The sequence below is a fragment of the Oryzias latipes genome, chromosome 23 (genome assembly GCF_053564925.1).
Source record: "Oryzias latipes strain Hd-rR chromosome 23, Olatipes_Hd-rR_3.1".
In the NCBI taxonomy this organism is placed as follows: domain Eukaryota; kingdom Metazoa; phylum Chordata; class Actinopteri; order Beloniformes; family Adrianichthyidae; genus Oryzias; species Oryzias latipes.
Window position 1 is genome coordinate 14,635,940 of NC_136259.1, and position 70,085 is coordinate 14,706,024.

The 70,085-nt window shown below is 40.2% G+C and overlaps 1 protein-coding gene across 1 annotated transcript; it reads left to right on the plus strand.

Annotated features, from left to right (window-relative positions):
- The first annotated feature begins 12,089 nt into the window (after positions 1-12,089).
- On the plus strand, positions 12,090-57,898 carry LOC101165610 (PDZ domain-containing RING finger protein 4). The gene is made up of 9 exons (XM_011491039.4): positions 12,090-12,555; positions 41,687-41,958; positions 43,801-43,903; positions 47,430-47,528; positions 49,480-49,542; positions 53,586-53,687; positions 53,910-54,029; positions 54,605-55,666; positions 55,770-57,898. The coding sequence occupies exons 1-9, from the start codon at positions 12,487-12,489 to the stop codon at positions 56,340-56,342; spliced, it is 2,463 nt and encodes an 820-aa protein (XP_011489341.1). The 5' UTR covers positions 12,090-12,486; the 3' UTR covers positions 56,343-57,898.
- Positions 57,899-70,085: the final 12,187 nt, after the last annotated feature.

The window sequence follows — 70,085 nt, forward strand, 5'->3', positions numbered from 1 at the left end:
TGATTGGGTTCCTCACCTTGAGCTTGCATCACTTTATTCTCAATGTCCCAGGTAACGTTTCCAACGATGCAGGTGGAGGGAATGATGGGGTTCGTGGTGCCGTCCTGGTCATCAGAGGAGCAGTACTTCCGTGAGAGGGCGTCGGGCTTAATATTGCGGCTTCCTGGTCTGTAGGTTATGGTGAAATTGAAACAGTCAAAGAACAGGCACCAGCGGGCTTGACGGGAATTCAGTCTCTTGGCGGAGCGAAGATATGAAAGGTTCCTGTGATCAGTCCAGACAATAAATGGATGAACCGCACCCTCCAGCCAGTGTCGCCATTCTTCCAATGCTAATTTAATAGCGAGAAGTTCACGGTTGCCCACATCATAGTTGCGCTCAGCAGGGGTCAGTTTCTTAGAAAAGAAAGCGCAGGGCTTCAATTTGTTGGAGGACTCTTCCCGCTGAGATAATACTGCCCCGACGCCTGAGTCGGAGGCGTCAACCTCGACCACGAATTGTCTAGCTGGGTCGGGTTGTATTAGTATGGGGGCTGTAACGAAGAGGTTCTTGAGAGTGTCAAAAGCTTCTTTGGCATCCGAGTTCCATTGGTAGGCCCGAACAGTGGAAGTGAGTCGCGTGAGGGGAGCCGCGATGGAGCTGTAATTTCTAATAAACCGCCTATAGAAATTAGCGAACCCTAAAAATTGCTGAAGTTTCTTACGCGTGGTAGGGGGTTCCCACTTGGAGACAGCCTCGATTTTAGCGGGGTCGGGTCGAATGCTACCTGCCTCGAAGATGTACCCTAAGAAGGGGACGACGGTGGAATGAAACAGACATTTTTCGGCTTTGACAAAAAGCTGATTTTCAGACAATCGTTGGAGTACCTGACGAACGTGGTTTCTGTGCTGATCAGGATGTTTAGAGTAGATCAGTATGTCGTCAAGGTAGACAAAAACGAAGCGGTCGATAAAGTCCCGTAGAACGTCGTTTATGAGGCGCTGGAACACGGTAGGAGCGTTTGTTAACCCGAATGGCATGACGAGATACTCATAATGACCGAGAGGAGTTTTGAAAGCGGTTTTCCATTCATCACCCTCCTTGACCCGTACGAGATGATAAGCATTTCGTAGGTCAAGCTTGGAAAAGATACGGGCCTCCTGAATCGAGTCAAAGACAGAGCTGATGAGCGGAAGGGAATACTTGTCTTTTACCGTGATCTGATTTAGTTCTCGATAATCTACGCACGGTCAGAGGGTTTTGTCCTTCTTCTCGACAAAAAAAAACCCTGCACCGACAGGGGAGGAAGAAGGACGAATGTGCCCCGAGGAAAGTGCCTCTTGAATGTAAACCTCCATAGCGGCTTTCTCGGGGCCAGAGAGATTGAACAGCCTACTTTTAGGGAGAGGAGCGCCGTCTAATAAAGTGATTGAACAGTCGTAAGGCCGATGGGGAGGTAAGGCACCAGCCTTAACTTTGCTGAAAACGGTGTGAAGATCGTGGTAGCAACTAGGCACGTTAGACAGATCGATCTCCTCAGGAGATTTAACGGAGGCAGAATTAGCGGGTGGAACAGCGGATTGCAAACAGTTAGCGAGGCAGAACTCGCTCCAACCAATAATACGACGATGGACCCAATCAAATTGCGGGTTGTGGTGACGAAGCCAAGAGTACCCCAGAATAATGGGGTTCTGGGGGGTTTGAGTTACGAAGAACCGGGCGAGTTCTCTATGATTACCAGAAGTAATTAATAACACCGGTTCCGTACGGTGAGTAATCACCGAAAGGTGTTGACCCCCCAACCCAGCGGCTCTAATAGGGGAAGGAAGGGACTCTGTAGGCAGGGACAGGCGAGTAACTAGGCTGTGATCTATAAGATTCTGTTCAGCGCCGGAGTCAATCAAAGCGTGGAGATCCAGAGTTTCAGAAACATGACTTAACTTGACAGGAATACGGAGAAAATCTTTAGAAGATGACAAGACTTGACCCGCCCGCGGCCTGTCCTCTAGCGGGGGGTTTTGGAGTTTAAACGCAGGCTACATTGGTGTACCTGGTGTCCTGGTTTTCCGCAGTAAAAGCATGCCCCTTCGATCCGGCGTCGCTGCCTCTCCTCTGCGGAAAGCTTGGAGTGTCCAATCTGCATGGGCTCGTCGGTCTGACTGCGAGAGGTTTCAGACTGGGTTATAGGAGAAATGTGTGCCGCCGTACCTTGTGGTGGATTAGCAGGACTTCTGCGTGGAGGCTGAGGTCTTTCATGCTGTCGTTCACGTAAGCGGGTGTCCGAACGGAGAGCCGCCGTGACGAGCTCCTCAAAAGAGTGGGTTTCTGGTTGCGAACACAGGTGGTCCTTAATGACTTCATTTAAAGACTGATAGAAGACCCCTCTCAATGCTGGATCCGTCCAGCCGGCTTCCACCGCCAGGATTCTGAAGTCTATGACGTGGTCGCTCACTGAGCGACTTCGCTGCTTAAGAGCCAGAAGCTTTCGTGAGGCTTCCTCCCGCTTACGGGGTTGGTCAAAAACCAGCCTGAATTCATTAATGAAGTGCTCGTACGATAGGTGGGTGACAGGATTGGCGGCCAGGAAAGCCTGAGCCCACTGCAGCGCTTTATTGCGGAGTGAGTTTATGATCAGGGTAATCTTGCTGAGGTCGGAGTCATAATACCTCGGGGCTTGCTGGAACAGGAGACTACATTGCAGCAGGAACCCTCCACAAGCTTCGACGTCGCCGAAGAATGGTTCCGGCTGCAGTCGGTAGTTTTCAGGTGACGGACCGGAAGCGGAAACTGCGGCGATGCTGGAAGCGGGAGGTGATGGTGCGGGGGTAGCCCCCTGGACAGTTAAATTCATCAAAGTCTGCGTTAGACCATCCAGGCGCCGAAAAAGTTCCTGTTGGGCAGAGGATACTTGCGACAGAGCGTCGGCTTGGCGGCCCAGGGCGATGCCTTGCTGGCTGACGGCAAAACGAAGTCCCTCTGGATCAGCTGGGTCCGGAAGTTGGCCAGTTTGTTCTGTCATGATTTCACAAGGATGAGGAACCCAGATGCTGCAACCCAGAAGGAAGACAGGTAAGTGGAGGATGAGAATGGATTTATTGTTTGCTCCAGATGTGAAGATGGCTGGTTTGAGGAGTGTCCAGGTTAGACGTGGCTGTGGCGTGGCTGGAGGGTCTTGAAGCGGTTAGCGGCTGCCGAGAGTTTCCGTGCTCCTGAGGCGTAGAATGGAAGGTCCGTGCTGCCGTCACTCGTGAGCGGTAGGATCCATAAGGGGTAACAAACTGGCGTCGAGTAGTGGCGTTGATCTCCTTTTGAATCCACAGAAGATGATGAGGAGAGTGATGGCAGCTGGTGGCAATCAGGAACATTAGGGCAGAGCTGGAGGGGGGAGGAGACCGCCAGGCACCGTGACACTTGTTTTGTTTATAAGGTTTTCAAGTGTTTTTTATTTTATTTTATTCTACTTTGAAAATTCTTAGAATAATTCTGCTAGCTCCTGATTCGCTCAATCAGATTTCTCTACATTCTGACTGAATGAACACACCTGGTGCAGGTAATCAGCAGAAGGCAGTGCGGGGAGAGCTGGAAAACAGGCAGGGTGGGAGATCTGGAGGACCAGGAATGAGCAGCCCTGCTTTAATATATATATGCTGCCACTTGGGGACGTCATCAGAGTCCCCAAGTAGACGGATTTCATTGAGACTCAAGAATCTCAGAGCGAACCGAAGCTCAGTGCGATTGGAAATGAACCAAGACCACCTCCAAAGATGGGTCAGATAGCGGTTCCTGGTCCCGGATCAAGATCTGCTTGGGTGTATTCAGATGGAAAATTTGTTCGGGGGAAACGAACTCTGGTTCACTTTAAGTGGACCAAATGTGTCCAGTCTGAATACACCCTTAAATATCCCTTTAAGCCCAAGTCTGGCACACCTCTAATGTGGCTTAACCGGCACAATGGAGTTGTTCTAGAATCAGCATCTTGAGTCCACACAATAATTTAATGTTTTTTATATTTTTCTTTTTATTTCACAAAAAAAAATAGGTTCTGAAGTTGGTTTTAGTTGCATCACCTGACTAAACCATCCCATAGATGGGGAGTCAGAGCTGTGAGTTCTTCATGGAACGAGACAGGAGGGTTAAGACTATGAAGGGCTCATCTCACTGACTGCATTTGGATCTGCCTTATGGAGCCTGAGTGACACGATTAAGAGCCTGATGCATTTGCTGCTTCTTCAGCAGTGACAGCTGAAGTTTTCGTGGAGAAATTCACCATCAGTGCAGAAGTAGTGCGTGTTTGCTGCGCTATTGTCACTTGGAGACAAAGAACTTTCTTTTCTTTCACAACACACATTTATTGAGTGTTTTCTGTGGCATGTTTTTTTTCTTTATAAAAAAAGATACAAAATTTGAAACAATGAGGAAGTGCAAGGGCCAAAAGCTAAACGTCTCATCTGTCAAGTTGATCTGCTTTTTCTAGCAGGAGCTTTGCCATTACTGCTTTTCTCGGTGAGTAATCACCGAAAGGTGTTGACCCCCCAACCCAGCGGCTCTAATAGGGGAAGGAAGGGACTCTGTAGGCAGGGACAGGCGAGTAACTAGGCTGTGATCTATAAGATTCTGTTCAGTGCCGGAGTCAATCAAAGCGTGGAGATCCAGAGTTTCAGAAACATGACTTAACTTGACAGGAATACGGAGAAAATCTTTAGAAGATGACAAGACTTGACCCGCCCGCGGCCTGTCCTCTAGCGGGGGGTTTTGGAGTTTAAACGCAGGCTACATTGGTGTACCTGGTGTCCTGGTTTTCCGCAGTAAAAGCATGCCCCTTCGATCTGGCGTCGCTGCCTCTCCTCTGCGGAAAGCTTGGAGTGTCCAATCTGCATGGGCTCGTCGGTCTGACTGCGAGAGGTTTCAGACTGGGTTATAGGAGAAATGTGTGCCGCCGTACCTTGTGGTGGATTAGCAGGACTTCTGCGTGGAGGCTGAGGTCTTTCATGCTGTCGTTCACGTAAGCGGGTGTCCGAACGGAGAGCCGCCGTGACGAGCTCCTCAAAAGAGTGGGTTTCTGGTTGCGAACACAGGTGGTCCTTAATGACTTCATTTAAAGACTGATAGAAGACCCCTCTCAATGCTGGATCCGTCCAGCCGGCTTCCACCGCCAGGATTCTGAAGTCTATGACGTGGTCGCTCACTGAGCGACTTCGCTGCTTAAGAGCCAGAAGCTTTCGTGAGGCTTCCTCCCGCTTACGGGGTTGGTCAAAAACCAGCCTGAATTCATTAATGAAGTGCTCGTACGATAGGTGGGTGACAGGATTGGCGGCCAGGAAAGCCTGAGCCCACTGCAGCGCTTTATTGCGGAGTGAGTTTATGATCAGGGTAATCTTGCTGAGGTCGGAGTCATAATACCTCGGGGCTTGCTGGAACAGGAGACTACATTGCAGCAGGAACCCTCCACAAGCTTCGACGTCGCCGAAGAATGGTTCCGGCTGCAGTCGGTAGTTTTCAGGTGACGGACCGGAAGCGGAAACTGCGGCGATGCTGGAAGCGGGAGGTGATGGTGCGGGGGTAGCCCCCTGGACAGTTAAATTCATCAAAGTCTGCGTTAGACCATCCAGGCGCCGAAAAAGTTCCTGTTGGGCAGAGGATACTTGCGACAGAGCGTCGGCTTGGCGGCCCAGGGCGATGCCTTGCTGGCTGACGGCAAAACGAAGTCCCTCTGGATCAGCTGGGTCCGGAAGTTGGCCAGTTTGTTCTGTCATGATTTCACAAGGATGAGGAACCCAGATGCTGCAACCCAGAAGGAAGACAGGTAAGTGGAGGATGAGAATGGATTTATTGTTTGCTCCAGATGTGAAGATGGCTGGTTTGAGGAGTGTCCAGGTTAGACGTGGCTGTGGCGTGGCTGGAGGGTCTTGAAGCGGTTAGCGGCTGCCGAGAGTTTCCGTGCTCCTGAGGCGTAGAATGGAAGGTCCGTGCTGCCGTCACTCGTGAGCGGTAGGATCCATAAGGGGTAACAAACTGGCGTCGAGTAGTGGCGTTGATCTCCTTTTGAATCCACAGAAGATGATGAGGAGAGTGATGGCAGCTGGTGGCAATCAGGAACATTAGGGCAGAGCTGGAGGGGGGAGGAGACCGCCAGGCACCGTGACACTTGTTTTGTTTATAAGGTTTTCAAGTGTTTTTTATTTTATTTTATTCTACTTTGAAAATTCTTAGAATAATTCTGCTAGCTCCTGATTCGCTCAATCAGATTTCTCTACATTCTGACTGAATGAACACACCTGGTGCAGGTAATCAGCAGAAGGCAGTGCGGGGAGAGCTGGAAAACAGGCAGGGTGGGAGATCTGGAGGACCAGGAATGAGCAGCCCTGCTTTAATATATATATGCTGCCACTTGGGGACGTCATCAGAGTCCCCAAGTAGACGGATTTCATTGAGACTCAAGAATCTCAGAGCGAACCGAAGCTCAGTGCGATTGGAAATGAACCAAGACCACCTCCAAAGATGGGTCAGATAGCGGTTCCTGGTCCCGGATCAAGATCTGCTTGGGTGTATTCAGATGGAAAATTTGTTCGGGGGAAACGAACTCTGGTTCACTTTAAGTGGACCAAATGTGTCCAGTCTGAATACACCCTTAAATATCCCTTTAAGCCCAAGTCTGGCACACCTCTAATGTGGCTTAACCGGCACAATGGAGTTGTTCTAGAATCAGCATCTTGAGTCCACACAATAATTTAATGTTTTTTATATTTTTCTTTTTATTTCACAAAAAAAAATAGGTTCTGAAGTTGGTTTTAGTTGCATCACCTGACTAAACCATCCCATAGATGGGGAGTCAGAGCTGTGAGTTCTTCATGGAACGAGACAGGAGGGTTAAGACTATGAAGGGCTCATCTCACTGACTGCATTTGGATCTGCCTTATGGAGCCTGAGTGACACGATTAAGAGCCTGATGCATTTGCTGCTTCTTCAGCAGTGACAGCTGAAGTTTTCGTGGAGAAATTCACCATCAGTGCAGAAGTAGTGCGTGTTTGCTGCGCTATTGTCACTTGGAGACAAAGAACTTTCTTTTCTTTCACAACACACATTTATTGAGTGTTTTCTGTGGCATGTTTTTTTTCTTTATAAAAAAAGATACAAAATTTGAAACAATGAGGAAGTGCAAGGGCCAAAAGCTAAACGTCTCATCTGTCAAGTTGATCTGCTTTTTCTAGCAGGAGCTTTGCCATTACTGCTTTTACAGCTCCACTTACCGACTCCCTGTCCTGCAGAGTCTACTACTTGTGACAGCTGCTGTCTCTTGTCCCAATTTTAGGTACTTTTAAAGCAGTTTTTCAAACCAAACTGTCACTCATCACGCTAACAGACCTATCTTTAAAAGGAGGAGTGGTTTCTGTGCAACTTGAAGATGATGTAAGGTTTATCCTCATGAACTTATAAGACCCAATACGTCCTTTTCCAGTCTTAGAAGAGGACAGAGGTTTGATTGGGCTTAACAGGGTCAATGGATTTGTGGTCTTTAAACAGTATAAAGGACCAACTACGGCTCAGCAAATTCTACAATAATAATATAGAGTTGTAGTAATCTAAAACTAACAAGGTAAAAAACCCATTGAGATCAAGATCTCTATTGCAAGGGTGACCTGGCCAAGAGGTCAGCAGCACATGTCACAAAACATGATAGCAGTATAAAATAACGCAATTAGATTTGAATAAAGCTTTTCTGGCACAAAATAGTGCAGTTTGATGTCATGCAGACCCAAGAAATATAGAATTTATTGCTATGATTAATACGTTCCAACAACATGATGGGTTCCAGTACCAGCTCCAAATGCTTAATGTCACTTTACGTTAAGTTTAGATGAAGTTATTTTATTACAAATGTTATATTTGTTTCGGTCCTTGACTGCAAAATCTGATTTCACTACGGCTCACAAAGACAAGATACAAAAAGGCCTGGACTCACTGTTGGATTTCATCAGAACCGTTTTAATTGTTCATAAAGTTATCCTCTGTTAAATATTAATTTTCTGCAAAAAAAATAAACTGCTTCCTCTGCTGCCCAGTCCAAAAACGTTGTAAGGTTACTTATTCCAAGCCAAGTTCAAAGTTTTTAATTGTAATTTTAAATCAAGTCTTAAAATTTTGCGCTAATTGGAATAATTTACCCCAATTTTTATTTAACTACTTTTAAACTACTTGTCTGTGTTCCTATTGCAAAAGCTTAATAACAACAGCTTTAGTTTTTAGATCCAACATTGAGGTCCTGCGGATAAAAGTTAAAAATAAACAAATGAAAATTGTCCACAAGTCTCGGACCTCAACTCTCAAGTTAAGTCTCTCAGGTCGTTAGCTATTATCACAGTGCCCTCGGAAATGCACGTTCAAACAACCAATTCCAATGAAAAGTCTATGTTAACGCACAAGGGGGCTCCCATGTTCAAAACTCTTGTGTTCAAGTAAAGGTACATGGTGTCCACGACCGTTTTCAGGCTCTATGTCCAGAACGCTTTGACCAATTAGGACCTCGGATTTGGTAGTGACGTATCAATGGCGTCCCTTTTAACTCACGAGAGCCAACCGTTTAAAAATTGATCATGGAGGACAAAGAAAAGTCCTGGAGCAAGATTTGTGAGACTTTCACAGCCAACTGTATGTGGCGGATGTGCGCTAGTAAATGCGCTAGTAAAGAGTATATAAAGAAGAAAGGCTCTTGGTCATCCAGTGTAAACAAATGGGATAAATGCTTGTTCAAGAACATTCCCGGTGTGAACATAAATTTAGAGATCAAGTCCCTGCACCTAAAACTCCAGCCTGATTAAGTCCCAGCCTCTATCTTTTGGAACTACCAACCCTTCTGCCTTACTGCCCATTTTTGTGGCCTTTTTTGCCTTTTAAACAGTTTTGAAGAAGTTGAATACAAATGACCAAGAACGTGTTACGTGTTATAGAGTAATACTGTGATAATCACAGCAACTTTTCCATCTTCTCTCCCCAGCATCACATCATCCCAACAGAGTCTGACCAGTCCCGGGTTGGAAGCTAATTTCAAGTCAATCAATATTAGTCTGTGTGTCAGCCCAGTCCAGTGCATGCTGTCTGACAGAGGCAGAGAAAGGAAACATCTGTGCGGGGACCGCCTCCCCTCTGACTGTTAATCCATGTCAGCCACTAAACCCCCTCGCACAAACACAGTCCAAAAGGCTATCTGAGGGAATTCAGATGAGAACGATTCCCCACACCATACCCATGTGTTCAATCTGTGCACCGACTAGTGGCTGTATGTGGCCCCTCCCCCCATTGACTTCTATTTACAGCTATTACTCAGTCATTCTATTAGTTTTTTAATATATTTTTTTTCTGTTGTGAAAGTTATTCTAGTTATTAACTATGTTTTAATAAAAGTAGGTGTTCTCACATCCAACGTTTCATTGTCATAATAATAATAATAATAATAATAATAATAATAATAATAATAATAATAATAATGGATTAGATTTATCTGCGCTTTTCCAGACGTCCAAAACGCTTACAGTGTGTCTATTATTTTTTCACTCCTCATTCATACTTGGTGATGGGAGCCGGTTTAGCTCGTGCTGGTTTGCGGCGCCTTCCGTCCGTGAAACCAGGGTTCGACTCCGGGCTGCTCCCTGTTCCCTTCTCTACCTCTGCCGGTTCCAAGTCCGGTTTGAGAAGGTTACATCAGGAAGGGCATCCGGCGTAAAACATTGCCAAATTTACCATGCGACTTGTTCGCTGTGGCGACCCCCTGATGGGAGAAGCCGAAAGTGGAAGATTCATACTTGGTGATGGTAAGATACTGTTATAGCCACAGCTGCGCTGGGGCAGACTGACAAACTTTCTTATTACCCAAGTTCAAGCGGTAGGGGTGTGGACTTCCAACAAGCTCACACCTGATGGTGAGTGTAGCTGCCATAGAAATGTCGACTCGGACTGACCAATCAATCACAGCTTACTGATGTCGTCTGGATCCAACATGATGGCATCCATATCACTTCACTTCCACTTTACTTCATTTTATTAGAACTGGAAGTAAGCCATTTTCAATGGGTAACATATAGGAATGCAGTGATTCACTTTCCCCATGACCTGGTTCAAACCTTGATTTTTGGGTCATGTTTTCTTTTCAGTACAATATATATGCTAGATGGCTCAGTTGGTTATCTACAGCAGTGTTTTTCAACCAGTGTGCCGCGGCACACTAGTGTGCCGTGGGAGATGGTCAAGTGCGCCGTGGAGAAATTGCCCTCATTCACTGATCTAAAAATATTTTCCATCTCCAGGAAATCAGCTCTTTGTTCATCCAAACAGGCCCTGATAAAACACTGAGTAGTTAGGAATATAAAAGATCTTAAAATTACTTTTTCTTTGTGTTTATTTAATTCTATTAAAGACATTTTGAGAAGAATCACGGTACCGCGATTCAGCTTGTTTTTTTTTTTGTTTTTTTTTTTACCGCGATTTAGCTGCAGCCATAAGTGTGTAAGGAAAAGTCCCGCCCCTTTAACTGTCTCCGCCAATCATTCTTGAAGGCTTAATCACATGTCATCAGTCTGACCAATCAGAAGTGGTTAAAGTCTTCACTTCCTTGTTCTTAATCCTGCTGATAAAGTCGCTCAGTTCTAACAAAAATACCAGCTAAAGCTCGTCTTTAGCTGGTGGTTCATCTCTTAGAAAAAAACAGCCACAACTTCCTGCTTTTTCTGCCACAATTATCACAAAAAAAATCCACGTGAGATTGCGCGGGGGGGAGGGGGGGGGCTGTCGATCAATACAGACCATGAATTTTTGCTTTTTTTTTTTTTTTGGATGCTGGTGTGCCGCGGGATTTTTTTCAGGGTTAAAGTGTGCCGTGGCTCAAAAAAGGTTGAAAAACACTGATCTACAGGACTGGAACATAAGAAATCAGAGTTTGATTTCCAGAGGGTGCAATATGCTTCATCAAGTGTGGGTCCTTGGGCAAAACCCTTCGCGATACTGCGCAAATGTGTGTGTAGCCACAAGGAGGCCCAAAGCTTAGTGTCCCTGTGCCTGAACCTAGATAGGGTTGCATTTGGAAGGGCATCTGGCATAAAAATCCCTGTCCACCTGTGCAAATCACTGAAAGGTGATTCACTGTGGCGACCCCTGAAGGGATTTGCCGTAAGGTGGACAACAAAATTACAAAAAAAACGAACGATTTGGAAAATGTAAATTTGCTATAAGCATGTAACAATGAGGAAAAAGCACCTTCATTAAAATGAGGAGGTTCACTTTTACTATAGTTGGAGCTAAGATACGTTCTAAGCTACCGCTGGATTTAATGTACCTTCAAAAACAGGCTAAACACTCAATCTGGAACCGAGTTTAGCCCATGGTGTGTACACTGGACAAGTGGGGAGGGGCTTCTGCGTCTCCTTTTTCTATTATTTACTGCCACATTACCGCCACCTACAGTTGGACGAGACTTGGTGCGAAATCTCAAAACGGTGCAAATCTTGCAAATTGGGCACAAAATAGTTCAGTTCAATGCTAAACGTCCTTGCAATGATGGATATGAATTCGCTTCATGCCAGGAGAGTGGCCTGTATTTGAAAAACAAGCGCAGATGTGTTCAGGCTCATCGTTATGTCTGGGTTCACCAGATAAACCAAATCCATTCGACACTACCAAACCCTAGTCCCTCATTGGTCAAAGTTTGACCCGGTTCAACTTTCTGAGCTCGGTCAATGGTCAAGTTGTGAACGTTTTCAATACAAAAGCCTAAGACGTGTGCACACATAAACCTTTCATAGGAAGTGGTTGCTTGAACATGCGTTGCCGTGGGCGATGGGAACGTAGCTTGAATAGATTTTCAGTGAAATGTGGACACGGCCAAACAGAAGTGTCTGTTGAGCAGGCGTGCACACTCGCAGAGGACCCTTTGACACACACCCTCCCCCGCGCCCCCATCTAAGTCCAATGTTCAGCCCCTGAATCTCCACAAGTTAGGACCAGTCCCCTCCCTCCTCGAGTCCCCCTCCCCCTTTAGTGAGCAGCCAATAAGGACGCCGCGCACTTACGAGCTGGGATGGGAAGCAGGCATGTGTAGGCAGCTTGCCACAGGAGGAGGTGTGTTTCTCCGCGCCAAGAGTGAGCGCACGAGCCAGAGCGTGCTCACACCGAGGGAGGAGGTGGTGGAGTGAGGAGTGCATGTTGGCATGCGAGTGGGAGGACGGAGGGAGATCCAGGGGGGAGAGGAAAATTAAGACAGGTGCATTTGATTCCGCTCACTGCTGACTGATACCTCCACCTTAAAAAACACACAGAAACACACACAATAACAACAACAACATCCCATGTGTGTGTGTGTGTGCGCCTTCGCTCCGAGCAGCAGAGGGAATCTCTCAGGATACACGGATGTGAGTTAGAGGAGTGCCGAGGAAGAGGAGCCCGAGTGTGTACCGCCCCGGGGGGGAGCTCACGCAGACTGCACACACTCTCCGGCGGGCACCCGTTTCCCTGACAACTAGAATGGGCTGCAATTTGTGCACCTTGCAGAAACGAGAGGAACACTACAAACTGCTCTATGAGATCGCACAGGTGAGTGGAACTTTAAGGAAGATCATGATGATGATGATGATGATGAGAAAGCCTTTTAACAGTAAAGGAAGGATGCAAATGATAGTAGCAACGAGTGGATTTGTGAAAGTTGGAGAAATATGTGGGCAACAAAAGTGAAGAGGCTGGTTTTTAGTGGAAGAGCCTGCAGAATTTAAGGTGGACTGAGCCATTGGGAATGATTTTGTCGTCCAATGCTGCTTAGTTATTTCTCCACAGTAGCAGCGGGATGTGAGAACAAAATCAGCTCTTCATCCTCACTTGGTTCCAGGGCAATTCATCCTCTCTTCCCAGCCTGTGACTGTCAGGAAGCAGTTCAAAAGCACAACAGGCAAATGTTCTCCATCTTTGCTGGTTTCCAACTTGGATGTAATATTTGTTATGAAATTGCATTTAAAATCACAAAGTTATTGAGAGGACAATTTAATTCTTAAGAAAAAGATTTGTGTTTCAAGAAAAATTGCAATAGAAACAAAATAATCTTAGTTTAAAAAATTTCAATTCTTCTTGCCACAGTGGCAATTTTTGTGTGTGGCTTATTTAAAGAAAACGTAAAATTTTAAGAGTTTTTGACCTATTTCTAGGGATTTTTCTTTGCACTTCTACAGAAGCTGCAGTACATCGCTTCAAATCAACAGCACTTTTAAACCAAATGGGCATATTGGATTTTAAAGCAGCCATGTGGTTCGATGACAGAAGAGGATTTTAGGAAAACACGTGGAGGAAACTTCAAGTTTCTAAGACACAAACCAGGCTGGGTTTCATTTATCATTTTGCGCCTTACTCTGTTACAGACACGTGGAAAGCAGACACGACACGCTGATGATGAGCTACTCTAATGCGTTTGCTGTTGGTGTTTCCCATTGATGATAAAGGGACTTGAATGCATCACTCCCTTTATCGCACAAACTATTTGTTACTTGCAGCGATTTAAAACCTGGTGTTTAGATATTCAAGATGTTTGCATGTTTACGTTGTTTGAACTTATTTTTTGCTTCTCATCTTTGCAATTTTTTCTCAAAATCAGCAGTCGAGAGTTTTTTTGCCTTTTGAAGAACTACATTAAGAAAATTATTATTAAAATAAGTCAAAATCATTGTGCAATACAGTTGATTTAAGACTTAAAATAACTCAAATTGCAATATCATTTTTGCTTTCAGTTTAAAAATGTTACTTAAGTGTTAAACTAATGTTGACACGTCAGATTGGCATTTAAAGTCATTATTTTGGAAACAAAAATATTGATTTGTGTTCTAAGAATAAGTGCTAGTTTTCAAAATGTAAGAGGATTTATAAAGATAAACCAACTCGTACTAAGCTCAAATTCGTTTTTGTTCACAAATGAGTCATCTCCACATATTTGTCACTACATTAAAAAAAACAACAATAACGTAAAAGGTCAAAGAAAAAATTCCAAACCGTTTGTTTGGAATTAGCAAAAAAATCCTTATTGGACTGTAAAACACTAAATTTGAAGTAAGTAGCTAACAGTTTTTAGGGCTTATTTTTTAAAGCTTGTGTGGAACTCTTTGTTTCTAGATTTTAAAATCTCATAATAAGATTTCCTGTTAAAATTAATGCATTTTCCGCACTATAAGGCACACTTAAAAACCTGAATATTTTCAAAAGATGACAGTGCGTGTTATAATCCACTTTATGTGATTAATTCAGGTTCTGTTCACTGATGTTGAAGCAGACGGTGCTCTGTTAAAATCTTTGGTTGGGTGTTACCATTAGGTCCATTTTTATAAAATTCTGATGCAATTATGATGGATGGAGGCTAAAATTGACCATCAGGTCATACCATACTCCGCTAGAACCTGATTTCATAACCCTTATTCACAGCCCTGAGATCTTAACATCGATTTCCTCTCACACTTAACGCCCCCTTGCATTAATGATACGCTCATGCTAAATTTGTCATGTCAATTAGGAGAAACTCTAAGCGGTTATAGCTCCCTCGCTGTGTAATTTACTTGCAAACACACACAAAAAAAGCCCAATTGCCTTATGTAACTCACGGAGAAATGTAAATACGTAAAGGTTTCTCTAAGATTGTATAAAAGGGCTGAATCAAAACCTGGTAGGGGTGTCCTTGTGAAGTCCAAATATTACCAATCAGAGTGGACTTGGATCCAACAATGGCAAAGGCGCATGAGAGCAGGGTGAAACTTAAGCAAAAGTCTGATCGTAAGGCGTGTTTTAGAATCCGAAGTCACGTGTCTGCAGCCTGAGGGTCCGAAGATCCATGCGGCTCCTTTATCACCCCATCGTTGCTCTTTCGCTTAATCTTTTTATTTTTTGAAGCCATATTTTATAAACTAACAACTTAATGGCCAAAAAAACATTAATAAAGCTTAATTTTTCTAAACAATTAAGTAGGACTTAGAAGGACTTATTGGGTTTTGGTCAGCAAGGAAATGGTCCTTATGATTCTTTTATTGTGAAAGGAGGAAGATATAAAGTTCTCAGTGGCAGGCTTTTGTTTTTCAAAATAAAAGACTATTTTTTCGTTTAAAGTAAAATGTCATTGCTGTCCTTCCATTTCCATCAAGTCTTCCTAATAGATACCATTTTCATATGCTGATGTGAATTACACCCTGCAACACGACTATAACCAAAAAAAAAAAAAAACTGCACTACCCCTACTTCCAGGGTAATTGGATTCCAGAGTCTGTTACATTTTTTTGTCAAATTATCAGAAATTACTGATTGTGACATCATTTTATTTTTCCAAACTTTACCCAAAAACATGTTAAGATCCCATCAAAGAATGAAAACTAAAAACTCCATGTATGGAAACACAATTCCCCTGAAGTCTCTGTTGATGTCAAAGGTCATATTTCCACAAACCGATGATCAAAAAACATACAAGAGCCATAGTTTAAACATGAAACAGCTTTTTTTGTTGGAGTTGCAGCCGCCATCATGGTTTCTTTTCATCCCTACTGATGCAAATATGCATCAAACCACTTCTGCTCCAAAATTACCTGAATTTAGCATCGACTGGAGTATCTAGCATCTAGCTGGAAATTAATTCAAGTGTCAAGGGGTTAATACGCGTGTACGCAGCGGCTAGCCTTATGGACGACCCATTCAACGGCATATCGACACAACCGTCCGTTCTCATTAGAACGGGAGCGCAAAAAGCCAGAAAGACAAGGAGCACGCCAGCCGGGAAAGTATGTCAGTGTGACTTTGTCCTGAAACACGAGGGCTTTCCGCTAATCCAGGGAGACTCCTCAGTAAATCCCTCCGTCTCGTTTTCCTTTTGTCATCCCAGAGCCGCCTCATGTTCTTCCTTTTTCATCCATATTCCATAACCTCTGCTGTCCATCTGCCTCCCTCCTCTCATTTTACGCTGGCACACAAAGTATATTTCTACTTTAATTTACAAAACAACACTCTAGACTCATTATTTTCCCAGGACAAAAAGTCAGATATATATTATGAGAAATGAAAGGGTTTATTTTTTAAGGTTATTTTTAGATTTACTGGGATGCTTAGGTGCCACTCACCTCTTTGGGTCACAGTCGGACATCTGGAGCAAAGAGTTCTCGTTCAAAAGAACTGATTTCATGGATTATTTTCATCTCTCATCTGGTCTCCGAGGACCAAAGTAAAAAAACTGCAAATGTTATCAAGAAGAAAAACATTTTCTGAGCAGGTCGGCTCACAAGTCTTTGTTGTTACTTCTGATCCTCAATGTATGTCCACAGAAAAGTACTTTTATGGTTGTGAGGTGATTGTGTGTCATGGAGGATCCTGTTTGCATCAGACAGCAGGTTTTGGCTTTTTTAACCCTTGTGCTTTCTTGTGGGGTAAATCTTTGGATATTCTATGGTTAAAATGACCCCACCCTTACATTGACGTGTTCTCCCTACCATGACAAAGGTGGATAAAGGTAGAGAGGATTTCTTGTAGTCCATGGACACCAGTGAAGATCACAAATCATTGAAGAAAAAAGGTTCAGAGCACTGACTTGTGGGGTCCAGATGACCCCACTCCCAACATTAAAGTGCCTAGGATAGCACAAGGGCTAAATTGTTCAGTGCATAATTTTTCATGCAACGTTATGCTACGTTCACAGCGGATCAAGCAAACAATTCCAATGAAAAGTCTTTGTAAATGGGTGTAAACGTACTTTATGGACTATCAAAACTCTTGCGTTGACACATATCTACCCGCATTGTTGAGGTGTACCTAGGTGATAAAGGACTCGGATTTGGTAGCGATGTATGTAAATAGCGTCCCTTTCAATTCTCTGAAGTGCCAACAAGATTTGCACTGCTTTGACATTTCGCAACAAGCCTTTTCCAACTGTAGGTAGCGGAGATGCTCCAATAAATGGTAGAAAAAAAAAAAGCTCAAGAACTCGCTTTTTGCACGTTCCTGAAAGCGTGTCACATGACTGGTGGGAACGTAGCCTTGAACTTCCTGAAAACTATACCATCTAAGTTGGACTGTTTGTGCTCGATTTGAATTTTGATGCCAAAAATATTATGTTTGTCGGCACTGAAGTGAATGAAATGTGATGGTAAAACTGAGGTAAGGAAGAAAACATTTGCAGCGTACAAGCACTTCAACTAAACACCTTTCTTGTTATGTGCTCACAAACCTTTTGCAACTTACTAAAAACTCTTGATGAAGCCATAGTTACAAATTTTGAAAATGCTAAAGTCCCACTCTGATCATCTGTTGATCTTCATAAAACCATTCCCAGTGGTCTTTTGACTTTGATAATGCCATCTCTAGCCAAAATCCCCAAATAACTGTGTTATTTTCTAGGACCTAGTTTCTGCAGAGCGGCAGTAGTAGCAGCACAGAGTAATCCCGCCCCCATTCCCGTCACCCATAACTGAGAGCTCTCTGTTTAGACTCCCTCCTGCCAGCTTACAGCCCCTCAAAACCCCCAACCTAACACTTGCAGTGAAATAAAACTGACGAGCAATATCGGAGTTATCCAGCCGTACAGTTCTGAGCCAGATGCCAGATCGTACGAGGAAAACAAAGACGTACGGTACATAAATCTAGTCATCTACAAGTGGATGGATCAGAATGCAGCAAAGGAAAGAGCTTGTGGCCTCACCCAGCATATTTAAAAGTAAGAAATTTCAAACTGCATTTTTTCATCTACTCCTAATTACACAAGGGTCTAAGTAAAGAAGTACTCAGAAACGCACTGACTTCTTGGTTCTTTTGTTATCAGACACAGGTTATGTTTGACACACAACTAACATGTTTCGATGGACATCTCCCGTCTTCATCACAGAACAATCTCTTCTCTGACAATCTCTGACGAAGACGGAAGACGTCCATCGAAACATGTCGGGTGTGTGTCAAACATAACTCGTGTCAGATAACAAAAGAACCAAGAAGTCAGTTAACAACTACTGACACTCTGTCACTCAATTTCTTTAAATATGTCACAAAAATATCACAAGAGCATGTTAAGAACAGCAAAAACATTTTTTTTTTGTGGGGGTCATTAAAGAAGAACTTACAGGTCTGTAAAGGGACAGGTCTTGGTGCTTTTTGGTTACCAAATACTTTTTTATCAATACATTAAACATTTCTTTCCTTTCATTTTGTCTCATAAAGTGTACCTATTACGACAATTACAGACTTCTATCATCTTTTTCATTGGAACAACTTGCACAATTGGTGGTTGACTAGATACTTTTTTGCTTCACTGTATTGTGTATTTTCTTGGAATAGTTTTGTTCCCAATAGTAGTGGGCTGTTGCTGCCAGGGAAACCCCTCGCTTTGACCGTGAATTTGTTAGTTAAAGATTACCTTCTTGCTCTGTGTGAACCCACTGACATCAAGGGTCTTTGACCGTCCATGTCTTTAGTGACACAGATTAGTTTTACTGGAGCTACATTCAGACCAGACATGTAATGCACGTTCAAGAATGCTCATTTAGTGCATTTAGCATACGATGTTTGTACTGGACTGTAGCTACCCAATGTCGATGCGGGTCAAATCTTGCAAATCCAGGCTCCAGGCTTTTTCTTTCACAGCTCTATTCCGATATATTAAAACCTTGGTGTAATTTAATTCATGCTGGGCACAAATCGTTTTTATTCATTTCAAATTCACGACTATAATTTTCAACCAGTTGGCACTTCCGTGGACTAAAAGGGATGCCATCCATACGTCACAACCAAATCCAAGTCGCTGGTTGGTCAAAGTTCAACTGGTTTAACTTTCAACATGCGTTCAATGGCTGCGTGTTTGTTCTTAGAGCTGGGAAAAAGACTTAAAAACATGCGTCACAACTCATCATTGCAAGAATTTTGAACACAGAACGAAATTAATATATACAAAGGTTTACATACATTTTTCATTTAAAGTGGTCGCTCAAACTCGCATTACCAATCCCGGTGTGTACATAGCGAAAGAGGTATTGCTGTTTTTATTTTTAGTTGAGTAAGTCTTGTGTTGAGGACACACAGAAGAAAATAGATTGTGTTTTATTTTGGAACTAAGGGGATTTTACCTCCTCCAAGTATGGGAATTTAATATTTGGAGTGATGCAGAGAAAGTTTGACTTGTCCGCCTGCGGAACGGCCCTGCTGTCTGTCACAGCGCCGGCTGTCTCTGCTCCAACTGGACTGCCCGGTTGCTTACAAATTTATGACTCTCTCCGGACCGCTTTTGTGTGTCTGTGTGTCGCTACACAACCTCCACTCGGGTTGCAGCAAATGCAGTTCCATGTATTTTGCTCGTGGCTGGGTTAAATTGTCCTGTTGGCCTCTGGCGTGCAAGACCTCAAGGGAATTTTGTCTCTTGGGGTTTTATTTTTTTCTGTTTCACCAAAATATACACCGGTTCTTCAATTAAGGGGCTGTGGAATAACTTCGTCCTCCACCGTTTTTAGCTTACAGACATTTTCATCGACATGTTTGTGCTCACAGCATCTTTGTGTGTTTTCTAAACAGATTGAGATCTTCTAGCTTGTTGCAAATTTCAATATGTTCTCTTCTGCTGATGTGTTTCTGCCAAATCACTCTGTGGCGAGGCATTCGATGCCTACGGTTATACTGTTATATCTTCCATGTTCTGGTTGCGGATGGTTTGTGTATGAGCCTTTCCTTCAAACACAGATGCTGCGCCTCATGTTCAGCCTGTTAGGCACCACAGAGGAGGCCAGACAGACAGTCCTTCACCCCACCGGCATCTGTGGTGTCCAGCGGGTATCCCACAGATCCGGTTGTCAGACCTGCACAGCCGTCACCTCCATATGGCCTAACTGGACCCAAATCATGGCTCTATTTGGGCAGATCCACCATTCTTGTATCTAACATCAGCCAGGAAGGTTAGGTAGATTTTGGTATTAGTCTATACATTTACTTGTAGCGATCATGGGTTGATCGCGATTTTTGCAACCTGTTCCTTGTTCATGTCATTCAGTTGTCATTCTGGTGCGGTGTTTAGCTCAGAAGAGAATTATTTTAAATTGGGGTTTGCCCAAGCGTTTGCTGGTTCACCTGGATGTGGTTTTAGGTGTAACAGAAATGTTGTGTATCGGCCTTGAAACTCAGTGTCCCAAACTCAAGATCTGATTGGTCATTAAATATCTAAATCTTAAATGCCCTCGGCTGTTTCAGTGTTTTTGTGAATCATGAAGGTTTTACAGAATTGACGACACAAGCTACAATTGGAAAAAAATAAAAAACGTTAAAAAAATTTAAAAAAAAACTGTCAACACTTTCAGCAGCTGAGCCAATTCATCTTGCTGTTCAGCAGATTTTTTTTTCCAGGGTTCGGTTCTGTAGCCGTTACAATGACAACGTTCACATCCCGTATTAAATAGGCTGCTGCTTGAGAAAAAACGATAAAAATAACAAAATAAAAGCACTCAATTGATTTAAACGACCTATACCATGCAAAATCAACGTTTTGAGCTTTTAATTGAGCTATAATGTTGTTCATTTCTCACCCTAACCCTAACAAAAACCGGAAGCGGTGTTTGATCCGTTCACACATTTCTGAGTATTCCTGTAAAAACTAGTGCTCCAAGCACCAGGCCCACCCAATCCTAGAAAATTAGTGAGTCCTCACAATGTGCTGTAACAAAGTGAGGAACAGCCCCTTCCAGGAAGAGTCTGCGCTGCCAGCACCGCCCCCAGGCTAATGGACACACCCACTTTCTCTGCAGAGCTAGCGGTGATCGGCTAAAACGCATTTCTTTTATTTGTACATCCATATTAGCAAAAGTCTGGTTAAGCTGTCAAAATAACTCATTAAATAACAAAATTGTTCTTTGGTGTGCCAAAAGGTAAAATATTATCATAAATATGGATAGAGTTTATTCGTAAAGGCTTAAAAAAATGATGCAGGATCTTTAATATGTATTTCTTTTTTCAAGTGACCATGGAATTTGTGTCTATTATTAGAAACGACTGACTTTGCATAAGAAACAGTCCGATGCAAAGTGGAGGACAAAGTGGACGATAATGGACACCTCACGGGACAATATGCCTTATTTGTTTGACTTAGCATAACTCATACGATTTTGAGCATATTGTGGGTGTGTCCTTGGTAAATGTATAACAAATGAAGGACAAAAAGCATTTTGTTGGAGAAGGAAATAAACCACCGCTCTTTTTGCTCTTTAGTTTCAGTCCACTTTAGTCTTTAGGATTAGGACTTTGCGTTCTTCATAAAATATTGAATGAACTGACCTTTTCCTCTTTTTTTTTTTTTTTTTAATTTTTGACCTAAAAAGTTTGACCTTTTCACCTATGAGTATAAATCCTTCCCCCCATTTCACATCTCTCAAAGTCTTAAAGATTCACTCTGAACATCTTTTAAACTATTTTAAAAGCTTTTCTGGCCTTTTAATCATGATTAAGGCTGCTGTGGTAGAGCGGTCGACATTTGTGCAGGTTTGATTTCTAGTCTTGCTGGTATATTTTTTGTCTGCTACTAAATTATGACTTGAATAAGGAAATTCAGAAATGCCATTTTACGCTTAATTTTTATTTTTTATATGGGTTATTTTCTTTGAATGATTTGAGCTGTTTTGTGTCGAAAAATAATAGAAGCAGCTGCTGCAAGTATAAAATTCTTGCAGGTTTAATTCCATTTTTTAATTAATTAGAGAATTGTTAGTATCTCTCAGAAATGTTCCCTTGGCATTATGGGAATTAATTCTGCTGATCAGCTCTAATCATCTGGCCTCCTCCATCATGGTTGCGGTTGCACGTTGGAGCACAGCATGGCGGCCATACCACGTGATTCAGAGGTGCATATGGCCTCGTCACTCACGCGGCGGGTAGAACATCTTCTGGTTGCAGGCCAAAAAAATGAATGTCAAGCCAACTCTGGAGATAACATGCAAGTGTTGTGGGATAAACAGGAGAAGTGATGTCTGGCATTTCTGTTCCTAAGTAGTAAAGGATAAATGATTGATGAGGGAAATCCTTCTGTCTTTGCCCTTTATTTTGTCTCATAGAATATAAGCACCTTTGTTTTAGTGTGTGTGTTAGTGCAAAAGGGGAATACAGGTTCAGTGTAGATGGGGGTGGGGGGTGGGCAGACTAGCAACAATCGCTAGTTTTGCTCCACTGGCCAACAATCTCCCCCTGCTTTGGCTCTGATAAGACCAGGATGAAAGCCCATTCTCTGGACAGAGTGACAGTTCTTTCCTTGAAGCCCTTCCCCACCTCCACCACCTAAAGGCTGCACACGTGTGTGAGCACTACAAACATGCATGTCTGCACTCACAAGGAAACCATAGAAGCTCCATTTGATCATTAATTGTACTGTTTTTTCCGCACATATGAGAATGTTGAGAAAAGTCCTTCAAGGTGTGAGAACAAGGGAATGCATCAGCTGATCTCCATCATTTGGACAAGAGATGGTAGAGCAGAGAACGACCGACAAAAGAGAACAAAGTGCTTTAAGTTGAAACCGTGCGGTAACCGGTTGGTAGCTGGAGCCAACCAGACCGCCAACCTAAAATGACCAAAAAGACTGGTGCTGAGGGTGAGCATTTTTACCATTGACTCCCATGTTGTCATTTTCACCCTTCAAATTTTAATGCCTGGTGCTTAAACCTTGTATTTCATAATGGCTGCATATTTGATTCATGACAAAGCTGAGGGGAGTGGTTTTTTTCTTCTTCTCCAAAAGCGTTTATTTTTGCTTGATAAAGGGGCATGGTTTTATGATTGACAGATGATGAACGTGGTGGATTCTGGGAACAGAAGTCTGGTGTTTTGCTCGTTTCATCCGTTTTAGTTTTAGTATCTACGCTATCTTTTGGTTAGAGTTCTGCTGTTGGGCTGTAATCTGTTCTTTGGGGGTCCTCTACCTTTTACCATTAAGTCTATGTATGTGTATATATATATATATATATATATATATATATATATATATATATATATATATATATATAAGTTAACCTTTGGCCTCAGTAACTCTACAATGCACCTAATGGGCACATGCAGCAGTTTTTGGCAGATTTAACATACATGAATCATGAATTGTGTAGTGGAAGCTTTTGCTGCTTCAAAATTGTGCCTAGATGCACAAAAATATGCTAAAATGCCTTTGATGCCTTGTGCTTTCTTAGGGGCTCAGTTTTTTCTTTTTTTACTCTGTAATGCATAAAACCGTCTTCTGTCATCTTCTATGATTTGTATCTTCACCAAGAATTGCTCAGTATGCAGGACTTGTTTTCATGACAATGTTAGAAGTGCATTCAAGAATGGAAATGGAGCATCATAAGGCTTTGTGAAGTCGGGACCGGAGGGCCACGTCCTGAGACCAGTCTGCCTGAAGGGCGATTAGGTTACGGCAGAGAGGCGGAGTTGGATTTCCACTTAACCAACCTGGGCTAAGAAGTCATTAGACCCACTCAGAGCTTGGCACCGAGTCCAATTACAGATAGAATATCGCTTAACCATCTGCACAGTGCGGGGGTTTTAGGGGGGAGGGGTTGGTGCCTCTGGCGACAAAACTCTACGCTTGGTATTGCTCTTTGACTCAAACATTTGGGAAAGATTTGACACATTTTATAAAAACCCATCTTTGTCAAGACTACAAATTATTTTATGAACATATTATTTTCGGATATTTTACACAAGATAGATTTGATGCAGAAAGCATCTAGGTTGTTGACTTATTTATAATTGCGGCTAAATATTTCATTCATAAGTGTAAATATGCCAACAACAAAAAAATGTTTTTTATGATTTCCAGAAAGAAATGATTCTGTATGTAAACCATATTTAATCCTGCACTAACAAAAAAGCTGTTAGAACAGTAGAAACATGGCCTTTTTTGGAACTATTAACGGATTCTTTTGCCTTTATTTTTTCTTAACCTGTTTATTATTGCTATTTTTATGGCTTTTTGACATTTCTGTTCATTTTCCAGGCAAATTTAAACAAGTTTCGTCTTTTGCACAAAGTGTGGAGTGTCTATGCTTGGTTTTTTGTGTGCGCAAAATTTGTTAATAAAGTTTAAAAAGCAAACAACAACAAAAAAACCTACGCTTTTTTGAGACCTATTTCAGACTTATTTCCCAACGATGGAGTTCCATGCAGTATCTTTATTGTCTTTGATTGTTTCCTTTTTTTCGAAGAAGTTTTAAAGGATTTTGAGTAAAATAGTCAACATTTTTTAAAGTGTTTATTGTAAAAAAGCTCAATTTGTACACTTTTGTCAGACAGACATGAACATTTTCATATTTTTCTCTCTTGTTTAAACTCAAAGTTCAAATGTTTGTAGAAAAATAAGCCCAGTAATACAGAATGAAAACAAAAATTGCGATTGAAAGTTTAGATAAATTTGGCAAACGGAACTCACTCTGTACAGGAGACACAGAGGAGAATGATTGACAAGGTCTACAGCCAATTAGGATTCAGAACAGCGCGTTGTTTAAAAAACATAAAAAACACGCAAAACTGCGATGAAAAAAATTAGAAAAACAGCAAGGTCACAAAAGGTGAACCACGATATAGCAGAGATCCAGTTTAGTAAATTTTAACAAAAAAATTACAAAAACCTTAACTTACTGTGATTAAGCAAACACAAAGAAATTAACAGACATTATTCATTAATATCAATTTACTTTTAAACCATATCACTAGTTTTTTTATTTTGTGTACAAAACATTTCTTGGAATTTAAATATTTTCAACCATATATTCTTATACTAAACTTCCTATTATTTTGATCGATTCTGACCATTTACGCGATCAACGTAAATCAGCTAATTCTGACACAGAAAAGCTTCTTTTATCGACTTTTCGGTAACGCTTCCTTTTACAGTACAGTACTTACAGTGTACTTAATTGGTATTTACATGGTACTTATAGTGTAACTACTGGGTACTTTCAGGGTACTTACATGGTACTTTTTATGGAATTTACTGGGTACTTACAGTGTGTTTACATGGTACTTTCTATGGGACTTTACTGGGTACTTACATGGTACTTTTTGTGTCTACTCTGTACTTACATGGTACTTTTTGTGTCTACTCTGTACTTACATGGTACTTACTGTGTATTTATATGGTACTATTTGGTTCATACCTATGTGGTACATACTGGGTATTTATAATATTCTTACTGGGTATTTACATGTTGTGCAAAGGTGTCTTTTATGGTACTTACCACATGTTAGAACAAGGTAAGTACAAATAAAGTACTTTGACCTTTAGGTCTGCACTCGCTGCATGTTTCATGGTATTTACCATGAATTTACCACAGAAACTACCCCTTAAGTACACTGAAACTGTAACTGTAAAAGAAAGTCAGCCCTATTTCCACTCAACTACATGGTACTTTCATTCCTAAATACTGGGTATGTTCACTTGAATATTACTTGGTACATACCCCTTAAGTACAATGAAACTGTAACTGTAAAAGAAAGTCAGCCCTATTTCCACTCTATTACATGGTACTTTCAGTAGTAAATGCTGGGTATGTTCACTTGAATATTACTTGGTACATACCCCTTAAGTACAATGAAACTGTAACTGTAAAAGAAAGTCAGCCCTATTTCCACTCTATTACATGGTACTTTCAGTAGTAAATGCTGGGTATGTACACGTATTACCATCCCGTACAGTGTACATGAACACACTTGGTCTTCTGACCTCACCACATGAGACAATGCTAACCTGTTGGTAAGGGTAAAGTAACTACATTGTAAAAACATGTTCTGGCCTGATTACTTCTTGTAACATGAGGCAAGTTTAAAGAGAAACAAGACAGCAGTGAAAACAACAATCTTTAATATGATACATGTCTGCAGCATACAAAGTGTCATCACAATGAAATAGGTTTTAAGTACAAAACAGTGCAAAGGAGAATTCTAAAAAACACATTATTGGCCTGAGGGTCGTGCTTTTTGTCCATCAAAATTCTTTCAGCAGAGTTTGGTAACGGTGCAGGACTTCTTCAGGGTTTGTAACTGCAAGAAAATTCACAATATGAGCTCAAGTGAAAATAAAAAGCATAACGACTAGTAAAGTCCTATAGAAAGTACCATGTAAACACACTGTAAGTACCCAGTAAATTCCATAAAAAGTACCATGTAAGTACCCTGAAAGTACCCAGTAGTTACACTATAAGTACCATGTAAATACCACTTAAGTACACTGTAAGTACTGTACTGTAAAAGGAAGCGTTACCGACTTTTCTTCACGACAAAATCAGCTGATCAGTTGCATTAAACACTTCACTTCAGTGAAAATGTTACTTTTCAGTCCAAAGCTGCTTTTCTCTACTTCAGAATCACATTAACTGCGTTTGAAGAGTTAAAACAGTTGTGAGGTGTCGACGCTGGAGCTTAAGTGTAAAAAGGATAAAGTAAAGTTTAGAAGCACAGTGGAAAATGATTAAAAAGAGAAAAAGGTTTTCTTAAAATTGGAGATGTTGAAGGTAATTAACAAAGCAGGAGCAACTGTGATCCATAAAAACTCAAACCAGGCGTGTTAATGAGGATGAGCAGGAACAGAGATACACTTTTAAGCTGTAATTTTAAACCAAAAAGAACCGAAAATTTTACTAAAAAAAAAAGTTTTAATCAGTAACATTTTTCGAGAGTTGCAGCTTTTGAAGAAAATCCGTTTTACTCAGAAAACTCATCAGTGATTTATTGTTGAGGACAATTCCCAGAAGGTTCCTCGCCAGGATTTCTGGAATGTCAACATACAAAAGGATTTTTCCCGATTCTTTTTAGGATATAACTCTGTTTCACATCTGCAATCTACAGTCCGGCTGATTGGAATCCACAGCGGTGGGACGACTGGTACATTTTCAGCGGTGGATAAACTCCACTGAACCAAATCTTTTTCTTCTGAGTGAGATAAACGGCCGACCGAATCGGTCGTGTCCTCTTGAGTGCATTCATTCTTTGTCACTCATCCTCATTACAACATGCTTCACCGCTTTGTTACTTGGAAACTCGCACAAATTAGGCGCGTGACCCATTTGGAGAATCAATGTGTGAGCGGCGGAGTGTACCGTCAGTCAGCCGCAAAGCCACTAATCATTATCAGAAGGGCAATGTAACACTTTGAAAGGTCTGATTAACTATTCACACTCTGCTGATGCAGCTCTTGAAATGCAGAAGATGGTGTCAAATCTTGATTGAATAAGTTGACATAAGAAGTCATCTGTTTAGCACACACCTAGCTAGCCATAACCAATTAGTTATATAGGGTAGAGTCACCAATGGGGGACCTTTCTGTGTGGATTTGCACGTTCTCAGTGGGTTTTCTACGGGGACTTCGGCTTCCTTCCACCGTCCAAAAACATGCTTCATAGGTAAATTGGTTGCTCTCAATTCTCCCTAGATGTGAGTGTGAATGGGTGTGTGATTTGTGCCCCTGCAAAAGACTGGCGACCAATCTAGGATGTCCCGTACCTTTGCCCATGAATGGCTGGGGTAGGCCCCAGCAGCCCCGTGACCCCGAAAAGGTCAAAACGGGGTTTAGAAGAAGAATTTATCAATTAAATGCAGGGGAGGTGCACTCAGCGGGAGCGCGGGCAAGGTCTGGGGTTCCCACAACCCAGCCTCTATCCGAAGTACTCAGGCACCTGCCCGATACGAGGCAGGCGGTCTTTCACACGCCACACGTCCCTTGTCCGCCCGCCGGACAGGGATTTGGCACTGGGCTCTTCCCTCTTTGCTCACCGCTGCCGAGGGAATCCTGGTTAGTATTTTTTTCCTCCGCTCAGGAATTTGCTTAAATTCAGCAGGTCGTCTCGTCTGATCGGAGGTCAAACACACATACAAATACTAAGGTCATCCTCCAAAAAACAAAGAAAAGAGACGGGTGGTCCTGCAAGAAAATGTGAAAATAGTGCCAAATCAAATGCTACCATTGACTTTGAATAATTTGTGTTGACATTACCGTCATCACTACAAGATCAGCCTAAATGTTCACTATTCTGAGAGTAAACCCACTCAGATCGTCCAAAAATTGACTGTCAACAAAAATAAGAATAATTTAAAATAGAGAATAATGCAGAAATCTTAGATTGTTCTTCTTCTCAGAAAATAATTTTTCCGTCCTAAGCTTTTTTGCTAATTATGCCCTAGCCTCCGAAAATGTTTTTTTTTTTTTTTACCAAATCTGTATGAGAAGCTAGAAATCATCAAAAGAGGCTAATTAAGATCTAGCAGTTTTCTTTCGAATGTCGTATGTTTTCTTTAGGTAAGGCAAACACACATTTTCACTGCACAATAAATCACAAATGTATCGTTATCGTGATATCAAGCTGTGCAATACGCATATTGCAGAAGACGGCAGAAATTGTGATAAATGGTTACTTTAAATGTGCTAAAACAATGTTATGGCAGCTTAAGTTGTTTTTAAAAATCAAATAAATGCATTTATGCATTTGACCAATCGGATGGACCCCTTCACGTTGTTGACCAATCGGATGGAGCCTTTAATGTTAGATGCACGTCTCCCGTGTAGACTAGTTTCATTTGGAGTATAATTTAAGGTATGTTGACTTTTATTGAAATTTATGATATTAATATATGTTTAAAATATGATTCAAACATGTCCTCATCTTGCGCTTCCAACAACAAATCTCTATGCTAATTTGCTGCTATTCAGTCAGCCTGCATTGACTTCTGCTCATCTGCTCTCTGACATTTGCATGCGGTGTCAGTCTCTTGTTGCTGTCAAACACCAGCTATTGTGTGTGTGCAGAATCTGCATCATTGTTAGCTGTAGCAGAGTGGAAACAGGGCTGATAAATGTATTTACCAATGCTACATCTATATAACTAGTACAATCCCATGAAAGTTATTTTTAACCACATTTTCTGCTAATTAAGGAAAATGTTTTAGTTATTAAGGCATATTTACAGGTTAATTAATAGATACAGGTTTTAAAAAGATTATAGTTTTCATGGGTTTATTAATGGAGGAGGGAATTTCAAAGTCATTGAATTAATTAGACATCTTTTTTTGTGAAATGAATGCATGAAAACTCACGTTCTTGGCTTTGTGGTGCATTGCACACATAATGAAGCTTTTGGGGTTCCATGGTGAAGCTGACATGTCTTAAGTTACGTAGACATGTGGGGCCAAGAATTAAGGGTATGTGAACGCACATTTAGTGTTCACACAGGGCTGTTGCCACCTGATACTAACAGTTAGAAGAAGCTTGGTGCGAAATGTCGATATGGTGCAAATCTAGTAAATCTTGCTCAAGACTTATTCTTTCACAGCTCTATTCCAATATATGAAAGACTTGGTGACATTAAATTCCAACCAGGCACAAACACCAACTATTAACTTGTCCTTCATGATCGGTTGGAACTTCCGTGCTTAATGAAGGGCGCTACCCAAGCATCCATACCAAATCCGGGTCCCTGATTGGTCAACATTCAACCAGTTAAACATTCAGTGTGCTTAGTTGCTGCACATTTTGTATGGACAGCCCAAAAAAAGGCCAGAAACTTGCAATGCAATGTGTGAACAAAGGATTTTTAAACGCAGAAGCCCAAAACAGGCATATAAACGCGTTTACGTCGACTTTTAAATGGTAGTGGTCGCTCGAAAGTGCATTTCCAGGTCCGGTGTGAACACAGCAGCACTGCGAGTGTTTATAGAACGGCGATATTCTACGATAAGGTTGAGCTGCCCTTTTTCAAAATGTTTTTTTCTGTTTTAGAATTTATCCATCTGCATTTGCTCTTTCTTAGTAGAACCTACCTACAGTACATTGTCCATTCAATGCTAGGGAACAGTGCACTCCATTTGGTTGGGATGATTCTGGTCCCATTCTTGGGCATGAAATGCGTGGCCTACTTGCCAATGTGAACCACGGCACTGGTCCCTGCTGTCTATGCCAATACTGTTGTGGCGACATCATGATAGGAGTTTGAGGAGGTCATTAAATCTGATGGACTCATCTTAAATAAACCACAAACATAAAGAGTTGCATGTTGGTGGCATGAGAAAGCTGTGACGTGCCAACTACTGGGCCGTATGCAGTAACTATGGTGGGTAAGAAGGGTAAAAGAATGGGTGCAGGCAGGGATGCTGAGCTAATACCCCTTAGTTATCATTTTCAGGGGATCGGTACAAAATGTGTGCTGTGATTGAAACCAGTTCAATTCTGTGATGTTTAGAGAAATAAAGGGCTGATGTTACACAACCAAACCTTTGGAGACTACTTTGTTCATTACAGATTTGGGAGTTTTTTCAAAATAGAAAGTTATGACTTAGTCCTTACTGCCCTCACGTGTGGATATGAGCAGTCTGCGGGCGGAAACTAGCCAAACTTGTACAGGGCACGCAGGTGGCCCGCACAAAAAAATAACTATTTAGTCACAGGGGGGTCCAAGTTTGGACCTCCCTGTGCCGGACCCCAGCCCAGATGAAACGCAGGTTTGTGTTAGGAAAGGTATCCGTTGTAAAAAACCACTTGTCAAACCACTTGTGTGACTCAGTGGAAGCTGATTCGCTGGGGCGAAAACTGACGGGATATGCTGAAAGGTGAACAACAACACATGACGTGACACCCACCTCTGGAACAGCAAACCCCTATCTGAGCACAGAAGTGAAAGACACTTAGGGACAAACAACATTTTGTGTAACTAAACCAAAAAAGCAGATATCATCCATACATATCCATACATCCATACATGAGCAGGCTCCAAATTAGGGACTACGGAGGGTCGCTGGAGCCTATCCCAACTGTTCAAAGTAAACAGAAGCCTGGTCATGCGTCTTGAACACGCTTTAATTCTATGTTAACACTGGGCTCAGAACAAACCAATTTCTAAGAAAAGTCCATGTAGATGAATGTAAATGCGCATTATTATTATTTTCTAACGTATATGTGTATTCAGAACACTTGCATTTACAAGTTTCTTTACATACATAGCATGGCTATTGAACCTGCAACAAAAATTAAAGCCGGTTGAACTGTGACTAATGAGGCCCTCGGATACAATTTCTATGTATTTGGGTTTTTTTTCCCAATAGAATGAAAAGACAAAAAAATGCATTTCTCTTTAAAATGAAGGGAAATGATCAACATAGCTTTGAGACATGTTTTTTTGTTGGGCAAACACATAGCACATATTAATGAAAAACTACGCTGCTCAACCACAGCACCCCTAAAAACCTCACCTCTTTGTGAACCCTGCCGTCTGGATGAATGACGTGGGTCAAATCGGTGAAACCCCTGAGCGCCTAATTCCAACTCATTGCCAGCGCGAAACTCGAGGCTGGAGGATGCGCCGCTCTATTGTTAAGCTCAGCTCTCTGCCTCTTGTTTCAGTGGCAGATGAGAGATTAATGGCAATTTAATGGCTGTGGAGAAGACACAGATCAACAATAGAGTCCTGCTAACACACACTCACACACACACACACATGCTGTTTACATCAGCCACACGAGGCAACTTTCCGCCCGATTGCCCCTCCACACAACAATACGAGCGTAAAATAGGCATAATGAACATTTCGGTGATCCTTAGACGCGTTTATGACCGCGCAAACGAAATGTGTTAATTTCACAGGGAGGAAGTTTCTCAGTCATCCAGCATTAACAACCCCAGCGTCACCAGGAGGAAAACTAACAGAGCTCATTTTCAACTCGCCAGCCCCCCTGATGTGACAAAAGGAGGCTAATTTATGCGTGGCGGGGTGGTGTGCGAGAAATAGGAGCGCGGATGCCCATTCTTGGAATTGCGGTAATTGTGATTTGGTTGCTAGGTTGTTGAGGGTAATGAATGTCTTGTTGATGCAGTTTGTCATAACCCGCGCCCCGAAGACACGGAGCCTATTAGTTAAACGCGGACACATGATGAACGAGCCCACCGGGCACAGGGCATTAGTCATTTTACGAAGGAAAATAAAGAAAAATGCCTAGCTAAAGTAGCGCAGATTTTTGACTTATTGGGGCGAAAAAGACAAAACAAACACAATTCCCTCACGAAAATAATTACAATCCTTGTTTCATTCCAAGGCAACGTCTGTATGAAACCTGGCTGCCTTGCATTTTGCATGCAGAAGTGGCACAAAGAGCAGGAAATAAGATGGTTACTAATGCATTCACTGACAGATGATAACCTTTGATTTCCCCCTACTTACATCAGAAATGGCTGCTTAGAATGACAGTCACCATTCTGCAGCGTCTGATGTCTCTGTGCTCGTTTCTACAGGGACAGATGAAGTACAGAGAGAGTTCTTTGTCTCTTTATTGGGTTTTCTGTAAAACTGAATATATTGTACCAACTCTTATTGAACTGGCCGACTTTCAGTAACAGTGTGACAGACAAATACAGGTCTACTTTCTGGGATAAAAAAAAAGTGCCAATTTGTTCCGATAGAGTACCAAGAAAATGCCCATTTGTGCCCATAAAATGCTAACAAAAAGCATAAAACACACATTTTTGCACATAAAATACAAATGTGTGTCCACGAAATACTAAATAATATGCACAAAATGCAAATTTATGCCAACATAATGCTAACAAAATCCTAATTTGTGTCCACAAAGTACAAATTTGTGCCTTCAAAATGCTGATAAAATTATAATCTGTGCCCTATAAATGCTAACAAAAAGGTGCACATCAAAATACAAATTTGTGTCCACGAAATACTAATTTGCGGCTTTAAAATGCTAATAAAATGCTCATTTGTGGCTATGCAATTAAAAAAAAAGCTAACTAGTTCCCACGAAATACTATTTTTTGCAAACAAAAAGCCAATTTCAGAATCCCCCAAAAATGCTAATAAAATGCTAATTTGTGTAACAAAATGCTTATTTAAGAATGCCCACAAATTACTAATAAAATGCTCATTTGTGCCCATAAAATAAAAAATTTTCACTACAAATTTTTAATTAGAGGGAACTGAAAAAAATTATAGCTGTAAAGGGACAGAGTGAAATTTTTTAACAAACTGTAATTTGCTACAGAGGTGGAAATCAGAAAAACACCGTATTTTCAAATGAATATTTAGCGTACAAGCCCCATAATGTGATAATAACATAATAACCATACAGAATATATAAAAAACGACAGTTAAACATATTTTCTTGAAGTCTGTTAATATCTTATTGAAAAATCATATATTGAGCTTTTCCTTTTTACTACTTAGGCGAAAAAGCTCACATGCAGAATTAGATTAGGCTTTTTTCCTTTTCTAAGTTTATTTTAAAGTCGAACCGATATTTCATTTAATTGATGTTTTATCTCTTGGTTCCATTTTATTAAGTCCAAAACCCTAAAAGGGTATTTTTTTTTTTTTTTTGAGGAAGGAGCTTTGTCTGAGCTCCCCTCAGCATGATCAGCTGCAGAGCACCAAGTCAATCTCGCTGAAGAACTCTTCAACGGCGCACAGACTCCGCCATAACAAGCCTGGATGCAGGATAAACCAGCTGAAGGGCAGCCCAGCAGCTTGAGACCTTTTTTGTGAGTGCTATTGAAGAGGGACACGTGGGGAAGCTTTCCTCTCCCTTTTTTGTTTTTGTTGCTGTTATACTTCTAAAACCATGTCAGTTTCTGGCTAAAACAAAAAGCAAAACTGCAGGATCTAACTCAAAAAAAAAAAAAAAATGAGCTGGCTCGGAGGAGAGCCATTCCTTCAGGAAACTCTGTAATCTGCAGCGCACAGACTCCAAGCGATGAAGGAGGGATTGACCTGCACCGGCTACTTAACATCCATCCTGACAGCAGCTGGTAAATCCATGTTTCGTGTTGTCATGCCGACTTCTTCAGGCAGAACTAATTGGTTGTTTTCGCCTGTTGTGCAGGAACCAATGTAGGAAAAAATAAGCTCAAGGACACTCGTTGCAGTGTCGTACTCACAGGAACGAACATGGATGTAATGATGGGCGAGGATGAGCACAGGTGGGAAGAGCCAAACTGACCTTTGACCTGTTTAGGTTCTAGTAGGAGCAAAATCTCCTTGAACCCGCTGCCGCAACTTAATATCCCCCCCACCCCCCCCCCACTCCCAAAAAAAATAACACACACTCCAAAACCCAACACACCGACACGAATCTCTTTTGGCACTCTCTTCCTCTCTGATTTGCATTTCGGTTAACACGCTAATTGCCTCTCATTAAGTACCTTGTCACTTTGATTAATTGGTGTGATGCTGAAATGTAAAACAGCAGCGCCATACAATGCATAGTGAGCAGTTGTTGATTGGAAAAAATGATCATGGTTTGTTAAAAAATGCTAAAATGTAACTAGCTCATCAGAAATGAATTCAATTTTTGTTCCATGGGGACTTTTTGTGATCTGAAGTTTAAAATCTCTGATCCCACTCACCACACCCATCACAAAAAATTAATTTTCAATTTTTTACATATTCTAAAAATGATACAGGAATTTCGACAAAAGTGCAACCTCTGATCAGAATTCCAAACACTCCTTCAACAATCCACAAACAGGCATTATAAGGGAACCGATGAAATTAAATTGCACTTTAGGTGTGTTTGTTAGTGTGTGGTACTGCAATATTGAACTTCATACAACTTTAACTGGGATAGGCTCCAGCAACGTCGTGACTCAAAGAAGGATTGCAATGCTCTTTTCCGTTTTGCGGATTGCAATCTGCGTGCTCTATTATTAATTTGTTTTTGTTTGTTTTTTCATTTTTACAGCACCTTGTGTTCTGTGTCCTCATTGGCTGTCGACCACCTTCAATTAATCTCCTTCCTTGTTTCCTGTTCATAATGTGGTCAGGATGGCTACACAGTAGCCGCCTGGCTAGTTGACATCGCTTTCTGTGTAGATGAACTCAAACTATAAATCAAATAAGCACTTTATTTATTTATTTCAAGTTCACAAATTTAAATCACAGGTACTATAACTCTTGCAAATCCGCTCAGGGAAACAGAACATAAATATAGCCTCGGATAGCATAGCACACTCGACAAACCCTGTAAAACCTGAGTCACTGAGTGACATCCTGTCACTCCACTGTCTGAAAACATGGCATTGAGCTTATGTGATATCGTGTGTTGGAGACTTTTATAATTGAAATGAGACATTCTGACGGTGATTTCTCAATGTCGTCTCACGTTGGGGAACGAGGAAAGAAGAAATGAGATCTGCCAGGTTATTGGAGCACGCCACCTGCGCATCCTCACGCATCGCAACTATCCACGTTCCGTGAATGCAAAAGAAGTGGATCTTCCAATGAGCTGAACTTCGTGAAGAAATCCCGATGTGGGAGATTGAGGTGAAAATAAAAATGGTGAAGCGCGGCAAAGGTCAGCAGCAAAAAGGAAAAAGCCCCCCTCCCAGCATCACCACCACCGCAGAGGCTTATTGTTTCTACGTCTATTGTCAGTCTAGTCGTTGTGAGGGACCAGCATTGTTTAGTACAACATGATTAATGCAGACAACCACATTGTCTAGATGTTTGAAGTCTGTATGGAGATGATGTAACGCTGTGCACAAACATGTATTTGTGTGTTTTCTGTGTGTGTGTGTGTGTGTGTGTGTGCGTGTGTGTTTCCATTTGTTCACAATGACAACACGCCTGTCAGATTTAGCAGTGAGGTTGAGTGGTTGGCTCTTATCTCAGTTTAGCAACTGCAGCCATTCACAAGTGCAACCACACACACACTTGCGCGCGCACGCAAACACGTACACTCACAAACAAATGCTATTTCTTATCTCTGCGTTTTTCTTATCTTTCCTGTTTGTATTCATGTGTGGAAGCAACATTTAGCTATTTTAGTGTCCAACTGATAAAGCAATGACACATTTAAAGGTTGACACGAGCAACGCAACCTATTGAGCGTATTGACAGCTTCAAAGTAAACCCTGATTGGTTTATGACTTATCTCAGATCTGACAGACAATCTGTACATAAAGATGAGGTACTAATAGCTTATAAATAACGGGAGCTTCACAAAAAAGAACCAGAGAAGCGGCCTTTGACATTTTGTTTGAGCCAGATTTAAAGCGACATTCACATCGGGTGTTTGACATGCATTTCAAGAACATGCTTTTAGCTTATGGTGTTCACACTGGGCAACCAGGGAGGGGCTTTTGTACTAGCGCATGTCTGCCACCTGCAGTTGGAAGATGCTTGGTGCAGAATGCCAAAGCTGTGCAAATCTTGCGGCAAGAAATGACAACAGTGCGATTCATTAATGGTATCCTATGGTGGCCTTGGTTTATCTGAAAAACAAACACAGACAGCAGGCTCTTCACCATGTCTGGTTTCACCAAATAATTCTGGTTGGTTTCCAAGTCCCTAGATGGTCTAAATTCGGCCTGGTTCAGATGGCAACGGCCATGCATTTTTTACGTAGAGCCCAAAAATGAAGTAGCCCGAAAAACCTGTTTATGTAGACTTTTCATTGGTAGTGGCTGCTTGAGGGCAGTGTGTATATAGCTTAAAATTCAAAGTGACAGGAGCCAGCTCAGTTCACCAGGTAGCCACAAGGTGTTTCATGAACCTCTTTGTTTTGTTGTATGATTAGAACCAACACAACTCAAATGGTTATGTTGTTTCCCTGGCTGGTGAACATCAAATTCGCATTTGTACTCCAGCATGTGTCTGGCTGTTTTTTCAAGCCTGATTTTCCATTTAAAGAAAGGCTTTGGGGTTTGATGGTGTTATTCTGTCTATTTATCCATTTTCCAAACCCACTTAATCCCTTTTGGGGTCATGAGGATGTTGGAGCCCATCCCAGCCACTGTATGGGGAATAGGTGGGCCTAAATACCATTGACCATGGGGATGAAAAAACTGACTTCATATTGACCCAATACATATTAAGGCAATCAGTATTCATACTCCTGTTGTATTCATTAAGTTATGTAACTTATGACTGCACTTCAAATATTATATACATGTATATACTGTTTTTTTCCCACTCAAAGTAATTCAGTCCATAAAATCTTAGATCTGGTATTATACCAGGGTCCGGGGAATACTCGATTCTGGACAACCGCACGGTGAAGTTCCGGTCACCTAGCTTAATGTTTTGTATCACTGCGCCGGCTTCTTTAAAACAAGATTTTGCTTCATCCTTTGGACAAAAACAAGCAGTAAGAGGTAAACTTTCTCTCTGAACTGATGCTTTATTCAACCCATCAGAAAGATCAGCATATATATAACGCTTTATATCGCAGAATCTTGACTGCAGCGGTGGTGCGGCGTGACATGGACTATTTGTTGCGCCGCACCACGTAACAAATGGTCCACTTTTTGTGAGGAAAGCGATCCAAATCGGGAAAAAAACAAGAATGAAGGACTAAAAACTGGTTACTATTTATTTCTTTTGTAAGTGACCATGGTATAAGCGGGTTAACGGCCTTCAAGGTGTGCATTATCACTTTTTAACGCATTTCGCGGAAGCAAAATTTCAGGCTTCCACAGCTTGCGTTAAAACGTGATAATGCACACTTCGTCGGCCATTAACCCTTACTTAAACCCAGTTTAAGTATGAGGAATGCTGACCAAAAGTTCTTAACACTTAGCTGTTAATCCTGACATTTTTTACAAAAGCTAGCCTTAACTGACTTTTTTGGCATTGTCTTCAATGACAAACTATCAGTAATCAGCATTAAGTTCATTACACAACAAGTAAATTTAATGCTACATACAAGACGGGCTAATGTGTACAAGCGAACACTTCCAATATAAAATGTCTATGTAATAACGTGTGAATGTGTGTTTCAGGTTCCAGCGTTCAAAACCCTTGCGTTCATGCGTCGTTGCGCAATTTTTTAAGTCCATTTTTTAGCTCTATATGCAAAATGTATGTTAAAAGTTAAACCAGTTGAACATAGACCAATAAGGTGCTCGTATAGTGACGTATTTGATAGCTACAAATGAGTAGTGTAACCACATGAAAATTTATCACAAAGGAGAAATTAATAAATACATAAAACAATGAAAAGATCTAGAGCAAGGTCCACTTTGACATTTGGCACTAAGCCTCTTCCAACTGTAAGTACATGAGCTAGTATCCGATACTAACAGTCCAGTGTGAACGCCGTTGCTAGAAAAGGACAAAAAAAGAGCAAAGTTAGGTTTTACACAAACATGTCAACAGTGTTGCATTAACATTTTTTACATTTAATATACCACTGCCCAAACACACAGAATGATAAGCAAAAGCAGGAACTAAATCTTGTTTTCACTGATGACCTCGATCCACATATGGATCATATCGCACTGGTTTCATTGAAGACGAAGCTGTTTATTCATTCTCCTAGCAACATTAAATTCATTCATTCTTAAGTGTGGAGCAGCACTTTGAACCTTGACCTTTAAAAAGGAGTGTTTGGACAGACAATAGGCTTTGGTTTGGGGCTACTGGGAACCATTTTTATTGGCAAAGATAACCTTTAACTTGAGAGGTATATGAAGGCTGCGATATATTGTTGGTTCATTACAGCTTCCCCCAATGGGCTGTCTTGAGCTACTTTTAGTTTTTCTATCAGACGATGGAAGGAGACGATATTGTGTCTTTGTCAGTGGTCACAAGAGCACCTTGGAGTAATGGGAACGGAATCTTGTAATCAAAATGGAATTAGTGCTCTCAATATTGATGGAATGCGCTCTGCTATCCGTCTCTGTGCAAGTGCTTCGCTTGCATACATCTGTGCATGGCATCTGACCACACGTCCAGAAGAAAAGGCGCGATTAAATTCAAATATTGCTCCTTAGGGGAAAACAGCATCATATTTCAATGAACCATCCCTTAAAACACAAAACTGTTGCATTTTTTTTCTTGGTGCATTGTAAGCGTTTGTGTCCTAAAATTTGGTGCATTTTTAACAGATCATTAATTTAAAAAAAATTTCAATTAAGAAAAACGCATGCTTTACATTAAAATGAACTCCATAAGATATTTGTCTGAAAAAGTATTTTGACGGAAACATAAAAATGCGACATGAGGTAGACCAGCTGGTGTGCTTTTCATCAACCCCCAGCTTCTTCATCAAAAGGTGGATTGCACAGTGTAGTAAAAGCAAATGAAGACATCCAGGTGTCATTTTAGTGATGTCTTCCATAACATTCCCACTGATTCATAATTCCAGCTGGTGCTCATGATTGGGCTTTGGTGATAAAACCAGGTAATCATAAGCACCTATAACATAGCATCATCATTACAGAAACCACAATATTACATTTACAACACTCATGTATTTGCCTTATAATCTTCTAAACTCATCGGTTACCATTCTTTTTTACAGGACGTACCGGTCAACATTTTCATGGACTGGCTGAAGTCGATTACAGTTTTCTTTTTTTTCTTTTTTTGGGTTGCAGTTTCCCTTAACTTTTGAGGGAAAAATTTTAAACTGTCTGATACACCTAAGGCTATGTCCAAATTCCCTCCCTAACCCCTTAAAGACTATATAGTCTGGGACTATCCCTGGGATTTAAAGCAATATGGACAACATACCCACTCCTTTTTTTAACTGCAAATAGGACATCACTCATGTTCCGAATTTAAAACTTTGATAAATATGAACATTCTACGAAGACAATCTTTGAATTCGCTGTTTTCTGATGATGAAACCCTGGACGATTTATAACAAATAATTCACATTGATTATTTACAATGAAATTGTTAAAACTCAATGCATTGCTGTCTGTATTTGCCAATGTAGTGAGCAGTTTTATGCAGAGATTCAGGGGAAGTATCTATCTATCTATCTATCTATCTATCTATCTATCTATCTATCTATCTATCTATCTATCTATCTATCTATCTATCTATCTATCTATCTATCTATCTATCTATCTATCTATCTATCTATCTATCTATCTATCTATCTATCTATCTATCTATCTATCCTAAGTACTGACTATTGAGGGAATTAGGGGACACACCCTAGATCAGTGGTCCCCAACCTTTTAAGCGCTACGGGCCGGTATGACGTCACACAAAGTTTTCACGGACCGGTCTTTTTTTCTTTTTCAGTAAACTGTATTGCACATTTTTCAATTTAACGGACCGCTCTTTAATATGTTGGCGGAGGATTACTGTAGCAATACCACGCAGAAGGAGGAACAGATACGTAACAACACAAACCCCAAGCTTTAATTTTGACACGCATGGCTACAACATCGCACAGGAGTCATCATCCTCTCCCCTTCCCACACTCATGTTGCAAAAAAGAAGTAGTGTCTATTAAATGTTGCTTTCTTTTTTTTAGAAGTGGAAGGCTCCTCTTCTGTCTCCTGGAAGGGCCTTTTCCCCTTGGCAAAGAAACTTTCCAAAGACGTTTGTTTTTTACTCATTTTGGTAGTTCCTGGGTTTTACTTTACCTGTAACCTATCACGTGACCGAGAAGAGCGTCTTTGCCCGGGTTAATGGTGACATAGACGGATGTGACAGAGAATCGGGCAATTTTTCAAAATAAAACATCTTTCAGATTCCGATATAAATAAACCGGAACTAAAGTATGTTATTCATTATTTCTGTGCGGCCTGGTACCAAATGACCCACGGACCGGGACCGGTACCGGTCCGCGGCCCCGGGGGTTGGTGACCACTGCCCTAGATCATATGTAGGAACATTATAATGTGATCATCCATTTTCTCTTAACTTTACCCTTATCTGTTGAAGTGGAAGCTAAAAACAGGACTCCATCTTCAAAATCGTTGGACTTTTTAATGTGTGGTGGATAAATACAACAACATAAAATGTTGTAAACGAACTTTCACGAATAATGTTTCAAAATATACGTTAAACTTTATTACCAGCCCTGTTGTAACATTAGAGAGCCAGTCACCACATTCCATACAGATAGGGTTTAGTTTGTGGTAACAACTGTTTTAATTAATACATATTTCCAGTATGGATTTCTGGTTTTGTCTGTTGCATTTTTTATTAGCCTAGTATTATATTTATTATTAATTTGTCCTGCATTATCAATTTTTAAACTCTTGGAACTTAAAGGGATGCCATCCATACTTCACTACCAAATCTGAGTCCTTGATAGGTCAAATTTTTACGCGTAGTCATGGATACGGGTTTTTTACGTAAACGGTCGTAGAAACTAGAGTAGTGACACGTAAACGTGATAGTTTTGAACGCATGAATCCCAAGGCACTCATAAACCCGCGTTTGTAAAGAGTTTGTTTTGAAAATGGTCGCTTGAATGCGCATTCCCGAGTCCGGTGTGAGTTGAAGGCTCTTCTTCTGTCTCCTCACTGACTTATTTTATACACAAAATATACTTCCAAAGATATTTGTTTTTTTATTAACATTGCTAGCATTAGTGTTTTAATTTTGGAACAGCTGTTTTAAGAGGGTAGCGTCTATACAGTATTCAAGACACGTTACCGAGACGACGTCTTGACATAAACCAAGAGGGACTTCTAGATGGATGTGGTGGAGAGAATCTGGTATTCTTACAAAACAAAAATTCTTTCAGCATCAAATTCTATTTTTCATTGCAGGACAAAGTGACTCATGGACCTGCACTAGTCTGCAGATCACTGATCTGGCTTATTACCTTTTTTACATGAAATTAATTGATCTTTCTAACTATAGAAATATTCACGGACAGAATATTACAGCTTTTACCATTTAAAATGTGTTTTTGTGCTGAGAAATGTGTTTTTTTAAGAGGCAAAACAGAACAGCTCATAAAACTCCAATATCTGACACCACAGGTCAACGGACGTGACTTTTCCAGAGCAGAACATGAAGAGGCAGTGGTGGAAGCCATCAGACGAGACCCCATCGTTGTGCAGGTTCTGCGGGGAACCCCCAACAGAGCTGGTTCTGCCCTCTCACACAGCCACAGTGGCTCGCCACAGGACGTGTGCGTGGTTGATGTCTGCACGCAGACAGACATCACCTTTGAGCACATCATGGCGCTGGCCAAGCTCCAACCGTCCACCCCACCGGTCCCTGACATCTGTCCATTCCTTCTTTCTGACAGGTGAGCATCTGTTGGAATGTTCTTGTCCTCCACCCTTTTCTTTTGTTTCACGGAATCTGTAAAGCTATGTTCACACCATCCTCTGCAGCGCATGTTCAAGCAGCCACTTCTAATGAAACGTCTATGTAGATGCGCATATATGTTGGTTTCAAGCTTCTGCGTTCAAAACTCTCATTCACATGTTGCTACGGACATTTTTAGGACACTTAAGGTACCTACACACTGATCGCGTCGACTTGCTTTCAAGCGGCCAATATCAATGAACGGTCTATGTAGACGCGTCACCCTGAATTCCACGTTCAGACCTACGCAGGGTTTTATGGCAGGTTGTAGGCTCTACATACAAAACGGATGTTCACTGTTCACTTGAAGTTGAACCAGTTGAACTTCTTGGCCGCTAAATTATGAAAAGACTAAACTATTACCAATGAGGGACCCAGATTAAGCAGTGACATGTAGGTACTATTCCTTTTAAAACACGAAATTGATTGATTGATTGATTGATTTATTGATTGATTTCAAGCATTGTAGTCAAGTAATTAAGATTGTACACAGGTTTATCAAACTCATTACAGAAATGATTAAATGCATAGATTAAAAAAACAGAAAATAAAACAAACAAAAAAGATGTAAAAGACTTAAACGTAGTGATCATAGAAGTAGAGCTTGATTTATTGCTTGAAAAGGAATGGGAAGAAGTGAGCTCATATAATCCCACCCCTACTGAGTTAAATTATTTTATAGTTTTACATAGTTTTTGTAATCCGGTTCTGATCTGCTAGATTCTATTCAAGTAACAAAATCCAGTGCCTAGTAATGAATATGATGATTATCTTCAGAAAACATTAATTCATGATTTCAGTAAACAGTAACGGTAACCATTATATAATAATCATTGAATATCATTAGAACACATTATCACATTAAACCAGTGCTTAAAGTTGTAAACATGATCCAATAATAGAAATTAATAATTGCAGTTTGTTCCCGGCTAGAATTCTATGCCACCAAGTCTTTCATATATCAGAATAAAGCTGTGAAAGAAAAAGCCTGGAGCAAAGATTTACAAGATTTGGACCACTTTGACATTTCACACCAAGTCTCTTCCAACTGTAGGTAGTAGACATGTGGTAGTAACAGTAGAAAAAGAAATAAGATGAAAAATCCCCTCCCTGCATTTTCAGTGTCAACATTGTACGCTAAACGCGCATTCAAGACAGCGCTAAACATGCTTTCTTCAACGCGCATCACATACCCGGTGTGAAGGTAGCATTCAGAAGATATATCTCATATAAACAGACTAGTCTAAACTAAGCACTGTGATCTCATTATGTACAGCTAAACTGCACGGCAATAATTGCTTTGCTGTGCGACATCCATTTTCTTTAATGGGGGCTTTTGCTTGCTGATTAGAAGCCAATGGGCTGATGAAGCAGGCATCCTATGACTGTTCATTTTGAGGTTATTTATAGGTCTGTGCTGGGCAGGAAATGAAATCAATTCGTCTCATAAAACAACAAATCTACCTGTCGTGGTCAGTGGTTACAGAGAGGCAGTCATAGCGACAATTTACAGAAGCCGTGGCTGTAATGGGGAGGTAATGGTCGAGGTGCTCTAGCAGATTCGAACCAATTTAATATTTATTTAATAAATGAAATAGAAAAATTGGTCCTAATAGTTTAGAACAATTTAAAAATATGTTGGAATAGTCTACTGGATTATTGAATAATGTGATCAATAACATTTATGTTATAGGGCTATTTAGAACAATTGAAGACTTATAAATATAGACCATGAGTGAATTATCTTTAACCAAAGTTTTGACATGTTTTTTCCTTATAGCTGTCATTCCATTCACACCATGGAGCACGAGTATTATGAATGTCCAGAGTACATGTCTAATACCCCGGCAGAGGTGGATAGGGCCGAAGACTATGAGTATGAGGTAGGATTCACTTTTACTATCGTGTTCACTTTTGCTCCTAATGTATTTTTTTTTTAATCTTTGAGTCTCGTTCTCGTAAAATAACTGACTGAAACCAGTTAACACAAAGGTTACTTTGACTATGCTAACACCCAACCTTGTTAGCTGCTTTTAAAAGAAAAAGACAGATTTTTTGACAGAGAGCAATGTTCCTCTCAAAAATCATTTTGACATCAGTAAGCATCACCAGAATGAATCCATTTATATGGTGCTTTTTGAAAAGAATTAGCGCTGTTTTGTGCGCCTTATGGTGCAGAAATTTTATCCCCCCCCCACCTTGTTTGTAGTTTGGTCTTTTACAGCATTACTTTTACTAATAATTACAGACTTCCTCTCAAAACATGAAAGCAGAAAAAGACTGTAGCCCCCACTATCAGAACTGAAATTCCTTCTTGGATTCAGTCTACAAATATCAAATCAAATCAAATCAAAGCCCCACATGCTTAGCGGTACCTCCATTGTAGCAGGTGGATCATGCGCATCTCCTGCTGCACCTCCAGGCCCTGTCAGGTGACAGTGATGGGTGATTTTTGCTACTGCCAGTGATCCTGCCTGGTTTAATAAGCACTTCCTGGTTCAGTGAACTGCATTGTGGTTATTAGGATCTCTGTGATGCCAGCTGTGTTCTTCTATCTTACAGCACCTACCAAATGAAAGGGCCTCCTGGGGTTGGGGTGGTGGTGGGGGCTCGTAATAGCTGTTGTATCCCAACAAGGTCAGCGGTACAACAGGAAAACACACCTGCCAGACAGTTCACACGCCAAATTGCTTCACTTTCCATGTCCATCCATGTGTATCTAACTGAAACAAGAATGGGTTTCCTCTTGGTTGAAACTGAATGGAGCTGCCATTCCCAAGAACATTATCTCTGATTGACAGTTTGAGCTTCACTTCAAACGGATCGTCCACATGGAGAGGCCTGTTGTTACACTCCAACTGTTCCTCCAAACACCCATACCCAGCTGTAATATAGCACAAAGGGTCAGAAAAATGGGAAAAGCTTGACATTTCCTGCAGTACAATACATCGTAATTAGATTTACACTCCAAATGAATTTCCCTCTTGAGTTTGCCATGAAGAATTTTGAAGTTTGGGCTTTCATTTAGTCTACATCGTCTATGTTGTGTCTCCAGGTCCCTGGAGGAGTGGTTTGTCCTGCCACCCCCGTATAAAGTAGTTCATCCCACTATCTGTGCTCGTCCAAAACCTGAGCAATCAAGCCCCATGCCCTCTCCACCCTCACTGAATCCTTGTAAAATACAGGTTTTGGGTCATACATGATGTTTTTATACTAATCAAACTTTTGTCCGCCATCGGATGAATGGACACCAATTTTATCTGGGGTGTTAATGTGTGTTATCCCGTTGGCACGTCACCTTAAATATAAACTAAAATTGTTTCATTAAGTTTTTATATGGAAACCCGGACTTGTTTCCGGTTCTCCAGCTTTTTTCTGCAACATTGATGCATCAACGGACTAAGAATAGAACTCATGCATAAAGCTTGCGTTGCAGTGCAGAGAGATGGAAGTCAGAAGCAGACGTGACGGAGGTGATTTTTTGGTGTCAACGAAGACGATTGGCAAACGGGACCATTTGGAACCAGCTTTAACTTACCCTTATGTGTTTGCTACGTGTATGCACATGGGAAAAAAAAGCAAAACATTCTAGCTCTACAGGCTCTCATAGCGATCTGTGCCTGCCCCGTTCAGGTTTGCCCATTTTTTACCCGCCCTCATCCACCCATAAAAGCGGTTGTGACTAAGGAGTAATGTGTTAAGTTTGGGTTGGTTCACTTAAAATGTGAAATGTACTGAAATGTAAAACGAAAATGAATTTTTTTCCTTCAGCAAATGATCAAATGGGCGCTGCGATCAGCCGAAAGGCCACCGCGCCATCTAACGAGGAAACAATGAGCCGGAGACCATTACACTTAACAGTAATTACTGTAGAAACACGAGTTACCATTCGAGCGCGTGGCAGACAGAAGCACTTTTCCAGATGTTTTACATCCCCCCCTGCCGCCGTCTGCATTTTCATTTTTTATTAAAAGCTTTACAACAAAGATCAATTCCAACTCCGCACAGGATTGTGTCACTCCTCACTTATCAAGCTGGAAATAGGGATTTATTGAAAGCAAGCGGGGTACACAGTTTGCACCGATATGAAGCCGTTTAGCCGCACAGCTTGGTTGCAGCGGTGTGTGGCGTTAAAATTTAACTCCTCAGCCTTTAAAGGTCACAGTCGTTTACTCAGGTTTGGGGGATTAAATGCCACTAAAATGAATTTCTTCAGATGTTAATCTTTGCTGTTGAGCTTGACAAAAAAAAATGGATGGGTGTGGGCTTTAAATCTACAGCCTCCCCCCTCCTAACGGTTCCTCTTTTATTACCTGAATCCACCTCTTCATGGCAGAGATTTAATCCATTTTTTTCTTTGATGAGGAGTTTTTGGGTGTGTAAGGTTAATAAAGATGAACCGCCGTTATCTTTGCTGTGTAAAAAAACACAGCCTCCTAAAATTGACTAAATTCTGAAAAAAAAAAAAAGAGCCTACTCAGCATTTTCTCGATGCTCAACTCAGTTTGATGCTTACGGGTTTTCAGCTCAGCGCTGCACAGAGATCTTGGAGATAAACATCACAAATGTTAACCGGTTCACTACAAATTGTGCAAACTTTACAGCACCCTGAATAAAAGCAAGGTTTGCCAACCGGATTGGAGGTGCTTAATGGGCAAAATGATATGAGCAATGCATAATAGGCGTTTGCCAGTGATAAATATGGATTAAGGGTATCGCTGGCAATGTAAAAAAATAAAAATAACACAAGAGGATATTTAAAAATTTTAGCAACCTGTGCGTAACAGATGCCAGAATATCTTCAAGGGCTATAGTCTGTTTCATTTTTTTTTTTTTGCTGGAAGCTCTCCAATTAAATTAAATTTAATTCAATTTTATTTGTATACCCCAAAATCACAACAACAGTCGTCTTGATGGGCTTTGTGCGGATGGATGTAGGGTAAGACATAAAATACATACAATTCAATAGAAAAATTCTAAACTGAACTAACTAAACTGATCTGCCCTTTAGACCTTCCTACACTGTTTTTGTACTCTACTTTTTTTTTAAACTGTTGCTTTCTAGGACATAGTTTCTGCAGAGCGGCAATAGTTTAAAGTTTACTCTGTTTACACTCTTTCCAGCTAAAACTCAAAGGAGGTCTTAAAAACAGAGACGGGTCCAGTTGTGCTGTAGAGGGTGTTTTATAAAGGACAACTACAGTTCTTCAGAATGCTGAAGAAGAACTTAGATTGGCTGAAGAATCCAATTTTAATGAGTAGGGATATTAGGAGTGCGAGGAAAGGTTTATTTGCGTCGCTGTGAACAAACTTACAAAAACGTACACAAACTTTCCCAGTATTTGGGTCCTGAAGTGTGCCCTTTAGTAATGTTTCAGTGCTCGTTTTAAGAGATGTTTTGTATTGCAGGAGGTGGAGCTGTGCAGGCAGAACAGCCAGGAAAAGCTTGGTCTGACGCTGTGCTACCGGACCGACAATGAGGAGGACACCGGCATCTACGTCAGCCAGGTGCAGAGACGCTAATATGGCTCTGGTCATTGTTTTATCTCTTTAGAACACACAGCACAAAAAGACAATAAAGCCTAAAGAAAATTGTCAAACTATGAGTCCTAAAAAACGACAAAGGTCTGTTCATTGGATCCTAAAGATGATGATGATGATGATCAGGATGTGAAATCTCATTACTAAAGTGGAAAGCTGAAGTGAGATGGGCTCAATGGAGAGAAAAGAAGACTTGGTAAACTTTTACAAAACGGTTCCTTTGTTAATGTTAGTTAATGCATAATTAAGCATTAATTAACTATTAAATAAAGAGACACCTTTATGCATTACTTTACACTATTAAGTGCATTACTTAAGAATTAAGAAACAGTTAACTAATGCTTATTATTCAACATTACTAGGGCACTACAAAACACGTATAATACAAAATCACTTAGTATGAATGTATATATATGCATTATGTTATTTAATAGATTTATAAAGCATTAATAATGTCTAAAGTCATTATTTACTCTGTTTTTTGTTTAAAGTTAGAAAACAATAGTAAGGTTTTACCTAATGTTTTCAGCTAGACCTAACCCATAGTAATTTCTGAAAAAGTGTTACTTAAGCATTACTTAACCTTTAATAACAATTATGAAATGATTGGAGACTTAATTCAAATGCAAAGTAAAAGCGGCTATTACCACTTTATTTATTGTTAATTATTACTCAATTATGGATCAACAAATGGACTTTTTGTAAAGTGTTGCGGAAAAAAATCAATTCAGAATGATATCCCCACAGAGGAAGTGAGGTTTGAAATGCCTTTTTCCGTCCTTCCCTTCCCATTCTTGCTCCTTCACCGTGTTCTAATTGAAGGTTTTTTAATCAGTTACAACCTCCGCTCCTATGTGGAATAGCTCATTTCTCCGCCCGTCTGAATACCAAACACACAAGTCAAAAAGAAAGCAGCATAATGGACGTTTGGGTTTATTCAAATCGCGATTGCTTCAAAACTGGAGACTTCCTCTCTGATAATTGCCGTTAGGAACAAATTGAACTATGCGAGACAAACGCATTTAGAATTTCTGAGGAACAACAAGGTTTCCGTTGACGACAGGTGCAGTTTCAATCCCATTTTGAACACAAAAGCAGTGCTGTGAAAAGTATAAACTGTGTTGAGGATTAGCTCAGCCACACAAAGAAATGCATCAGGGGGACAATTGAGCAGCTTACTGTATTAACCAAAAGAAGTCGCAGAAACTGCCAGTTACTCCTCCAGTTTTTCCACCTGTTCCTCTTGAAGCTTACAAAAGCAGGGAAACCACCAGCACTGGCAGAGACTCCCACCAACACTTCTATTTTTGCACGTTAGATAAAAGCACAAAATGCTAATATTCTTCATTAAAATGCATGTGTGGATACCATCGGGGCGACTTTTTTCCCCCCTCCGTTTTACTCTGTTTCCACGTGGTGCCACCTTTCTTGATCTTCAAAGCTCAAACAACAAAGTTTTAGGAAATGATCGTGCTGTGTTGTTGTTCAGCATTCGTGCGTTTCCACTGGGAAGAAAGAGTTTCTGGAAGACAGAACTCAATGGTTTCATCCAGCTAAAATAGAATCGTCTCTGAGTTGCTAGAAGTTGTTTCATGTTTTGATTTATTCCTTTTTACCTGAACACAAGCTCCTTGTGCAAAGATGGGTTGGGTGGCTCTTAGTAAATGAAATCTAGGAAGAACTTCCACATTGAGGTGGCCTTTTTTTCATTTCTTTATCCAACTTCGATCATCTTTCGATCTATTGAAAATTGTTCCCAGTGGTCTTTTAATTCTGATTTTTAACCAAAACATTTTACAAAAAACTTGTCGTTTTCTAGGACATTCTGCAGAGCGGCAGTAGTAAATTCACCTCTGAGCTGTGGACGGGGCTTAATCGCTAACTCTCACAGCTGATTTCTGTGCTTTTTCCATTGCAGGTGGAGCCAAACGGCATAGCAGCAAAAGACGGACGCATCAAGGAAGGAGATCGTATTCTGCAGGTATAAATCTTGATCGTTAGTCCCTGTGGGTGACTTGATGTCGAGCCGCATAGAAAGAAAATGTGTTACTTACATCATTTCAACTTTTATCTTTCGATTCTGAAGTAAGTTTTATTTTGAAAAACTTGTGCATTCTCTCTTCCACATCCATCTGGGATTCACTCTTGATTTATGTTTAGTCGTTCGCCTTGGTCATGTGTCTTTAAGACATCTGCCACCTGCTAAATAAAAAGGCCCATGCTAGCAAAGTTATTAAAAGACAATTGTTTTTTTTAGAAATTTACTTTTTGATTTTTTGCAAGCACTGGCACTCCAAGCCCATTCTGCATGATGTGCGCAAACAAACTCTAATGTTACATTTAGGCAGCTAATAAAGTTTACTAGTTGTTATTTAAAAATACCAGTATGGGGCGGCCATGTTTCAAAGGTAGAGTGGTCGACCTTTAATAAGAAGATTGCAGGTTCGGTTCGCAGATTCGGTTCCCACCTTACCCGCCTATGTATCGAACTGTTCTTGGTCAAAAGACTGAACCCCACATTGCTTCTGGTGGTCAGAGGATGGCGCCAGGGGAGCTGCCATCACTGTGTTGCGTCCATTTTTTAGCTTCCGCTTTGACAAGGTAAACTAGATCAAAAGATCATCGGAGTGGGTCTTTAAAGGAATCTTTCTATTAAAACAAAAGTGTGCAATTGTATGCACACGCAAACAAATATATATATTTCAAATCTACCTAACTATAGATTTTCCCTTAACTTTTCCCTTAAAAGTTAAAGAAGAGTAGAAACTAAAATAATTGAGGTCATCTTCAGCCTCATATAAGCCAGTCCTTGATTGTCCAACATTAAACTGGTCTGTTGGTTGGGGACCAGTGCTCGTATCTGTAGAAACAAGAGTTGCATGAAGATAAAGCAATTTAAACTTTTAATATTTCTAGTTTTACAAATCATTAATAAAAAATATACATTTATTGTTTTTGTTATGTTTATAATCTACCATACTTCAACCTTGGCGTTAAAATTTTAAAATCAACCTAATAAAAATGGTTTTCCTATTGGTAATGAATAGATAAAAACAGGTCCGTTAAGCCTCTGCAAGACTCTCTTTTTTTGGAAACACTATTTGCGCTTTTGGTGTCCCTGGTCTGTGCAAGGATATGCATATTTAATAATCTCATTTTATCTGGGAAATTAAAGTGCTTAGTCGCTGTTCTACAAGGCACTTCATCTTCTCTAGGAGTACGGTTAGTCACAGTGTGGCCTCGTGTCTGATTATGCAAGATCCCCCTATGGGTTCAGAGACTGTGAATGGCTTTGTTTCTGTTTAATGTTGCACTTTATATGCCTAACCATAGAAGCAATGCCTCCAACAGTGGCAAGAGATAGATTCAGTTTTAGACCAAACTGAAGTGTTGCAATGCAAGGCTCATGAGTAACAATTTTTGGTTAAAATTGACTAAATTATTTCAGTCCCTCTGGATAATGGATTCAAGACAGAGACATTGTCTGTTTTTTGACTAGCTCTTGACCATATATGTGTAACAAATAGAAAAACTCCCCCATTATTTCTTGAAGTGGTCATGATGTGGTTTAAAACTTACTCATTTTTAAAATATATGGCTTAAATATAATATATTTTTTACCTTTTTTTGTTGTTGCTCTTACTGCATCTTTCTTTGTCAAACGTGCAGTTTTGGGTGATGCCTGACCCAATGTATGGGTGATGTCTACTTAGATTTGGAGTATGATCCCAAAAGAACCTGTGGTTGTGTTTTGATGCCTTTTGGTTCACATAAGCTGGGTCGGAACGGTGCAATATTTTGAGCATTTCCACTATAAAATGGACTCATTAAATGGTACCAAAGAGTACCATTATTGGGTCCCTGTTGGTTTTAGGTCCATAGAAAAAGGGAATGGCATGGTTAGGGCAGAGATACTGTCGTCACGCAATAAGATATGTGATAGGCAAAGGTCATTAAAACAAAAAGATGTGCAAAACCTGAACCCATGTTTCATCTCTCAAACAACATTAAATGCTTCGCATACAAAGTACCAAAAACTAAGCGCAACAGAAAATGTTGATAGCTTTGCTTTTGTTGTTGTCACACTACTATGACGCAAAGTTATCGGTCTACACCCCGCATGCACCACGACGGTCCAACTTTGAGTGGAAACGTTCACCTGAATTGCCTGGACCATTCTAAACCTTATCACCGGTTAGTGGAAACACGGCTTTATTATTCAATTGGGCTTTTACAACATGGAAGTACCAAATGTTGCAGTTCCTCAAATGACCAGTAGAGGCAGTTTGCAAAATAAGAACAATTCTCTGTTAAATCCAAGAAAAGACTGATTTTATACAGATAATGATGTTAAATTTTTTCTATTTTTGCATAGTTACCTTAATGTTTGTTCGTGTGGCATCAAACCGTTTTTTTTTTGTTGTTGTTTTTTACGTGTTACAAACAATATTGGGAGTTACAGGTATTGTGAAAATGCTGACATTCCTATTGTGTAACATGTTAAAAACAAGGTCTAGAGTTTAAGGTAAAGAGGACAACTGTTTTGCCCTGAGTTGGGTGTTTTGGGGAATTTGCTGATGCGGTTAACTTGTAGCGATGTCGGACTGTGTTTTCTTTCTTTTTTTTTCGGTATTATTATCAAGGTTGGGAGTTAGCGTAATCACAGTAATGTTTGTTTTAGCAGTATAAGCCTGTTGTTTATTTTTTATATGTTGCAAGGTTGGGAGTTACAGTTACTGTGAATATGCTAATGATTCTAGCATGGCTAACGTGTAGCGTGTTAAAAACAAGTTCTAGACTTATTGAGAATATAGCAAATGCTTTGTCCTGAACATGGTGTTTTGGGGGAATTTGCCAATGTGGCTATGTGTAGCATGTTGCACTGTGCTTTTTTATGTTTTATTAACAAAGTTGGGAGTTGGCATTGTCATAGTAACATGTATTTGGCCTGTATCAGTAAAATGTTTTGTCATGGGTTATTCGATCAAAACCAAATTCACTGTAAATTCACTGTACAAACTTTTTTTGTCAACTCTCGGGAGACACTACGAGGCTCCGTATGCTCTGCTGCCAACTCCTCGTCTGGGGTTAAAGTGGAAAACAAGAGTCAGACGCTGATGGACGCCCATAAATAATTGAATAAATTTCGTCCTGACCGCATTTTATGTCGATACAAATATTGCCAAATAAATATCGCGATATATCGCCGAAATGATTTTTTCCGACACCCCTATATAATACCCATTGACAACAACCCAAAATCATCTTCAGTCAACACTGAAACTCAACGTAAAGTATAACAAAGAATTTGACCCAGTTACATGAACACAATTAAGACAGTCTGACTGACTGGTGGACTCATCTCTAACTCTTTTTGTCTCGCTTAGTGCACCTTATATATGTTAAAAGCTTGAAAATAGACCATTCATTGACGGTGCACCTTATACTTAAACTTACATTAAAATTCAAGTGTACCAAATCTCTTTATTTCTTTTATTCAGTCTCTCAATGCCGTGTTTGTTTCCTACAAATGATTCTGAGGGGGGAGGCATGCTGTACTTCTAACCCTGTTATCTTCGTGTGACAGCCCCATTACTCTAGTGACGAAAAGATGAACGCCTCCTGTCAAAGAACAGTTAATTGTATGTCTGCATGGTGAGGTGAGCGCAATTGACTTTCTTTGCCGGGCTTGCAGCTGGCCCATGTCTCTCCTGTGTATTCACAAAGGGACAAAAGCAGACAACGGCGTAGACATGCAGGGAGATCTAAGGAAAGAAATGTGTGCAGAAAAAAATTGACTAATGGAAAAGGAAGGGGGTGGACGACAGGCGGAGAAATGCGTACAGGATATGAGCAGAGGGGTCTTGCAAAAATATGATCAATGAGTTGTATTGTGGTACAGTCCTTTTCTTTCCTGGTAAGTTAATGGGTGATAACATTACATACACTTTTTGGGGTGTAAGTGGACATAAAACAAGCACTTTCTCAATGGTGCGCACATCTATCTTTGTTTTTGATGTGCAGATAAATGGCTGTGAAGTGCAAGACCGAGAGAAATCTGTCACCTTGTTGTCAAGTGAGGAGGCAAGGAGCATCACGTTGTTGGTGACAAGGCCAGAAATCCAGGTAAACACAGGCACACACACCTATGCAGTCCTTCTGCCCTGTCTTGACAGCTGGTGTCATGTCAAATATAAAGAAATGCCCACTAAGTGGTTTCCCCTTTTTCATACCCTTATCATTCTTGTCAGTGTAAATCCTTGGAGTCCCTTTTCACACACACAAACTACCACTCCTATATGTAGAAATAAAGAAAGTAGGGTGTCTGACAAGAACTTGTGATTACAGCTGGAAGAGGAAGCCGAATGGTTGGATGACGAGCAGCAGGAGCTTGTTGAGGAGCTGAAGATGGAGATCCTGGAAGAAAAAAAGAGGCAAAGGGAACTTGGCTTTGACAGTGGAGAACAAGTGAGGAATGTACACAAAGCATAACCTGACGAAATGAAATATATTCAAGGGGAATAACTATTGACTAAATCAATTAATCGATTTCTTTTTCAACAATCCAACTAGATCGATCTGTCTGAAGAAAGTTGTTAATCGAATCGACCAATACCATTAAAAGAATTGTCTCAAAATGATTGTTTGTGTACAAACAATTGTTGATTATCGTTTTATTATAGTTTGATTATCATTGATTATTGCTTGATTATCTGGAAAAAAAATACAGAGAATCTGGAAAACTTCCCCTGCACTGTTCAGTACCGAGGTATTATCTCTGAGTGATACTGGTTTAATTTTTGGCCAAAGATGTCTGAGATCAGCAACCAGATTAAGATATGAATGCAATCATTGTTAAAATGAATCTTAACACCCTAAAATTACGCCACCACAATTTACCAAGTATCCACAACAGAACCTTTTGAAAAAAGGAAACATTTGGATGTGAGCTTAATTTTACATTCAGTAGGCAAATATACCTAAAGAAAAGCCTAGCTATTGATCAACATTACTAACACAACTGTTTCCTGTGCATATTCCAGCATCTTGAGGAGGAGACGACAACAGATACAGCTACCTGTTCCTCCAACAATCAAGACAGTGGGTTTGGGCGCAGTACAGACAGTCCTGAGCACCAGCCCCTTCTCGTCAGACTTCACAGAAGGAACACACCACATTGTCTTAGGGATCAATGGCGATCAGAGTATCCACGCATAAGGCGAGGGCTTGTTGTGCCACAGGAAACACATGGTACAAGAACCCTGCCCTTAGACCAAAGCCACGAAAGGGTAGTAAATATTCGCAATAGTGGAGGTGGTGTCCTTGGTTTAGAGAACTGCTTTCAGCAGTTGTTGGAGCTCAAATGTCAAATTCGGAATGGGGGTGAATGTGGCGTGTACTCCATTAGACACAGTATAGAATGCAGTCTTACTGAGCAAAGTGGGCGGGAGGGAGACGGCGAAGATGATGGAAAAGAAGATGGAGGGGTGGAGCAGGAGTTAAGGATGTTAAATGAAGAGCTGCGTAGCATTGAGTTAGAATGCCAGAGCATCATGAAAGCCCACCAACTTCGTCAATCCTGCCAGGTGGAGCACTCCCAGACGGCACCTTGTTCACCGGGACGGAGCCCCAAAGAAGTACACAAGCGGTATGGCAGATTGGCCGACATCCACGAACATCCAGAACGGTTGGACAGTGATAAGCTCCGCGAAAAGGATAGTTCTAGTGCCTACAACACAGCAGAGAGTGCACGATCAACACCACTGGGTATGGAGAGATCTCCTGATCACTCTCTGCAGAGACAAATCAGGATCACCAACCAGAAAAACCTTAATTTAGCCTCCGCCACCCCCAGTGCTCCCATTCCAATTTTTAAGCCCCAAGGAGAGGCAAGAAGTCTCAGACCTGCAGATCCAGGTCCAGTTATCTCAAGCAGCCCAGATCAGACCAATCCCTCCAGATCTGAGTCAGACCCAGCCCTACCAGCAGATGATGAAAGGTGTGAGAGAAAGGGGAGGACAAGAGACTCAAGGAGAGGGATTCCCTATGGCAGTGCATACCACACTGCCACATATCATGGCCAAGGAGGAACCAAACAACTCCAGGTATGTTATCAAAGAAAACCAAAACATGCACTCAAAGCTATTGTACCTAAAAAAGACATTTTTGATCAAAAACTCTGTGCTAAAAAAATATACTTTGTTGCAGAGCTACATGCAACTCCTACAACAGCACTCAACCCTAGAATATTCTCAGAGCCAGTTGAGTCTCTTGAGTCTCTGTCGAGATCCTGCACTCCGAAGTGGACGTGCTGGAGAACCGCGTCTGGAATGGAAAGTAAAAGTTCGTGCTGACGGGACACGCTATGTTGCACGCAGGCCCGCTCGTGACCGTATACTGCGAGAGCGGGCACTTAGGATCAGGGAGGAGAGGAGCGGAGGCATGACCACTGACGACGATGCCATGAGTGAAATGAAGATGGGTCGCTATTGGAGCAAAGAGGAGAGAAAGCAGCACTTGGCACGAGCCAGGGAGCAAAGGAAGAGGAGAGAGTTCATGCAGAAAAGCCGCCTTGATTGTCTGAAAGAGGGACCAACAAGCGGAGCCGAGGGCCGGAAGGAGATCAATATCTTAGAGCTCAGTCACAGGAAAATGATGAAGAAGCGAAACAAGAAGATCCTGGACAATTGGATGACCATCCAAGAACTGATGAGTCATGGTGCAAGAGTTCAAGAAGGTTCTAAAGTGCATAATGCCTTTCTATCTGTCACTACTGTTTAACAGACACCTTTAAATGATGCATAATTGTTAATAAACTCTTTTTCTATCTTGTGGTCTGAATTTCAGAAACCACAGCCTGCTTTTTGAAAAGTGTTTCTGGAATTTAAAATTATGTAATGATGGTGTGGGGTTCTGTAGCATAGATAAAACGTCCTTAGGCTGAGCATTGAAAAGCAATGAACTTGTTAGCTTCGTTTCCATTGAGTGATACGGTACAGTTTACAGAGGTCCAGTCAATTCAGGTGAGTGTTTCCACAATGGATGTCATTGTTTTCTTTTGGTACTTCGTATATACAAGTCATTTAATGTTGTTTGAGAGGACATTGAAGGCAGTGAAGAGGAATACAACGTTGGTGCATTGTTTTGTCGTAACCTTCCTCCAATCTACGGATTTTATCGTGTGACGACAGTAACTCCCCCCAAACCGTTCCGTTCCATTTTTCTATGGACCTACAAGTAATGGGGGCCCAAAAATGGCCCCATTCAGTCTGACTTAATGGGTACATATCATAATGGAAACGCTCAAAATACTGTACTGTACTGTACCATACCACTCAGTGGAAACAAGGCTTCTACGTACCACATCAAAGCCATTCTAAGCATTACTTAAATGTTTTATACACTGGCTTTTGTTGGTATTGAATTCATATCTAGTAGCATGTTAGTTCAAACTGAATGAAAAAAAATCGGAGGAATCAGAAAGTAAGTTGCTGTAAGCTTTGTACTCTGTCTCTACTTTCGTCATTCACCAAGAGCTTATGAAGCAGTTCCACTTGCCTCGTTCAAGGTGGCATTTTTTGTACAAGAAAATAATATTTTTCACAATTTGTATTCTCTGCAACGTTTTGTAAGGACTTTTTCACACTGAATGTCAATGTACTGTAAGCATTTTATTATAATTTATTATTTATATTTGTATCACCAAATTGTCATTGTTAAGGTAGACTATGTGATTGTACTTTATACCATACTTTTACCAGACAGAACAGAAATGAAAATTCTTTTTGGAAGAGATGGAAAAAAAAGTGTGCTCTTTCAATTTCTGTAATCTTTTTATTTTCTATTTTTTTTGACAGTTGAAATCATCTGAATTATGTATAGTACTTATTGAAAAGCACTGAAAATGACAATGTCCCAACTTTAAGGCTAATATCAGTGTTTATTTAAGGAAATACTGTATTTGTCACATCTTTACCTCAACTTGCAGTCAAAGCTCTTGTCAAGATTTTAAAACTTGGTACTAGGAGATGGTTAATCTCTAGTGGTTTATAAATTGATTTCTGAATTATGTTTAAAAATTTGTTTGCAAAATTCTAATTTATAATACTAGTTATTCATTCTATACTGTATGTTATGTCTTTCTGATTTATATTAAGGTAGGAAAACCTTGATATGGCAGCAATATTCAATGAATTTTAAAAACTGTATCATTCAAAACTGCTGCTCTTATTGTCAACTTTATTTAAGAGGCCTTGAGTTCAGTATTTGTTGACGGTGATGTTTGTAAGAAAAGGACAATAATAAAGAAAACCACTATAGGTTTTTCTGTCAATGAACACCAACTAGTATTTGTATATATATATTTTTTTGTCTAATTCAGTTTAAATTTAACATGTCTAGTTACACTTTAGTTTTTGGTCAACACATACCACAGAACTTCTACTTAGTTTTTCTATTTGTCAGAATAACTATTCTTGCTTTGTTACCTTTTTTTAAAACATGTTTCTTTGCTAATCCTACATTTTTACAATATTATTTCTTCATCACAAGTTATTCAAGCTATAAACTGGCCAGTCAGACACCTCAAGAAAAGCAGGTGGTGCCCATTAGCCCCACCTACGTTTGAAACGTTTGATTGGCAGATTCTCCCGAGTGTGCTTTCCAGTGGAAGGGGTGTGGACGTCCAACCAGCTAACTTCTGATCGCCTTAGAAACGTTCAGTCACACTGATTCAGACCAATCACTGCTGACTAACATCATCAGGCCCCAGATGGCGGCGTCCAAATCGCTGAAAAAAATAGCAACTGAATTGAATTCAAGCAATGTTGGCTAAAAAGTACTTTTAAAGAGTAATTGATTACTTTACCTTAGTTACTTTATAAAATTGTAATTAAAATATTTTACTCATTGTCCAATTTAAAAAGTAATTCACTACTTTTTACTTTTTTCCACTCATACAAATTCTCAAAGGAATAAAGCTAGCACAAACAAGATATGCTTGTAAAATCCACAAAATAAAAAAAACATAGAGGCTATACAAGGACAATCATATTTCATCAATTACACTACAAGAACATGAGAAAGTGTACATTGTATAGTACCCTATATGGTGTGTAGACAGGTTGCTTATTGTAAATGGGGCAGTGGAAAGCAGTTCATCCCTAGAATATAACTTAACGGAATTCTTTTTTTGCCTTTGTGTTCAATAAATTGGAAAATTCTCAGTTGCGATATATTCCCCTACGAATTGTTCATATTTTCACTCTCTTCATCTTACTTTGACCAGTCTCTAACTCTGCATTAACAAGCATGCGGAGTGTTTACACCAATTCCTTTTTTTTATTAGTCACCAGTGGTTTCACTGCACCAAAATGTGTACTAATGAAGGTTTCTGTAGCCCAGTAATTGTAATTTAATTACCACAATTTGAAATATAATTCGTTACGCTACTCCATTACTGACAAAAGTAATTAAATTACAGTAATTTGCTACTTTTAAATCATTATTCCCAACACTGTCTATAGGTGATGTCCCACTCACTCTGCCAAGTCAATAGGCGCAACTGACAACAACACAAGCTTTAATTCCCACAATGCACTGCAGTTGCAGCTTTGGGTAGGCTCATTACAATGTTGTTTAGGTTTTACACAATTAACAGGAAATCGTATCATCCACTAGCATGCATGTACTGGACTTTTAACCCTCAATCAACAAATGTAGGTATACAATGTGGTATTTTCCAAAGGAAAAATAATTTACTATAATTAACCCATCTAAAAAAAAGTAAATAAGTAAAATAGTTTCCTTCATTTACTTACAGCAATAAAACAGTTTAGACATTTCTATAAAACCTCATGACTTACTGTTGATTTATTGGCTTGGACTGGATTTAATATTTACTTGACAGGATTTAATGTAAGCTTCAGAGCCAAAGACACGTAATAACATAAAAGAAGCATCCCTCCTGATACTTTTGTTCTAGATCTGAAAGTACTGGAACCGTTAAATCCAGTCAGCTTCATTTAAAACTGCAGGGTTCATCCCAAATAAATAATAGGAAGATCAAATAGTTGATTAACTGCAATAAATTACTGGGAGCTAAGATAATTGCACCACCTAAAAAAATTCCTTACTTGCCTACCGGCTTCGTGAAACACAGTTATTTACCCCATTGCCAGATTTTATGGAATTCATGCATTCTTATGGGATGACTGATTTACCAGTTGGGGGTGGAATTATGTGTGTGTGTGTGTGTGTAAGGAACGTGCACGCCTGTTTAGCGATAGGAAGCATCAAAGCTAAACTGTACTCGCATTTCAAAGCATTAAGGAGACACCAGTGAAGTCTTCTCATCTTTGTCAGGCTGCTGCGTCTGTCCACAGCTCACTGAACTGAGGAATTAATGAGACCCTTCAGACTGGCATCACTATCACCAGGGCCTTTATGCATAATTCCAGATCAGGAAGCAATGCACCCACTTTTTTTTTTTTAAGCCAATCCACTCCTTCATTTCCTATCCAGTGTGGGGTATTTGAATAACAGAAGCTGAGAAATAAATTGGTACAATCAGCTTAACATTATGAATGATTAATCCCAGGGTGGAAAGCTAAAATAATTGCATGTATTTCTATGTTTGTTGCACACCAGTGATACTGTGTTAGCCAAACGGGGTTTCTTGAATGGTTTAAGCACAATGAGTTGATCAAAGGTACATGATTTAATATTATGGCTCCTAAGGTTTAAGAATATAGAACTTTACCATAACAGTGAGGAAAAAGCTTTCTAAAAAAATATACAAAAACGAGAAAAAAGTCATACCTGTTAAAATTATGAGAGAAAAACTCGTAATTTTAAGACTGAAAAGAAGTGAGAAGTCGTTCTCAATTGACCTGCCTGGATAAATCAAATTTCGAACAATTTTGCGCATTTTCCACATACGAAACTTCAACCTTTCATGATACATGTGTGATATACGTAAAACATACGTGTTTCTTGGGTTCTTCGATGTGTGCAGGTGTTTTGGTGTCTGAACATTGATGTTTTGTCTCCTTGCCATTGAACTACTGGAGGATCAACAGGAACAAGAACAGTAAAAAAAAATATATTGGAACTCCAGAAATATCACAAAGCTGCATCCACACCAAATGCACACCAGGGGCGTCCAGTTTCAATGTTAAGTCAATGTACAGACATGATTAGAGGTCCTGGGATGCGGTTTGGGTGTCTGGTAGCAAGGCAAAAAGTTTGGTGAAGAATCTGAGTTGTGTCAAGCAACCAGTTGAGGACCTTATCAATAAATTGAGTCCAAAACTAACATGGAGGAGGATCTGATCGTTTCAGGCTAAAAACTTTGGACTGTAGTTCCTCCCACACATGGCGGGAGTATCAGGTTTATGAACACTTTTACAGTTAAGCGTCCAGCAACAAATTTGACGCACGTTCAAAGACAGGTGGTTCATGCGAATTTGACGTTTTGTGGTAAAGGCAAAGCATAGCTCCCTGAACACGTTAGTGGAAGACAGAACTTGCTTAAATGTGTGAGCGGTCTCTATTTAAACTTTGTAGAGTGCAAAAAAAAAAGCAATGGAAAAATGGGTTATATTGGTTCAATACATACAAAAATGAAAGTGGTGAAAAAGGATCACATCTATACTTTCTTTGATCCAATTGTGACTTTGAAGCTGTGCAGGGAGATGTGAAAAAAGTGATGTTTTTCTTCCAAGATGCAGGTCTAGACACTAATGAGAAATACAGGATGGGCTGTGCATTGATCTGCAGTGAACAGGACAGTATTGGAAAACTGCTTGTAAGTATGTGAAACTAATTTTCTATTGAAGAGCAAAAGTAAAAGAAGAATAAAGAGAGAACAATATGTTTATTTTAGACTTTAGACTTCTTTTTTTTTAGTTCTTTTTTTTTGTGAATCCGGAGCTGACGGAAAAAAAAAGCAGTTTTAAAAAGATCGTAGTTGTGATGTAGAAAATATGGTGGGCGGAGCCACAACCTTCGTGCTTCGCTCTATTCTAATGCATCCGCTTTTAGATGACCAGATCCACGTACGTCTTTGTTTTCCTCACCTGCGCTGGCTTCTGGCTCAAAACTGTACGGCTGGATAGCTCCAATTATGTTTTCTGTTTTCCATGGGCGGGGTTGCTAACGCTCCCGCCCACAACTCAGAGGTGAATTTCTAGTGAAAGAATGCAGCTCTGCAGAAGCTGTGTCCTAGATGCTGGTTTGTTTCCATTTTGGCTAAAAACGGTTAATTATAATTAAAAACCCAGTTGGAACGTTTTTAAAATAGATCAAATGATGATCGGAGTGGGACTTTAAATGTTTGGTGTCGCGTACAATGAGGCATTAACAACAGGCAGATGTAGATTTAGTCAGTCAGGGTTTGTTTGTCCCACCAAGTAAAAACAATCAAAAAATGTTGGAAATGAATCACTGATTATGGTGGAGGGTAACAACAGAACATTTTCCATTCATTACACTTCCATTCATCGCCTCCGGTATGCACTAATGGCTCATTCAAGCCTCTAATGAAGAAAACTGAGACTTTTTGTTGTCTTTTGCTCACAAAGGCTCACAAAGGACAAACAACCGTAGGTCTGTGGACGTCCTGTTATGTTTGCTGGTGAAATTGATGCTGCTTCTTTTATCTCTTTTTTTTCCCTCAACAATTTAGACTGTACGCCACGTCCAAATACCACAGAACAGCAATGATAGCGCATGTATTTCAGTGCACTAATATTTATAATGAGGCCATAATAAAATCAGCTTGTGTTGGTTCCCTTTCGCCAACGTTTAAAAAAAAGGATTCGGTTCCTTTTTTTCAGTGAAAACTTTTGTGTGACTTTCACAAAAAGGTGGCTCAACTAGAGTTTAATGAGAGGCATAAAATATTCAGAGACCTGCAGCAGCGGCGCAGGTTTAGCACTTGAGATAATTGGAGCGGGGACTTGCAGAAAGGGCAGGGTGGAAGCAACAGATAGACTCTGTTCCTTTGAGATAATACAGGGCAGAGAAAAAAATAAATAAACCCAAAAAAAACGTTTAAACGTGATCGCTTCAACGAGGAATAACCTGCTGATGCACCTTTGTATGTTTAACAACTGGATTCATCTGTAAGTATCGTGCACAGGAGATTTTTTATTTAAAAAAATACCTACCGTCTTACAATCAAATATAGGAATGCCCTTTTAAGCTTTGATTTTTCTGTTTTACTTCCCTCAGCAGTGACAATAGCAGCCGGTTACAGCCACCTTCATGACCCAGCAATTGTAAAGCCTGCGGGGTGAAGGCTTTGATTGAACAGCGATGTGCTCAACTATTGATCTGGCTGACTGCTCCTTATCTTACTCAGTTATTGCTGGTTTACTGAAGCTTTAGAACGCGGCGCTGGGAATCCCTGCTATGCTCTGCTTGGGGAGATTCAAAAATCCCTACAGTGGAATGAAAGATGCATTAAAAGAAATGTTTTCAATAACAACAAGAATTGGCGATAAGTTACCAAAAAAACAACCCAAGATTTAAACAAAGAAAGGTCATTTTAAGCATCTGTCCATATGTGAACTGTAGATCCTGTAGATGCCATGGCTTGAGCTACGCCTGTGTGACGCGTTCAAGAGCATGGGTTTTTGAACACGCTTATAGCTTATGGCACACGTGTCAAACTCAAGGCCCGCGGGCCAAATGCAGCCCCCCATGCCTTTTTATGTGGGAGAGCATAAAAGTTTTTAATTTCTTAAAATAAGAATTGGTGTGAATTTATTCATATCTCGGGGAAATTGGACTTGAAATATGGGATTGGGCAACTATACATTAGGACTTAAACACTGTCCATATAACCTAACCTGACAGAATGAAATGTAAAAGGATTTATGCTAGGCAAGGCAAGGCAAGGCAAGTTTATTTGTATAGCACAATTCGTACACAAAGTAATTCAAGGTGCTTCACAAAACAGAAAAATGCATTAAAATCACAATACATCATAGAAATAATCAACATAAAATTTACTTTAAAAGAAAAGAAAAAAAAAAAAGATTTAAAAAGAAAGGAAGGAAAGAAAAGTGCAGATAGGACCTTTCAGTCATATACACGGCTAAACAGAAATGTTTTAAGTCTAGATTTGAACATGAACACAGAAGAGGCCTGTCTTACGCCTTCAGGGAGGCTGTTCCAGATTTTAGCTGCAGAATATTGAAACGCTGATTCCCCTTGTTTAGTTCTGACTCTGGGTATCAACAGGAGGCCGGCCCCTGAGGTCCTCAGAGTACGAGATGGTTCATATGGCACTAACATGTCAGAGATTTACTTTGGTGCGTGGCCATGGAGAGACTTGTATGCTAGAGTAACAAGCAAACATATGTTTTATATGCAACTGTAATTTTCTCTTTAAAAAGTTAAAATAAATATATAAATGAGTTATTTAACATTAGGGAGTAGTTGTGTTTATTTTTCATTACACTTAATTACACGTATAAGTTACATCTGGCCCTTTGAGGACAGCCACTATGCTGATGTGGCCCTCAGTGAATATAAGTTTGACACCCCACTCTATGGTGTTCACACTGGACTACCCAGACTATCATTCAGCCTGGTTTAACTTTCAATGGTGTGAAATGGCCACATATTTTGTACATAGAGCCAAAAAATGGACTTAAAATCTTGCGTAATGAACATAAGCTTTGAATGCAGAAGCCCCAAAATGTAGGGAGTGGTTTTTGTTCCATTATATACCAACACTCACTGGTTTGAGTGTAAAACTTTGAACATTTTGTGAGCTCAATAGATTGTTTTACGTGAAACAGAAAAATGCACTTGAAACTCAAAAATATGTGCAGACAAAACAATTTCACTCTCTGCACTCGAAACAGAGCAAGGCACCGCGTTACAAGTGTGCCACAAAAAGCAGCCAATCACAGACAAGGACATGAAGGGTGACGCTAATTGGTCAGAAATTCTTCCAATCAGCTCATAGACTGGATCAGGTTTAATAAAAAGAACTGAAAAGAAATCATCTATTTTAAATGTTGTTTATTTTTTCTTACATTTTTGCCAAGTTGGCCATAAGTGCAGAACTTTTAGTAGCAATAATTGAAAGGTTTTTAAATTGTAAAATTCGAAAGAAAGTTTTATTTTGAGGAAAACCAATGGAAAAATTACAAGGATACATTAAACTATACAACGTATTGCATTCATTAAAAAAAAACTGTTATTAAATATCAAATCTTTTCCGTAATTTCTATTCTTATATTTCCCAGAACTAAAAAAACCCAAAGAACTCCAAACAGTTTAGAGTTCTTACCTTGTGTTTTTTTTAGTTGAATGCAATAGGCTTCCAAAAAAGAAAAACATATTTTAAAATGCAGTTTAGTTTGTGAGAATCTACGTTTGGTTGTTTTACATTTGTGAAATGCCTTTTGTCTTTTGGGATTACTTGATACTTTGAAGTTTAAAAGTGTTTTTTGATTCTCTCTCTTTGATCATTCAATTGTTGAACTGTTTAAACCTAACATCTGTTGATTCTTTACACCTTATTTTAATGTTTTGTTTTTTTAATTTTCTATAGGATTTTTTTCCCCAGCTTTGTGTTCAGCCATGCCACCTGCCTGTCCCACCTGGTCTCTGTTTGTAATCATCACCACAGCTGGGGCCCATTCTTTGATTACCCTCTCAGAGTATATGTAGCATCATGGTTTCAGTTGGTTCCTCTTTGGTGTTCTTTCTTATCTGTTATGTTTTACTTCTGTTATGGTTGTCAGGTTTGAGTTTCACTTTTTCACAAAGTTTTTATTTATTTTTTTAATTAGTGATGGTGTAACCAAAGCTTCCTGAACCACTGAACCAAAATGAATCGATTAATGCTGAAAGGATGCATTTGTCACATTAAAATTAGTGTGATCATGTTGGCCAGACTTCAACATTGCATCAGCATGAAACAAAAACACCAGCGTGTCATAAAAAAACAATTATGTGTGCAAAGTCGATCTTAAAGTTTTGCGATTCCCAAACTCTTTAATCATAACCGTGAGCTTGTGCCACTGGGGAAAACAAATCATGGTTTTGAAGAACACCTAGAGACTCGCACAGTCACACACTACCCAGACCTTCACTGCTAAACTAAGCTGCATCTATGCTAAATGTGTGCATGTCTGGATGTATTTACCATGTTTGACAGACTGTAAATTGCTCTGTCGTGTAAGTGGTAGCAGGCAAAGAATTCATCCCGATCTAGTCGGAGAGAAAAAATCTCTTGATGGGAATAAGAAAAATATCAAAGTTCGAGAGAGCCTTCTTCCTACTGTGTTTTTATGGCTGATGGCACATGGTGTGTTGGTGCATTACCACCACTGGCATGGAGGGAATGATCAGGTTCTCCTCTATTAGGGCAACAAAGTTAATAGTGCCTGTAGTCATGAATTGACTTCTTGGTTTTTTGTTGTCAGACACGGGTTATGTTTGACACAGACCTGACATGTTTCAATGGACGTCTTCATCCGATGGTTGCATGTGACGTGTATAAAAACGGTTAAGGTGTAACCACCTACAAACCTCTAATCTCAGAAAAGAATGTATTTTGACAAAGTTGAGCCGCCCGCTCCAGCTGAACATCTCTACCTTTGTTAGACATCTGAGCCCGGTTGTGTGGGAACCAAAAACAGCCTTTTAAGCAACATCTTCAAAGGAAAATCCAAAATTAAAGATCGAAAATGCATGTGGAAAAAGTATTCCAAGTTGGATAAGTCACAGCATACTTATCTGTTTGATTTATATACAGCAAAAACTTGATGGTATGTTTTGAGAAATTCCTAAAGTTTGAAAAATTGTCTTTAAATTACCCCAAAGAAATTGCCAGTGAGGTCAGAAAAATTGTCATTTCTTATTTAAAGAACAAAATTCTAGTGATGTTTTCTCAAACTAAGATTATTTTGGTATTGAAGAACTTTTTTTTTTTTTAAATCGGGTTATTTTTCTTGCAAGACAGCAAATTGGACCATTTTGCTTGAAACTGTGTTTTCACTTTCTTAAGTTTTAGTCTTTGCAGTGTACCTGGTCCCTGAAATGTTTTTCCAACGTTGCATCCTCACCAAATAATCTGAGTTGTCTCCTTGAAAGCGATCAAGTGTCATTAAGTCAGAATGAAGAAATTGGATTTCTGCGGCATGAGGGTCAAAATGGCAAGTGCCTTTTGTGAGATAAACACAAGAGAAGGCTTGATGGTGGTTGTTGTTGGTGGGCACAGATGGTGCTGTCCTCCTTCAAACTCTGTAAATTGTTTGTACAGAAAAATCTTGAGCCAATAAATGCAATTAATCTGAAATTAGGAGAGAGGGGGAGTCATTAAATCACAGGGACTTGAGGGTGTCTTCAAGGAGAATGCCATTCTTTTGAGTCGGGTGAATTAATTCATGAAAAAGGAAAACTTTAGTCATTTTTTTGTTTTTTATTGGAAAACTACAAAAAAAATTAAAGTAGATGGAGATTATAATTCAGCTCTCATCTAAACCTGTTTAGAGTCCTCTAGGGAGTTTTAGTTTGTAAAAAAACAAAAAAAACAATGTTTTGTTGAAAGGTGAAAATGTGTTTAACACTATTAATAATCCACATTGAACAGATATCACGGCAAAAGGAATCTGTTGAGAAACAGACTTCCTAATTGAGGATTTAGGAAGGTTAGCCAGGGTCCGTATTCCCAGGAGAACGAGGATATTTGTGGAGCAACACGACTACAAGGATGTCGATACAAAGATGAGCTTAGTTCTCTTGTGGGATGAAGACTTTGTTTCTTTAGTGTTCTATAGGTTTCAGATGATTGCTGAGGTATAAATGTTGAGAATAAAAAAATCCCAATTTACTGTAATAAGATTGGAGCGGACTCAATGGAGGAACTTGAACAAATGACGTTAAAACGAGTCTACCATGTACGCCCGACGGAGTAATAGGGCCAGCATTAAAAAATAAATACATTTATTTACAGTCATAATATTATGGGGAAAAAAATCTTACATTCATGAAAAAGTTGTACATTTCTGAGAAAGTGGTATAATTAATAAAATCGTAATTTGATAAAGTTGTAAATTCATGATGAAGTCATATTTATGAAAAGGTATTTGGTATCTGACAACTTATACCTTAAGCAATTAAAATTTTATTTTAATAAAATGACTCTTTTATTAAATTCTGTGAATTTAACAAAATTAAAACTTTTTTTCCCACACAATTTTAAGACTTTATTCTCCTAAATCTTTTAGATTAGTCTCATAAACTTACTTCTTTCTCACAATTTTACAACTACATTGTTGTAATATTTTTGTTTTAATGGTGGCCCCATTAAGCTACTCTGGAACCATTTGATACAGCTTTAGTGAAACAATCAGCATATCCAACTTCTTTTTTTATGGTAACTTTATCATATTGATCTTTGGTCAGTGTATTATTCGTTCATTAACTTTTTAACACTGATTTGCAACACTTAAATGTTAGTAAAGCCAAAGCAAACATGAAAAGCTGCTTTTCTCTGAGACAGAATCAGCGGATTCTTACTGAGCCCGGGATCTGACATGGGTAAAATAATAAATATTTCGTTCCCACAAAATAATTATTTTTAGCGAACGAAATAATTATTCACGTGATAAGTATAAGTCATTCATTAACATGGATGTTAGCGATACTTGGATTTACAGCAGATACTTTCACATTTCTGTCTGTGTGTGTCTCACTACTTCGCATGGAAGACACTGAGGACGTTTAGAGATCAGATTTATTTATTTTAAAAAGCACAAAAGCATCGGTAATCGTGTCTCTGTGTCTGCGTTCTTTCACATGGTAAGGTCTCCGTCCTGCTGCAAAAGCCGCTTATCGCCGCTACATCTGTGTCTCTGTGACCCACATTCGTTCAAGAGCGGAAAAATAAAAACAAGAATGATCAATTTATTATTGTCTTGATTAAAAAAAGAAAAATGTCATAAGATTTAGGATGCCCAAGCTTGCTGCTTCCCCATGCCACAGCGATTCTCCGGACATAGCTCGTCCAAGCTTAGCTTGGCCGACCGCTACGAGCTCCGGCCCACTGCGGAGCTCTTTTGCTTGTCATGCCGGCATTCGGGCAGCCGGCTGGCCATTAGACGGACAGCCAGGTGTGGTATAGGATATTATAGTTTAGGGTCAAAAAGGAATAATAATATTCAGGACTTGTCTTTTATTAACACACTCGTTAGCAGTCACTTAACATCCGAAAGGCTACATGCTGCGTATCCCATCATGCATCACACATATCCCATGATGCATCTCGACCAATCAACGTGTCCCTGTAACTGTGGTGCATTCAAAGACAACAGGATAAATGGATATCAGAATATCATTCCGTTCCAACGCATTAATTGTTCCGTGACAACAAAATATTATTTTGTGGGAACGCTTTATGTATTTTACCCTTGTCAGATCCCGGGCTCCGTAGAATCTCACATAATTGGTCAGAGTTCCCGTACGTCAAAGAGCGTGAGTAATTTAGGCTTTGCAGGCAACGTCTGAGGTTTTTACGGGTTAAAACAAAGGATTTACAATTAATAATAACACACAGCTAATAAAGATGGCATTGTTCAGTTATTAAAAGCAAGAATTTATATTAAGTGTTAAAATAGTAAAAAACAAGAATAAATGAATGTGTTAAAAAAACAACAACAACAAAAAACACATTCAACACTCCACAGTTCCAGTAGCTGCAGATTTGAATTTTTAATGTTTTTTTGTGATGTTTGTTTTTATTCTTTACAGATGAGTTAAAACTGTTGTGGAGTCATTTTGTTCATGCTTTGCTTGACCTATAACGTCTGCCTGAAGGCAACGGTTCACAGAGGGGGAGGACCGCGGTGAGAAGTGCCCTTGATAACGCTCTGTGCCAGGATTCCGACTACCAACCCTACGGATGAGAAACGACTACTCTGATGCCACAGGATGCTTTGAACACTGCAGACCATGACGGCGTATCAACTGGCAGCTGACGAGACCAAAATAAACATCGATTTGTGCCTGAGTTCAGATCAGTTTTTCTTCCATTGCTGCTTCCCATTTGTTCCAGTTCAAAGACCGTCTAATTTAAAGTCTGGCATATTTTCTTTTTATTTGGTGTTGGAGATGAAACAAAAGCCTGCTCCTCTAAACTGATATTGATATTTTATAAGTGGGAATTTACAGGAGTGCAGATGCCAGCGGCTTTATTGCAACCGATTCTGCTTTAGGATTGAGTCTAACTTTAACATGTGTGGAAGAAAGCATCATTGTCTTGCTTTTGCTGACAGCAGTAGTGTTAATGGGACTTCCTGTGAAGCTGTTTTTGTCTGCTGCTGTGTGTTGATGCAACTGCCTGCCACCTTAAGCTGTGTTAATGACTTCTGTAGTCGCTTATGTTTTTTATTATTATTATTTTTTTGCAAATGATTGGATCTCCAAAGAGCTGCAGAAGTAAACAACAAAGACGCATTTACAGCATCCTGTGCTCGTCCTTGCTGAACCGATCTCCTT

Excerpts from the sequence above, each read along its gene's own strand:
- LOC101165610 (XM_011491039.4), top strand. The coding sequence starts at position 12,487 with ATGGGCTGCAATTTGTGCACCTTGCAGAAACGAGAGGAACACTACAAA. Across the intron at positions 12,556-41,686 it reads TGCTCTATGAGATCGCACAG|GTCAACGGACGTGACTTTTC; the intron begins GTGAGTGGAACT and ends CTGACACCACAG. Across the intron at positions 43,904-47,429 it reads CCGAAGACTATGAGTATGAG|GAGGTGGAGCTGTGCAGGCA; the intron begins GTAGGATTCACT and ends TTTGTATTGCAG.